We start from the raw sequence: 71486 nt of genomic DNA on the forward strand, positions 1-71486 counted from the left end.
CGCCACACCCGCGCCTCCGCCACTCGCCACGCGTGGGTCGCCGTCGGCGAGGAGGCCATGGAGCTCAGCCGGGGTGCCGCCGCCGTCGCCTCTCCAGTGTATGCCGCCGGCCCTCGCCGCTCGTCGCGGGAGAGAGAGAGAGCGGCGAGGAGGGAGAAGGAACTGGAGGGAGGGGAGAGAGAGAAGGGATACGTGGGTCCCACGATTTTTTTTATGTGTCAATGACAAATAGGTCCCACACATATTTATTAGTTCTAAATGCCACCTAAACGCCACATGTAAAGGAGACCTGGTCAATACCGCCACGTCAGCAAAACCGCCCTCCAAAACCGCCGCCTAGGGAGTCAAATTGCACCGGTTTTAAGAGTTTGGGGGTCGAGATATCCGTTTTTGTAGTATAGGGTCACGGATTAGATTTCGATCACTTCTGAGGGTCACAAAGTGAACTTATTCCTTTTAGTTCCAGACCTGGATTTACAGCCCAGGTGATTAGAAGCCGAGGTCCACACTAGCATGCTAGCGTTCACATTCGGAAAAGCAATAAGTCCATTTCCCATCCTTCATCTTTGGGGTAATTGCAAATTTACCACTACTTTGAATCGTTATTACAAAAATGCCACTAGAAAATTACAAAAATACCACTAGAACTGTCATTTGAGTGGCATCCTTGCAATATTAAAAAAACCGGTGGTAAATTTGCAAATGCGCCTTCATCTTTCGGTCTGAGTTTAATTGGCATCCATTAGATCAAAATATCCATTAATTTTGAAGGATGGGTTGATGAACTTCAGTACTCCCTTCGTAAAAAAAACAAACCTAGAATTGGATGTGACGTAATTTAGTACAACAAATCTAGACATAGTCTATCTAGATTCGTTATATTAGGTTACGTCACATCCAATCCTATTTTTTTTACGGAGGGTGTACCTGCGCATCATAAGATTTGCAAAGCCACAGTGGTATAAATAGTGGAGATGAGACTACTAAGGCCTCTCACAGTGCTCCTAGCTGGACCGGTGCTTCACACGGCCAGTTAGGGAAAATGCCGATGTGGCGGATGGAACCGTGCCTCAGCTAGGCAGCTCGTCACCAAACGAAGCAGCACAAAACCTCGCCTGTTCCAGGGCGCGCGCGGATTCCACGACGCGAGCGCGTGCGCTGTGGGCGTCGTTCCCTCGCCGCCCCGTGCCCTCGCCCCAAAATCCAATCGCGAAATCCCCGTCTCGCCCTCCAAAACTCCACTCCCGCCACAGCAAACCTCGTCCTCCCGCCACCGATTCTTCTGGTCCATCGCATCGGACGGCGCCACAGCTGCCACCGCCGAGCTCGTCACCTTCCCCTCCTGGAGCTCATCACCCTGAGCTCATCGCCCTCCCGCGGAATCCAACAAGTTCAAGCAAATTATGGAATACATCTAACATTTACAGCATCTACGGGAAAAAAATCCAAGGCTCCAAGACATACTCTTAGATTAGATCAAAACAGAAAGCAAAAAAAAAATCAAAAAATACCAGACCAACAAAAAGAAGGGCAAGAACAACGCAGACGCATCGTCTAATTCCTCCGCTCGGGACTTAGGGGCCGCCGCCACGGGGACGAAGCGTCGTCGACGGTGGAGGCGCAGCATTGGAGCTGCGTGGCTGCGGGCCCCGCCAACGCCACCGGCGCGGATCGGAGGAGGGGCGGCGGACAGAGCTCCTAGCTGAGGCGGCGCGGTCGATGGGACTGAGGACAAGGAGGCACGGCGGCGCGGGAGGGAGGAGAAGGAGGAGTGGCGGTGCGGGAGGCGAGGAGAAGGAGGCGTGGCGGGTCGGCGCGGGCGACGACGAGGCGAGGCGCACAGCGGCGCGGTCGACGGGGAGGAGAGCACGACAAAGAAACCGAGTGAGAAGGCGAATGGGGGAGGAAGAACAGCTGGAAGGGTAGGTAAGTGTTGTGAATCAAAGTCCATGTAAGTTCAGAACTCCAGAGAACAGTATATGAATGGATGACTTTGAATGGTGGCCAAATTAATGAAGAGAGGAGGAAATTTCAAATGGTTCAAACACTGTGCTCTTGTATTCATCTGAGTCACTCCTATTATAAATAGAGGGTCCCTTTCATTATGCTGTAACAAGTGAAAGTAAAAGAAATAAATAGAGCACTCCTCCTCCCTACATCCTGTGTTCTTGTTCCTTTATTTCTAAATTCCTGTGTGTATGTGCACAACAAAAGAACACGATTTCTTAACACGTTATCAGCACGAGTTCTACAGAGCTAAGGGCAAGAAGGTGAGAAATCAGTTCTTTACAAACTGCTTGTTCTTACACTCTACAACACAACTATGAACAAGCACACACACAGAAACGCACCTGCTGAGTTGTTGGTGCTTCGGAAGCACCCAGCAACATGAAGGCGGCCATGCCGTTGTTGCTGTCCATACCGGAAACAACCATGGCGAAGCAATGAAGGCTCTGCCTCCGCTCGCTTGACGATGCAAGAATGGTTTTGCCTTCGCTCGTTAAGAAATGGCCCTGGAAGGCTAAATCATCGCCGTCCTGAAAACGCGATGTAGACCGGGCACCCACTGTCCCGAAGAAGGTGAAGGAGCTCCAAACCCGGCACAGGCAGGCGACGCGAGCGCGCGCAGCTGGTGCAGGAGCGGGCGCACGGCCTCGCGGCTCGGCGCGGGCGCGGACGCGACCAGCCACAGCCTGGCGCGGGAGCGGCCCAGCCGGCCACCGCAGGGCCTCGAGCGCGTGCGCGCAGGCCTCGGGACGCGGGCATGGGCCCCACGCGGCCCTCCTCCCTTGACCGACACCCCCTTTCTCTCCCTGCTGCACGTTTCTGAGAAAGGATGAGGAAGAGAAAGAGTAACGGCCCGTTTGGTTGGGGGGAGTTTTTAGGAGTTTAGAGGGATGAGCCTATTAACTGTTTTGTTTGGTTGGGAGACATAGAAATTTTGGTGGGATGAGGATGGGGAATTGAGGAATGAACTCCCTCCTTTTCAATACCTGGGTAGGGGGTGGTAATTGGGAAGGAATTCCTCCTTTACTTCGCCTAAACAAATCTCAGCCATCCGTTTTCATTAATGACCTAATCTCCAACTAAACTCCATATCAATTTCCACCACCTCTTCCAAACAAGAGACTGGGATGAAAAATTAAATTCTCATCTTAATCTCACCATCAATTCCCTCGTGTAAACTCCCAATCCCCTTCCCTCAAGTTGCTAAACAAGCCGTAAAGGAGTGGGAAAGGAGGCTAGGGCTAGGGTTTTTACCCCACCCTTTTATATGGGGGCTGGAGGGACCTGAGCCATTGATCAAAATCAACGGCCAGAAATGACTGGGCTTGATAGGTCAGCCCAAAAACCCTCCAAATGGGTCCTTTTTGACCCATCTCAGATTTAAAGCCGTAAAATCCTGTTTTTGAGCAAATGTGTGCCCCGAAGCCTGCAAAATTCTAGTGGCCTGAAGCCCATTATATTTATTTTATGTCATTGCATTATTAAGTTTATTTAATTACTGCAATTTATTTTCATATTTAAATCTCGCGGTTTTATTTATTGCAAATTTTATTTATTGTGATTTACATTATAAAAGTAACCCTAAAGGTTATGCCTGGGAAATTTGTATGGTCCTGAAGATTATATAAAATGTAATCCTGAAGAATACATGTGACCGACAATCACTAATTCTGTGCATTAAATTGTGCAAGCATGTCGGACATTGCAAAGAGGGACTTTGAGAAGCTCGCCGTGGATGGCAGCAACTACCTCACTTGGGCTAACGATGCCGAGAACAGGCTCGATGGCATGTGTCTCGATCATACCATTTCCCCCTTCCCCGAAGGAAGAGATGAACGCACAAAGCCCGATAAAGCAAAGGCGTTGTACTTTATACGCCACCATCTTGACCCAAACCTGAAGTCTGAGTACATGACTGAGAGGGATCCGCTGGTCCTATGGTAGTCCCTGAAGGACCATTTTGGCCAGCAACAGTCTATTATGCTCCCCAGAGCACAACAAGACTGGATCACCTTACGCTTTCAAGACTTTAAGTCTGTGACAGCGTATAACTCCGCTTTACACAAGCTTGTGTCCAGACTAAGTCTATGTGGCCAGAAGATCACTGACAAGGATATGATCGAGAAAACCCTGTCCACCTTCCACCCTGGTAACATGGTTTTGCAACAACAGTACAGAAACTCTAAGTACACCAAGTACTCTGAGCTGATAGAAGTACTGATGGTTGCAGAACAACAGAATCAAGTCCTCATGGATAATCATTCTCCTCATCCTACTGGTTCTCTAGCTGTGCCTGAAGCACACGCTAATGTTGCTGAGAGTTCTTGCAACCGCAAGAGAGGCCGTAGGAGCGGGAAATGGAAGGAGAAAGGAGGTGCCATGTTCAAAGGCAAAGGAAAGGGAAAACCCAAGGGCAAAGGAAAAGCCAATGAGGAAAAAGATGAACCAAATGGGGAAGAGCAAGGTGATTGCTTTAGATGCGGGGCAAAGGGACATTGGTCCCGCACCTGCCGCACCCCCAAGCACCTGGTTGACCTTTACCAAGCTAGCAAAAACAAAAGTAAAGGTCAACATGAGTCTCACTTCACCACTGTGCCTGAAGCCTAGCCTGAAAAGCGCGATGACGAGGTTATTGACGCAAAAGGGAAAGGCGAAGACATCGAGATGGACGACAATGACGATGACCTCCTTGATGACTATGATATTTTTGGGGACCTGCAGTAATCCCCAAAATATCATACCACCCGATGCAATGCCCACATATAGTAGGATTATCTAGTTTGACCATTCATGCTCCCGAAGAGCATTTGTAATGTCAAAAATGGTCTAAACCTTGTAATATTTCCCCAGGAATCGTGTAATGTTGCTTTTCTTATAATGAATGCTTTATGTTAAATTCATGTTTATTTTATTTAACAGACTTTGTGGGAACCCAATGACTGAAGCGGAAACCTGTCTTGTAGACAGTGGCACCACGAACACAATACTAAGGGAAACCAAGTATTGTGTTACATTGACTAAGAAAACTGGAAATATTATGACCATTGCCGGAAGCAATGCTCATATTGTGGGCACCGGAAGTGCCACGTTGGTCCTCCCTATGGGTACTCAAATCTTTGTAAAGGATGCATTGTTGTATCCTGACTCAAAGCGCACGCTCCTGAGTTTCAAAGATATCCGTGCGAATGGTTTCCATGTAGAAATTGAGATTGAGCATAGTACTAAATACCTGCTCATCACAAAATTCGACGGGTACGAAAAGCACGTGGTTGAAAAACTCCCTTCATCACCATTAGGTTTGTACTACACGTACATAAAACCCGCTGAAGGATATGTTGCGATGAAAGCCATATTCAGAAATACGGAATCATTTCGTATATGGCATGACCGTTTAGGTCACCCTGGGTTGGGTATGATGAGAAGAATTATCAATAATTCTGCTGGTCACGATATCAAAAGCTTCCCGAATCATGAAGATTTTGTTTGCACTGCATGTGCAAAGGGGAAGCTAATCACTAGACCATCCCCCCCGATGATCAGGGATGAGTCGCCTGCATTCCTCCAAAGGATACAAGGTGACATTTGTGGACCTATTCAACCCCTGTCGGGCCCGTTTAGGTACTTCATGGTATTCATTGATGCCTCCACGAGATGGAACCATGTGGACCTGTTGTCCACAAGGAACCACGGTTTCTCCAAGCTAATTGCACAAATAATCAGGCTAAGAGCAAGTTTCCCTGATAACCGCATCCAATCCATTAGGATGGATAATGCTGGTGAGTTCAGGTCGAAAGCTTTCGATGATTATTGCTTAGCTATGGGTATTAGCGTGGAGCATTCAGTACCACATGTTCACACACAAAATGGTCTAGCTGAATCCTTGATCAAGAGGATCAAGTGGATTGCAAGACCGTTGTTGCAGAATTGTAAGCTACCAACCAGTTGTTGGGGCCATGCAGTGTTGCATGCTGCAGCACTGATCCAACTCAGGCCAACTGCATATCACGACACATCCCCCTCACAATTGGTGCGTGGGAAAGAACCAAGTATTTCCCATCTGCGTATATTTGGCTGTGCGGTATACGTGCCAATACCACCACCTCAGCGTACATCGATGGGCCACCACCGGAAGATGGGGGTGTATGTTGGTTATGAAACTCCGTCCATAATCAAATATCTAGAGCCTATGACTGGGGATCTTCATACGGCTCGGTACGCTGATTGTATCTTCGATGAAGAACATTTCCTAGCATTAGGGGGAGATAGGCATCTAGAAGAATGCCAGGAAATTGAATGGAATGCATCTACAATGCAATCCATAGACCCACGCACCAGTGAATCCGAACTGGAAGTTCGGAGAATCATACATTTTCAAAATCTTGCAAATGAGCTACCAGATGCCTTCACTGATCATAAAAGAGTGACAAGGTCACATATACCTGCAATAAATGCGCCGGAGAGAGTTCAGGTACCACCGAAGGTTACCAACTCTACTGTCTCCTCCAATCTTAGGAAGAGGGGGAGACCTCCGGGAGCTCGGGACAAGGTTCCGCCAAGACGTCCGCGTAGACAAGGACATGAACCACTTGCATCACTCAAGGAATCAGTCAAAGAAGATCAACCTGAAGTTGATAATGCCCCTGAAGAGGCAGCTAAACCTAATGTTGAGATGGTCCCTGAAGGACCCCTTCCTGAAGATAGAAACCCCGATGCGTCGCGCACAAATAATCGCATTGGAAGATTGGAACGCCCTCGCTCCATCGTTATGGGAAATCACGATGATCTAGAGAATGACCATGATGAGATTGCCACTAACTATGTGGAATTGGGTGTGTCATATAATTGAAAGACCACTATTGTCGACATATATTTCGCCTCAAAAATTGCTGACTCATTGGATCCGGATCCAGAACCAAAGTCCATGATTGAGTGCCGAAAGCGCTCAGATTGGGACAAATGGAAAGGAGCAATTGAGGCAGAATTGTGCTCGCTTTGCCAAAGGAAGGTATTTGGGCCTGCAGTCCTGACACCTCCTAAAGTCATCCCTGTAGAATGTAAATGGGTCTTCCTCCGGAAGAGGAATGAACATGGCCATGTGGTAAGATACAAAGCGAGGCTAGTGGCACAAGGGTTCACGCAGAGACCCAGAATTGATTACGAGGAAACTTACTCTCCCGTCATAAGTAGCATAACGTTCCGATATCTTATATCTATAGCAACTAACTTAAATTTAAAAATGCAGTTGATGGATGTTGTGACCGCATACTTGTATGGGTCACTTGATTCGGAAATATATATGAGAGTCCCTGAAGGACTTAAGATCCCTGGACCTAATCAAAACCGCAACGTGTATAGCGTTCGCATGCAGCGGTCGTTATATGGGTTGAAACAATCCGGAAGGATGTGGTTCAACCGTTTGAGTAACTTTCTCTTGAGGAGAGGTTATGCAAACAACGATGATTGTCTCTGTGTGTTCATAAAGAAATCCGAGAATGGATTTTGTATCATCTCAGTTTATGTCGATGATTTGAACATCATTGGAACCACAAGGGACATTGAGGAAGCATCAACTTACCTCAAGGCGGAGTTTGAGATGAAAGACTTGGGCAAAACCAAGTTTTGTTTGGGCCTGCAGCTCGAACACCTCCCTAAAGGAGTGTTTGTACACCAGTCCACCTATACGAAGAAGGTACTTGAAATGTTCAATATGGACAAGAGCCACCCTCTGAAAACCCCCATGGTCGTTCGATCATTGGAGGTAGATAAAGATCCGTTTCGACCCAAGGAAGAGGATGAGAAACCTTTGGGACCTGAAGTCCCATACCTCAGTGCCATTGGACCACTAATGTACCTTACAAATTGCACACGCCCAGACATTGCATTTGCAGTGAACTTGTTGGCTAGGTACAGTGCCGCACCTACTCGAAGGCATTGGGTCGGCGTGAAAACCATCCTCAAATACCTACAAGGTACTCGGGACCTTGGGTTGTGGTTTCCAAGAAAAGGGGATTTAACTATGGAGGGATATGTTGATGCTGGCTATATGTCTGACCCACATAATGCCAGATCACAAACTGGTTTTGTGTTTCTCTGTGGTGGTGCAGCCATTTCATGGTGGTCTGTAAAGCAGACTCTGGTTGTCACATCTACCAACCACTCAGAGATAATTGCCCTATATGAAGCTGCACGAGAATGTGTTTGGCTCCGACGGATGATCAATCACATCCAGAAGTCATGTGGTATGAATACAATCGACACCCCCACCATTATCTATGAAGATAATGCAGCTTGTGTTGCACAGATGCATATGGGCTATTTAAAGAGCAATCTCACAAAACACATTGCTCCCAAATTCTTTTATCCTCATGAGCTCCAGGAGAGTAGGGAGATAAATATCCTGCAAACCAGGTCATGTGAAAACCTCGCAGATTTATTCACAAAATCTCTGCCAGCTTCTAGCTTCTATAGATGTGTTCGTGGAATTGGCATGAGACGGCTTGGGGAATTGCAGGGTTCAGGGAGAGACAAACCCTGAAACCTTGGCCCATGATTGTGATCCCGAAGATCACGGGTTGGTCCTGAAGGCCTAACCCAATATCAACTATTGTACTCTTTTTCCCTTGATGAGTTTTTTTTCCCACTGGGTTTTCTCATGCAAGGTTTTTAATGAGGCAACAGATGCAACATAAGTAAAGCTTGTGATGTACTTTTTTCTCCTACCTCTTTTTTCCCACTGGGTTTTGGAGGGGAGTTTTTAACGAGGCATACACATGGCATAAATTTGGACAAGGGGGAGTGTTGTGAATCAAAGTCCAAGTAAGTTTAGAACTCCAGAGAACAGTATATAAATGGAGGACTTTGAATGGTGGCCAAATTAATGAAGAGAGGAGGAAATTTCAAATAGTTCAAACACTGTGCTCTTGTATTCATCTGAGTCACTCCTATTATAAATAGAGGGTCCCTTTCATTATGCTGTAACAAGTGAAAGTAAAAGAAATAAATAGAGCACTCCTCCTCCTCCCTATATCCTGTGTTCTTGTTCCTGTGTTTCTAAATTCCTGTGTGTCTGTGCACAACAAAAGAACACGATTTCATAACAGTAAGGAATTTATTTCCTTGCACTCCCCGTGTCCTCGCGCTAGTAGGGTCACGCCCACTGTGGGTTTCGTTTCTTTCACTTGTGTCTCCATCCAATTAAGCCACACATATATGGGTGCTTGCACTGTGGGGTGGGTGTCTTGGGACCAACTTTTTAGGCTAGGGGTACGGGCCCCATAGCTTGCACTGTGAGAGGCCTAATCACAATGGTGTAGACCGCGTGCTGAACTAAGCACATTGCTGCCACTCAGGTAGTCGTAGCTATGGGTGGCAATGAACTACTCAATCCATTCCTTCTCTCTCTTCAGAATATGTGCAGTAATGGACTTTTCCACCCGCACTTGCAGGTGATTGAGAGCCCTAAACACATTCCACGCCGGAAGAGGCTCCTCTAACTTTAAGTTAGAGGGACATGGGAGCCACATGTCAGCGACACATGTCCCTCTAACTTTAGAGGAGCACCTTCCTTCTACATCTGCACAACATCCATTACTTTTTATATACTCATCATCTCACACTAACACTAAAATTTTAGACATAGTTGCTCTGTGATTAGTTCCTAATAATTTATGTTTCCTTCTATACTCTAATCATTTCTTATTTAGCTTATGCAAATATTATTTTCTTAAGGGTTGTTAAGTGATATTGCTTTGACAAATGTTCTCATATTCTCGATACTTCATGAATTATGCATGTTGTTTCTTAGTGTCCAATTATATGGGGATTCTCTTTGCTCAAGTTGATGTAATTTCAACATACGTGAAGGTTGGACTATATACAATATGGATTTGATTGGTTAAGAGTGGTCAGGTCTGGTGAAGCTTGCTGGATTCGGTTGAATTTGACGAACGCTTTGGTATCGCAAGCTGGGGGAGGAGAGATGGAAATGAGAAGCGTGTTGTGAGTGGAAAATAATGGAGGGTAGGCCCTACATAAATTGTAAACAAAAGTCTAAATACTAGAGAAAATTTGCAGAAATTAAACTTAAACTCTATGTATCAGAATGAGGAAAAAAACACTTACATCTTTCCAGTTGCATCAAGTGATGGTGATCTCGTCTAAGAAAAGGGGGCATGAACCCTAGGGTTAGAGAAGGCCGGAGGGAAATAGCGCCACAAGTTTTGTGGATGGCGCGGCGGTGGCGTTGGACGCGGGGGTGATTGCGGTGGCGGTGGTGGCTGTCGGAGGAGCTGCCGAGGACAGCTCGCGAATGAGGGCATCGAGGGCCTCGGGGTTGGCGCCACTGTTGGCGGTCGCACAGCGCCATGAGCAGCGATAGCGTGTGGCGGTCGCAACTAGTGTCCAGAATCTGGGACTTCCAGAACGCTAGCTCCAGCGACTCCTTCGCATGCCTTGCCACCACCGACTCCATCTCCATCTCATGCATCGTGTCACCTCCGGCCTCCGGTGGGTGGTGGGTAGCTCTATGCGCGAATGCCCCTTTTTATGCTTGCAAATTTGCCCTCTCAAGTGGTACATTCAACTATGAGAAAATTCCTTCTGTATCCCTGAAATTTTAGCCGATCCCTTCTATGCCCCTAAATTTTCTTCACTCACTTGTATATCTCTAAAATTTGATTTGGATCCTTTCCATACCCTTGCCGTTAATTGACTGTTTAATATGTGTAGAAAAGTCAGTTTTACCCTTCACTATATAAGGAATATGTAGAAATTTATGGACTATATTGTTTGAAGTATAGAAAATTGTTTTGTGACCATAATATTCATAAGCTTATTGTACATAGAAATTTTAATATATATTAAAAAAGTATGTGTAGCATTTCTTTAAATGATAAACATAGCTTTGGAAAGCATTCCTATATAATATATACAACAAGAAAAAAATATGGTGAACTACCTAAAATACTACATATACTCTTTTAATAAGTAAATAAACAGTAATTTTAAATCATTATGTAAAAGAAACTTTACCATGAATAGTTCCTTGTACAATAAAATCATGAATATAGTAGTTTTATATAACAAAATTATACAGTTACAACAATATAGCTAGTCTACAATTTTCATGTTTCATTCATATCTAAAGGCAAAATGGTCCTTTTCATAGGAATTAAATAGTCAATTAACGGTCAATTAATGGAATGGGTATGAAAGAGATAAAGATCAGAATTAGGGGGTATACAAGGGAGTGGACAAAATTCGGAGGCGTAGAAGGGATTGGCTAAATTTTTAGAGGCATAGAAGAAATTTTCTCAACTATTTACCGCTTTTGTCAACGTTGAGCCGGACGGACGGGGGCATCTACTATACAACGGTTGGTTCGATTGGAAATTATTGTTTTTTTTTCTCCTAGTAATGACCTGAAATCGAGCGTGAGAACCAGCCCACTAGGTCGCACAAATACAAAGGCCGACCTAGTCTAAGGAAGGCCGGACTAAACAATTATTTTTATATATCTATGATTGTTCGATTCGATTAAGTTGTTTTCAACTTTTTGATAAAGATTCAGCCACCAATCCTGACCGTATCATCTTTTGAAAAAAATAAGACCTGAATTCAGTGATTTGGCTTGATCAAGTTTTTCTCTAAAAGGGCAAAAAAAAAAACTGAATGAAATGTTATCAGTTTTGTCTGGACAGGATAAAATCGAGAGTAGAATTTGGCCAAAAAAAAAAGGCCAAATGGAACAGCAATGAAAAGCTGCAGTGCACTTGAACTTGAACCAGGTGGAATAGAGATATCACTCATTGCTTTCAATTATTATCTGAAAATGAGAGTTCGACCAATGGCGATGACAGATCCCTTCTTGGATAAGCACATGACAAAGCAAAGGACTTCTAGGTCAAGAGAGGATAATTAATAATAGGCAAAATTGGTTATATAGCATCGAAAGTTCACGTTTTTGGTTTTATAGCACCGAAAGTTACCGGTTCACTTTAATAGCACACAAAGTTCACCATGTTTCCATTTTTAACATTTCCGTCAATTCTCGATCGTTTTCCGTCCGTCTTGATCGTTATTGATACAGCCACACACACGATATGACGTTTCTACCCCTCACAAGTACAAGTATAATGCATGTCAATGAGGGGTAGAAATGTCATATCGTATATGTCTGGATCAATACCGATCAAGACGGACGGAAAAATTAACGGAAGTGCTAAAAATGGGAATAGGGTGAACTTTGGGTGCTATTAAAGTGAACCGGTAACTTTCGGTGCTATAAAACCAAAAACATGAACTTTTGATGTTATATAACCAATTTTGCCATAATAAAAGACCATACGTGTGGTGGATACATACAATTGGCTATTGGAAATAGGAAAGGCAACGTTCCCACGATTACTAAACTCTTATCTTCCACAACTCAAGCAAATCACGCAGCGTTCCATGAACCACACCTTCCTTGGGGAAACAGGCCACCACAGCATCAGAAATGCATTCTACAGCAAGATTTAGCATCTTCCTTAAGTTTGACAATACCTTTCTTCCAGCAATCAAATCTCGAGTCTGCTCTACCGATCAAGCAAATTGGTTCCACCGGTTTTCACTACCTGCTTAAGCAAACAGTTAACAGTTAACGGACGGCAAGTCGGCAACTATACCAAGAAAAACAGTTGGAATAAAATCCTGTTGAGCCTAGCTGCACCTGATAAGAAAGCTAATAACAGAACTTGAAACCACAAGAACACTCTATATATTTCTATCATGCTAAAAATAAGTGAAACCAAAGCAATATGAATTGCAAGGTAGTGTAGTGTTGAAATGACTGTAAAAAAATTGGTACTGCTGGCAGTGATCGCACGGGCATGTCAACTGAGATTTTAAACACTGCAGTAAATTTGGTCAGGCTCAGGGAATGAAAATGTTAGGAACCAATTGCAACTTCTCTCGAGTCAGTACTTATGTTGTTAGTTTCATAGTATCTTGTTTTTTGAACGACGTTGGTTTCATAGTATCATAGCAATAGAAAGGATTCTTTTCAGTTTTTTACTCTAAGAGGTGAACAATATAAACATCAAAAGCCTATAATTAACATTTACCAGACTGTAAACAGGAAATCAGTTGAATCCAACGTTACTACTTGCTACATCAGCAAAGCCAACCCAAATACATCACTGGTGAGGAGCATAGGATGCCTTTTCAGTGCCTTGTTGGTCCAAGGCATGACCAAACCCCAAACAACCTACAGTTCTCAAGAATGACCTTTTTATCTAATCCGTTATTAAAGGAGAATGAACCAACTGATGAGGATTTAACCACGGAATGAAGATTATTAACCCAGAGTGGCGAAGAAAACATAGGTGGGCTCAAAACTCAGCCAACCTACACAGCTGATGAAATTATAAGTTGTTGCCAAATGACTACACCGCAATGATAAACTGACAGAGAAGGAATAGCTAACAGGATCTCCCTAGCACAATGGAACATCAAGATGGCAGATTGGCAGTCATTGTAATTCCTCATCGACGGAAACAACAGTTCTTGATGCCATTCCATATCATGGAAGTTGAATTCAGAATTATCAATAGTGACCCAAATAGAGATGTGTTTATAATCTTAATGTCAACTGTCCGTGCAATCACATATTCATGTCATACCAATATCCCCATATCTCCAAACGAATCCATGTCATAGTGCTTAATCCCTCTTAAAGAAACAAGCCAGGAACGTGTTGCAGCTAAAAAATAATCTACAGAGCAGAACGATTCGCTAATTTACATTCTAAGGCAACCTAATGTAGGATCAAGTGATAGTGATCTTGTCTGAGAAAAGGGGGCACGAACCCTAGGGTTGGCGAAGACCGGAGGGGAAAAGCGAGGCGGCTTTTGTTGACGGCACGGCGGTGGCGGTGGACGCGGGAGTAGTTGCGGCGGTCGGAGGAGCCGCCGAGGAGAGCTCGCGGACGAGGGCGGCGAGGGCCTCGGGGTTGGCGCCGCGGTCGCAGAGCGCCATGAGCAGCGAGAGCGTGTGGCGGTCGAGGCCGGTGTCCAGGATCTGGGACATCTGGAACGCCAGCTCCAGCGACTCCTTCGCCTGCCTTGCCGCCGCAGACTCCGTCCCCGTCTCCGTCTCGTGCGGCGCCATCGATCACCTCCGGCCTCCGGTGGGTGGTGGGCCTGGACCTTCGCGGTAGAGGAGGAAGACAAGGTTGCCGTCGCAGTTGAGGGTGGCGCGGCCAACCTCACTCACTGCTCCAGATCCACTTCACTTCCGGGCAGGTATTGGGCCGCAACGCCTCGTCCTCTGCCTAGCAACCGCCGCCAACACCAAGCAGGAGCTCCTGATACTGACTTTGTGCTACTTTTTCTGTCCCATAATATACTATAACAGACGAGACACTTCGTAGTACAATAAATCTAAACATACTTTCTGTCCAGATTCATTATACTGTAAAGTGTCACATCCAGTCTTAGATTGCTATATTATAAGATGGAGGAAGAATGACGAGTAAGTTGATTGATAATGCAGGAACTGTAAAATGTCACATCCAGTCCTAGATTGCTATATTATAAGATGGAGGAAGAATGACGGAGTAAGTTGATAGATAATGCCGGAGTTCCGGTTGCGTTATAGGATGCATCTCAATGTTCTCGTAGTAGGAAGAATCAGAGTACGCATGTTGTTAGTTGAAATTTTTCTATATGCACTTATTAGGAGGGAGAATCAGGTATGCATGTTGTTAGTTGCTAAATACTCCCTCCGTCCCATAAAAAACGAATCTAAGATCGGATGTGACATATTCTGTTACGATGAATAAGGGCATATGTATGTCTAGATTCGTAGTACTAGATTGGTTTTTTATGGGACGGAGGGAGTAGCTATATGCAAAAAAAAAAAAAAAAATTGTTCTATATGACATATCGTGGATGCCTTTGGAGAGAACAGAACCTTGTTTGGAATCTTTGGATTTTCACACGAGAACACCTTCATGCTGATGGGTTCAGTAAAACACATCAACCATCGGTAAAACACATCAGCCATTGATACGTTTCTGATGGAAATAATTTTAGGAGTTTGTATCACACTATCACTGTATGGTTCCTACGTATGATGAAGATTTTTTTCATGCAAACTGCCTTCTGAAAATTATTTTTGGTATGATGTTGTTGTTTGCTGAAAGATGTTACTCCTATATCGTCAAAATGGCTAACAGGCGATAGATGCCCCTAGTGCGCCCCTCCTTCTCCACGTGGTTTCCTTTTTTTTTACCGCATTACTTTACTATTTTAGTAAATTTATGCACCTAAAGTTTGTACACCTCAAGTTTACACATCCAAAGATTAGAGACCCAAAGTTTATAAATCAAAAGTTTATATATCCGATTCAAATTTGAATTTAAATTCAAATATTTTTTATATATAGTATTTCTATATATCTAAAGTTTATACACCTAAAGTTTAAAGGCCCAAAGTTTATAAGTCAAAAGTTTATATACCCGATTTAAATTTGAATTTGAATTCAAATATTTTGTATATATAGTATTTCTATACATATAAAGTTTATACACCTAAAGTTTATAGACCAAAGTTTATAAGTCAAAAGTTTACATACCCAATTCAAATTTGAATTTGAATTCAAATATTTTATATATAGTATTTCTATACGTCTAAAGTTTATACACCTAAAATTTATGAGTAAATTCCCTGTATGCACCTCAAAACTTACTCAATCCCTTTTATGCCCTCCAATTTTGACCAATCCCCTGTGTGCCTTCGAGATTTCGCTGTGATCCCTCCCATCCCTACCATTAGTTCTCACAGCATTGAGTGGTTAATTTACCTGGAAATGTCCACTGTGCCCTTAAGAGTGCAATTTGAGTTCTTAGTGACCGATTGTATTTGAGAGGTTGAGAAAGATTGAAATATCAATGAGTGCATCATATACTATGAGACTGAGTAAAAAGTGCATAGAAAATTTATAGAATGGCCAGCAATTTATAGAAATTTTGACAAGGCACTACATGGATCATCCATGCGCACTCCACTGTGTGGATCATAAGCATCATGGCCATAAAACGAATGCAAATGACAAACTAAAAGAACAAGGCAAGTACTGTGTATGTTAACCAAGGTTGTCATTATGCTAATTTTCTCATGATAATGGAGAAAGGCACACACTAAGTAAATGCCATCACATGGCCAAATTACACAGTAATATAAACAGTACCCATGGCACATCGCACTAAATGTCTGAAAAAGCGAACATAACAGTGATTTATACCTGCACATCTTGCATTCCCTTCTCAATATCAACTGTCAAGAAGAAGAGAAGAAATCATACACATCTACATATGAATGAAATCAACCTAGTCGGATGGGAGCAGTAGGGGATAGAGCTCGGGAGCCAGCAGCAGCCGCCGCTGAGACCTCTCAACAAGGCGGCTGCTGCCTGGGCCACTGCTGCCGAGATCTTGAGCAACCAGGACAGCACCTGCAGCGTCGATTGGCTGCCGTCGCTAGGGCCGAAGGGAGCCGAAGCCACCGTCGCCGGAACCGATGGGAGCCGAAGCCGCCGCCGCTGCCGCCGACGAGAGCTCGAGGGCGACAGGACCGCTGGCGCCGAATCGACGGCGGGGATGGGAGCGCAAGGCCGGTGGCCACGGGAGGAACGGTGGCGACGGCCGCGAAAGGACGGCGGCGGCGCACAGCGCCGGCTGCGTCGAGGGGAGGCGAGAGATTGGAGATTATTTGGGGATTTCTCACTGTTGCTGCCTTGCTGGTTGTTACCTAGGTTTTCGTTGGGCATTTTGGTCTTTTTTTTTAAATTACTGACAACGTAATGGATGTATGACTAACAGAACTAACAGATGCCTAACGGTAGGGATATGGGAGGGAACATACACAGGGAATCGGTCAAAATTGGAGGGTATGGAAGAGATTGAGTCAGTTTTGAGGTGCATACAGGGAATTTACTCAAAATTTATAGACTCAAAGTTTATAAGTCAAAAGTTTACATACCCGATTCAAATTTGAATTTGAATTCAAATATTAGTTTATAAACCCAAAGTTTATAAGTCAAAAGTTACATACCCGTTTCAAATTTGAATTTGAATTCAAATTTTTTATATATAGCATTTCTATACATAAATTTTTTCAACTTTGTTTTTTTTTAAAAAATTATGGTGAACTGTAGTAGGAAGAGAAGAAGGGGAGGAGGAAGGGGGAGAGGAAGAGCGTATAGGGGGGAGGGACGGGTGATCGCTAGGAAGGAGAGGGAAGCGATCACCCGCCCACTAGCAATACCCCTATATTGTTCCATTCTCATAAGCTTGCTTCTAAAAATTATTTTTTTTATGATGCTGGTGTTTACTGAAAGATGTATGCTGATGTTTAATGAAACTTAGCACTTGTTTTCTATTGATTCCTAGGGCTACGTGTTTGTAGAATCAGTCTATCCGACCTATAGATACACTTTTCATATCAGTGATGGCCTTTCTAGAGGAGCTGGGTGTTGGGCCATGGTTGCGCTAGCGATCGGCACGTGAGGGGAGTATTTGCCCGGATTTCTCGCCCTAGTATCCTTATCGACGCATTCATGATATCTAGATTAATTCAACTGTCCGGAGGCATGGTAGAAGCACGCCCACCCCATGTGCGTATTTCATGACATGCTTTGGTCGCGGGTTTCTTTCTCGTTAGAAGAAGTTGTATCCGTCCCGGACATGTGCAATGCAGTGAGATCTTGAAATCTCATTAGTAAAAAAAATATTAAGGTTTTATATATGAAAATGGTATTAATAGAGCTGTTGCATAGTCGAGTAAAATACTTTTATGTAGCTATATTTTGTGAAAATGATATTAATAGAACATATCATAAGTTAAGATTATGAGCAAGCACGTGTAATGCTACTCCTAATTAATCAACTAATTAAGTTCTCCAGCTCTGTAAAGGCATCCACAATGTGATGAAATAGCAAGTAATAAGCTTATTATTAGGTATTAGCGGTTTTTGGTGGGTTTTATCTATTTTTTTAATTGTGCTATGGTTCATGTTTGGGGAATTTTTGTGGGTCCCACCTTATTACCCACTCTACATATGTACATTTAGGGATATCAATTTTACCTATGGGACCGGGTACCCACGAGTACCGCACGTACCACACGTAATGGGTATGGGTGTGGGTTAGATTTTATGCCCTTGGGTATGGCCGATCCAAACCCGATGTATTAACAGGTGTGGCGTGGGGTTTATTCTATGCACATGAGTGTTTCGTGGATACCCAAATATTTATGTTCATACATAAACTTTAGAAGATTGTGTGTCAACAGTCAACACTAACTAAAACATAAAACATAAATATGTAAGTGCAACAAAGTCATATAGTATTAATGGTTTAATCATTTGCTTTCTTTCTTAGTGACGAAATAATTTGTGATTACAGAATTTATGGATTTTGATTCATATTTAATGGCTATGCTCGGCTGGCGTTTACCACGGCTGCACTGCGACTAGCTATAGAAGTGAGCAGCCGTAGCGCTGCCACATGAATGGCTTCCGAACACGCCAATACTTTATGAATAATTATAACGTGTAGTATTGATTGTTTATGGTTTTATAGTTAATGGCTAAACATAGATGTTAAAAGTAATAGTTTATATGTATATGTTGTTGGAAACCTATGGTATATGATACTTGACGGGCATGGACATGGGTTTTTATTTTACGCCTGATGAGAGTAGTGGGAACGGGCGGGCGAGTAGTTTTGGGTCTTGGGCCAGGTATGTTCGATCCGCCCAAACCTAACCCGACTCACTGATGTTCCTATATACGTAGTGATGTCTTTTCAACTTATTATTATCATCTGACGGACAAACGTTGCTAGCACCTAATTTTGCAATAAACATTGAGATGCCCTAAACTGGATTAGGCGTACTGGCATGTGGGCGTAGTCACTGCATGTGGGCCAGCTCTAGAGATTTCTGGCTCGGTCCAGGATTTCACCGCACTTCGCACAGGCGCACCGAGCACAATACGCGAACGAAGGGAAAAGAAACCAGAGCTTACCCACCAGGCGCTTTGCGGCCAGCGACGACGAGGACGGAGGCGAGGCGCGCGCCGCGGCCGGAGATGTCGCAGAAGCGGCAGCCGGAGGAGAGCAGCGGCGGCGTCGGCGGAGGCATGGGACCCCCCGTCCCGGCCGAATCCGGGGCCGGGAGTTCCTCGCCGCCCCACCGCCGCGGGGAGCCCAAGCGCCAGAGGGTCCCCGCCCTCCGCGAGTATGCCCCCCCTTTCCGTTCTCTTGAGAGCTCGATTGGAACCCCCATGGTTGTGTTTGTGTGGCTGGTTATCTGATTTGGTGTCAGTGGTGGCTTTGCCTCCGCGCAGGGTGATCACGGAGGTGATGCGGAAGAGCAGCATCGAAAAGTTGTTCACGGCTATCGAGCCCCTCATCCGAAGAGTGGTGAGGCAGCCTATGGAACCTACTTATTTTTTCCATTTCTCACCCATGTGTCATGAATTCATGGAAGTTATGCCTTTCGAGTACATGTTTGATCTGTATCCCCTTTCATTCTGTTGGGGTTAGGGTTATCTTTTGTTGCTAACATGGCTTTTATATTGATCATTCATAATTCTATTCCAAGTTTCATCTGTATTTGGTGCAGCTAGCATGATTAGATCTGTTTTGAACTTGTGAATTACACAAACCCTACTTGTAGTTCCCAACTTAATGTGAGGAACCCTGTAAATCCATAAATTGAAACCTAGCAAGCATTTAAGCCATGGAAGACAAATCATTAATTCCTGACCTCTAGTTTTTGGACTCATTTGTTTCTATCTAGAAGATAGTATTTTCACTCAAAGCTGTTGAAAGTTTATCCTAAGTAGGATTTTCTTCAGCCATGTGTTATTTTTGGCTGTCCAATGATGGTCTTGATGTTCTACCCAATTATAATTTCTAGGTGAAAGAAGAAATCGAGTCAGCGTTTGCAAATCATGCCACTATGATGGCAAGGTACGACATTGTAACACAGTCTTAACTACCAATTTGACAAGTATCAGTCACTGTATAGATTCATAAAGTTAATGCAGCTTTCTTTAGTTTAACAACTTGTTTTTTTTATTTTTCCCATTAGAACTGTCATGGATGTTGTTCCATCTTCATCGAAAAATTTCCAGCTACAGTTCATGACTAAGCTTTCACTTCCAATTTTCACTGGCTCCAAGATTGAAGGGGAGAGCTCCTTAAGTATAACTATTGCTCTAGTTGACACTGTTACCAGAGAAGTTGTAGCATCAGGCGATGAGTCCCTGATGAAAGTTGAAATAGTAGTTTTAGAGGGGGATTTTGAAGGTGGAGAAGGCGATGACTGGACAGCTCAAGAGTTCAACAATAACATTATTAGAGCAAGGGAAGGTAAACGACCCTTGCTTTCTGGAGACATTTTTGTTGGCCTTATTAAAGGCATTGGTGCAGTGGGGGAACTATCATTCACAGATAATTCCAGTTGGACACGCAGCCGTAAGTTCAGGCTAGGTGCAAAAACTGAGGATGGTTCTTATAACGGAGTAAGGGTGCGTGAAGCAAAGTCTGAATCATTTGTGGTGAAGGATCATCGTGGAGAATGTGAGTTTGCTTATCAAATTTCAATTATTCTTTTAGTTCCCTGACTAGTGCTAGTTTCCTGATCCATTTGGCAGAGTTGTCCCTTTATTTTATAATTGCACATTTATCAATATGGAAATTCCTTCTTTTAGCACATATTTATCATAGACAGATAATTCTCTTTTACTACTATTTAAAATGATTGCCCTGTGCCATTTTTATTTTTCATTGTCATAAATGTAAAAAGGCGGTCAAATTTCAACTCATCTTTTGGAATTATTTTATTCATTTTTCCTAGTATACAAGAAGCACCATCCCCCTATTCTTGATGATGAGGTTTGGCGCCTGGAGAAGATTGGCAAGGAGGGAGCATTTCACAAGCGTTTGAATAGGGAGAAAATTGTTACTGTAAAAGAATTCCTCACTTTACTACATCTTGATGCTCCTAGGCTTCGAAAGGTACTATACTATACTGATCTTTGGATGCACTTCTCCATTTGTTCAAAGATAAAAGAATCTTTCTATGTTTGTATTTTGCATTCTTTTTTTGAGTTTACACAATCTGCCTATTGTTGCAATTCTTTCTATCGAATATTTACATATAATGTACTGATGTACATCAAACTAGAAAATCATCAGCACGTATTGGCGTGCTTCAAAATTTATAGCCGTGACATGATCAAAATAATTTTGCAAGTATTTACATAATTAATTTAATTATTGTAAAATCCCAACAATATTTGAAAATAACCCTATAATACGCTCTTTAATTTTGTTTTTATCAAAGTTTGAGAGTTGAAGTACAATAGTAATATATGCCTTATTATGTTACCTACTTGTTATTTAAAAATGCATGTTCAGTAAGAAATTACCAGCTTTCATAAATTGGAAAATTTTGTTTGTGAGCTGTTGGATTTTCAATAATTATCATAATCAATCGACCATATCTAGCATCGGAAATCGTCAGAGCGATACAGTGCAACTGATATCCGTTGGGTGCTTTCTTTTTCTTTTACATTTTGATTTTGAGTTTGGTTCTCTATTTTTTATATATATTTTGATTTCCAGTTGTGTTCTCTCTTTTTTTTGGGAGCTTCAATTTTAGAGATCTGTTTTTTTACATTTTGATTTTCCATTGTTTTCTCTATTTATTTTTTGAGCTCCAGTTTCAAAAACCCGCTCAAAAGCATCTGGGCTCTAGACTTGAATTGTTGATTGTTTTTCTCAAAAGAAAGTCTTGGCCCTATTATTTCTTTTGACAGCTATTTTTTTTCCACTATAACATGTAATTATTTATTTTCCAATTTATGGTATTTCTCCTAGTTTTTCCTAAATTTTGTGTAGTTTTGTGTTTCTCTGTGTCATGTTTATTCTAGGGGTAATAACTTTTGAGATCATCCGAAGGATTGAGGTGTTCTTAATTTAATTTATTGACTATACTTCTATGAGCTTGGAAGTATCTAGAGGATTGTAACCAGGAAAGCAGAGCGTAGCTAGCTGGCTAGCTGTAGGCTGCATCTTCTCTTTGTTCCACGTGTCAGCATTTTGTAGGTCCATGTGGACTAATCAGGTAGGGGAAGACTGGCCAGCTTGAGAAGTTACTGTTATGGTTGTCAGCATTATTTTGTTATGTTGAGAAATGTATAACCATGAAACTGTATGTTTCTTACATTTGAGTGAATCTATTGTTTTTCTGTGGTAAACATCGTTATGCTAATCTAAGCTAGTTTTTTCCTCAGTAAGCATATGTCATATTTCTATCTTTTTGCCTGAATTTGTAGATGATAGTGGCCGTTCAGCAAAATGTGTGGATATGTGACCTTATGCTCAAATTATGCAGATATTGGGCAGTGGCATGTCAACAAAGATGTGGGAGGTCACAGTTGAGCATTCAAAAACCTGTATTCTCCCTGACAAGGTGCATTTGTACTATCCAGACAGCCTAAGCAAAACAGCAGTCGTGTTCAATGTTGTTGGAGAAGTGAGAGGGTTAATATCTGAGAAGTTTGTTTGTGCTGATGATCTTAGAGAAAAGGAGAAGGTATTCACAATTTTTTATTCGACTTAGTTAGTTATAGAAGGTTCTTGTATATTTCCCCTTCACCAGTTAGGATATGGACCATCTTTTTTTTACCTTAACTTTTGCTCTTTATAGGCTGAAGCATATGCAGCTGTGAAGCAAGCGTATGAAAATTGGAAGAATGTCTTCACCTGTGACAATGAAACACTTCTGGCAAATCCTTCACAGCTCCTTGATGTGAGAACTACGTCATTGCATGAAAATGACTATGACCAGTTTCCTACACAAGTTTCTACCGATGGTTTTGGTTTGAGCCAGTCAAGCATACCATCACCTGACATTTTCTCAATTGATCCCTCGAGTGCATTGGATCCTTGTCCATTGGAAACTGCAGAAAACAATGAAAATCAATATCAGTCAGAGTTACCCCCACTTGGTGGCCATGCACCACCGCAAGTATCACAGACAGTGGACAAGTTCTCAAATTCTTTGGTTTATGAGGATTGCACCAGTCACCCCTCATTCAGTGAAGATTACTATCGTTGTTCAGATCCATCTGTATCCTTTGACACACAAGACCTTGGAGCTGCATTGAAAGGCTTCATTGCAACGATATCTAAGCCCAAGGCGTATAGAGGATGGAGGACATTGTCTTATGTTATAGGATGGATATTCTACACCAAGAAGATTGTTGCTATGAAAAGAAATGAACATGGGAAATAACGTTTTCGTTCACATGTTTATTCCTGTGGTTGTTTAGTTAAACCGTGAAATATATATAAGCGGAGAAAAGGAAATCATGTACATACGAGTTTGGCAGTCTTGAAATCTTTTTGGGCACAGCTGGCACGCTCTGCTGGTTTATGAGCTACATCCAGCATTTTTTCAGCATGAGCATTCAGCATTGCCTGTAAATAATCAGATGAAGTTTTGTGAATATAATCCGTAAATATTTGTGGATGGTTATCTTCAGCTAGTTCTTTGAATTTTGGCGACAACATTGTTCTTGCAACATTAGTTCGCCTTTCAAGCAATAACATTTTGAAGGATGTGTCTCGGTTGATGGTGCCCCCACGAAAGGCGGGCGTTGATACGATTGTGCAGGGAAAAAAACGAGATGCCCGTGCCGTGGCAACCAAACGGGCGTGAAATCATTTTGGAGAAATATTTAACCATTTCGAGCTGTAATTTCACTATCTTGCTTATCTTTTCGTGCTATACGGATGTCAAAGAGATGCCCGTGCCGTGGCAACCAAACGGGCGTGCAATAATTTTGGAGACCATTTCGGAACCCTTTTTTTCCTCTACATATTAAAAATCCTTTCAGCTGTAATTTCACTATCTTGATTATCTTTTCGTGGTATACGGAGGCCAAACACAGGTCCTTTACAATTAAGGATGGCTCTCAAATTAGATTTTGTAAAACATATGGTTGGGTAATATACCCCTACGGGATCCGTACACTGCCTATATAATATTATTAGGCACAAACAAGAATTGATTTCGAAGCCTTCTATACATCCTCACTCAATTTTTTTCAAAGAGAAGGGGTCTGATTGGATCCAAATTAGTGGAGAGGAACAAGTTGTTGTGAATCACTAATATTGTGTTAACATTGGAGCAAGATGAACAACATAGGAGAAGGGGTCTACTTCCTCCTGATTGTGCATGTTGTGTTGCACTGCGGATCGACAGGGAGAACAGCTTTGCCGATGTTTTCGATCGAGCACCACAGCACAAGTATTACACCTTTGACTTCTCTAACGTGTGCCACCACGAACTATTGGAAATTAGCAACATCAACAACATCAAATTAATTTAATTAAATTTAACATTAAATATATGATAATATGTTTGTTTGTATTGAAAATGTTAGTATACTCCCTCCGTAAAAAAAAAAAACTCAACTTCTGGAGTTTAAATTTTGTCCCACAAAAAACCAACTTCTACCATCCTACCTACCCTCGACACTTAAAACGAGAAGTTTTATTCTTTCAATACTCTTTAACTATCTATCACCATTACTACTTTTTTTAATAATTTTTACTCCCCACTAATTTTGCATTGGGATGCTAGGATTTAATTTTATATGATACAGAGGGAGTATTTATCTACAAACTTGACCATAATTAAGAAAAAAAAAGCCAAACAATCTATAATATAAAATGGAGGGAGTAGTATATATACTGAACTGCCAATAGGATCACAAGCAGGTACAAGCAATTGCGGAGATAGAAAAGGTCAAATAACTGTCCATTGCTTTCCGTCGTGAAGCCCCCACCCTGAACACAACTAAACCACACTTTGCCGTGACGAGGCGATTACTGCACAGAACTTCTATTGGGCGAACAAACTTCGGAAGCCTTTAATTAAAGTTTAAAACTATACTCGGAGTATCAGGTATTCAGGAAGTCCCATTTCAGTGTCCAAACGAAAAAAAAAAGGAATTGCTCAAAAGAAACAGAAGGTAGCAGACGAGCCACGAGCCACGACCCACGAGAGATTCCGTTGCAGGATATTACAAGATAATCATACCGACGTCCATAATTGACGTGCTAGCTAGCTGTTCCGTGTTTCTCTCTGCTTCCAGCCTCAGAACTCAGACCACATAAAATGATTTCAAGAGCCAATCAGTGGGAATTGTCAACAGAAGCTGACGACAAGCAATCATTGAGAACAACCGCACAAATGTGCTTGCTTTCATCGAAGTGCAAGCTTAGGCTCAGCTTAGGCTCCCTTGATTCGAAGAAAATTTATAGAAATTTTAGAGCATTTCATTCCTATATAACTCTTTAAATCAAATGAATGAATTCTATAAAATTCCTATGGAATACCTAATGCCATGCAAGTTTTGGAGGGAAACTACCATGAGGTTTTACCTCATGGAAACTTTCCTTTGAGTCTTTGTCACTCCTCTAATTCCTACGTTTTTCCTATGGTCCAATCAAATGTTCATTTATGTGTTTTGCAATACTCTATTTTACACTTGCATTCATATTAAAATCCTACGTTTTTCCTATTCCTATATTTTCTCAATCCTGCTGCGTTTTTCCTATTCCTACATTTTCTCAATCCTGCGATTTAAAGGGACCTTAATGAATTGAACCCCGAGAAGTTGTGAATTAAGCCCAGGCATAAGGCAAAGACGTTTGAAGTGTTAGCATTGATTCCACAATAGAAGGGAGGATGCTAGTAAGGAGGAGGAGAATCTAAAAAAAAGGTGCTCGAGTATAAATTTGTTTCAACTGCTGCCTATAATATATACTTTATTTGTCATAAAATATAAAGAATTTTGAATGGATAGAACATATTCTAATATTACCTGTCCAGATTCATAATATTAGTATATGTACCATCGAGTCAAAATTCCTTATATTGGATAAATTTATCCAGATTCATAGTATTAGAATATGTTTTATCCAACCAAAATCCCTTAAATTTTGGGATGGAGGGAGTATTATTTCCAACCACTATAGGAGAATATATTCAGTCCCACTTTTACACTGGAACCAATGCTAGCACACTAGAGAGGAAGAAAGAAGATCTACTCAAAAAGCTTCTAGGTGCTATATTTTAGGACATATGGAGTGGCACATATATGATGTAACAAACTTAGCTTCTCTACACTAGACAGGACCTAAACTACCAATTCATCGACATATTTAAAAGTAACTGATGTAAAACAAGTTCTTCCTTGGAAGATTTGCTGAGCTGAAGATACTCAATGTTTTTCCCCTTAGCAGGCTCAACAAAAACCACATGAAAATGTACAAAATTGCAAGCTATGTTGATCATTTAGTACCAGTTGCTTCTGGAGATCAACCAGCTGGAACAGACGTTGACAGAAAGGGACTTGCTGATATCTTTTGCAAGACCAATCAACACAGGTAAGATTACAAAGTCATGTGCTGATAAATGCTCTTCATAATGAACAGAACTATCTCTAGAATTACCATGGCAATTATTGACAAAGAAGATACAGATCAACAATACCAAACACACGAATTACCATTCAGACTTCACAAGAATGCACAAATGGGGGGTAGCTGATGGCAACAGCCAATTCAAAGGTCGAGTAGCACCCATAAGCAAAACTCTCAATTTGATTTAAAGATCAAAGGATTCAACTTCTCCAAAAAGTTGTGAACTAAGCCCAGGTAAATTGTGAATTCACCAACTTACTTCAAAGTATTTGATGTCATAAATTTTCCTAAGAAGATTAGCTGTCCTGAGGATGCTACATGGCTTTCCCCCTTTTAGTCTCAAGAAAAGCACAATGGAAATGTAGAACTAAGCTGTAAATGATGTAAAAAGCTGTGAACTAAGCACAATTGCTTTTGGAGGTCAACTTGCTGCAACTGATGTTTGACAGAAAGGTACTTCCTTGTAAGTTATGTTTTCTCCAATTTACACTACTAATCAACATATGTAAGATTAGAAGCTATGTGATGATAGATGCTGATCTCAAGCATAGCATATACTGACAAAATTTACAGATCATCAATACCAAATAAAAGAATTACCAATTCATATATCAAGCAGTGCCCGTAAAGGACACAAATCAATTAGATCCAATGATCAAATAATTTAAACTAACAAATAATGATCTATAATTCATTCTCAACTTGATTAATTTTAATGGTTCTAATCATTTAAATGAGCAAATAATGATCCATAAAATTCATTCTCCACTTGATTAATTTTATTCGGTTCTAGTTTTTTGTAGAATACAGCATTTTACAACATGTAACCTTGAAAGCAATGTTTATAATGGAACTAAATTCGGGAGCAATTTGGATGAATGGCATAGAAAACAAGATGTGCAATAATATAAAAAACAATTGAACGCATCATGGGACAATCTTGAAAACCTTCATCTTTTCTATCCATGTGTTGAAGGAATTCACCGTGTTCCGGAAGCCAAGGAATCCATGTTCCTTGCTCTTGTTCATGCTATCCAAATGCTCGCTGCGGACGCCGAACACGGCATCAACAAACCACCAATTGGTGATCTCTTCAAGCTCGGTGTCCATGAGATCATTCTCTTTGACAATCTCTGCCCACACTGCCTCCTTCCCCGACATGGCATCTGCAAGCTTGAAGCTGCTCTCTTCTCCCTCGTAGCCAGACCATTCGACGCCGAATTGGTCTGCCAGCATCGGCCAGAGAAGTTTCCACTTGTAGAGATCCCCGTTGCTGCAATTAAATGCCTCATTCTTGGCGAATGGCTCAACGGCGGCCCAGATCTCGTGTTCAGCGATGAGATCCGCATCGGACGCGTCACTGAATCCCTCCCAGGCGACCCTGGATCCAGGCCATCGCAGCACAGCGCCCTCCTTGCGGCAGATGGCGGCATAAACGCACAGGCTGCCGACGACATTCATGGCGCTTCGGGGAGAGAATCCGAAGACGACGGTGGGGCGGTGCACGGACCAGCTGACGGCGCCGTCGCGGCGGGAGACCTCGTTGAAGAGGACGTCCTCCAGGTCGTAGTAGAAGTTGGGGCAATCGAGGCGGAGCATGTCCTCGGTGAAGGGCGGGTCCGGGGCGGCGATCTTGCCGATGACCTCGAATGGTCCGATGTAGTGCTTGCGGCCGGTCTGGAGGCAGACGTGGACGAGAGCGGGGCAGTTGGGGACGACGACGGAGAGGATGTTGCGGAGCATGGCGGAGTTCACCTCGCGGTTCTGGGCCTCCGTGGGGTGGGCGGACCAGGCGACGTAGAAGACGTGGGTGATGTCGGTGAGGGGCGTGAGGACCTCGGCAACGGCGGCGGAGTCGGCGAGGTCGAGGTGGAGGTGGGTGACGGCGGGGGAGGCCGGCGGGGACCAGGGAGGGAGCGGGCGGCGGGAGACGGCGTAGACCTTCCAGGGCCCGCCCGGGGTGTCCTGGAGCGGGAGGATGTCGAGGAGGGAGGTGCCGACGATGCCCGTGGAGCCGACGACGAGGGCGACGCTCTGGAAGGACGGCTCGGTGGCCGCCGCGTTCTCTTCCTGCCGCTTCTTCACTGCGCCTATGGCGCCCGCCCACCACCAGCTCATGGCGGCAGCGGCAGCGTACAAGCTAGAGGTCGGACGGATCGGCGGATTGCCGGTTGGGAAGGAGGAGAGCGGACGGACGAACGGGGGATATCGATCGGGAGAAGCCCAGCCCAGAGTAGTTTGTTTTGTTGTTGGAGGACCTGAGCCGAGCTGAGCTGGTAATGCGCGTCGTGTCGTGTAGTAAAGCAACGAGAAAGAGAGAAATAATGGGAGAGAGAGAGAAAAGATAAGGAAGAATAAAGAAAAAAAGAAAAAAAATGAAGGGTAGAATCGTACTTACACAGGTGTTTCTCTCTCCAATTCCTCCGGATATAATAAAATAATCCAACGGGTATCCATCAGCTAATTACCAGGTTTTTTTGGTGTCCTTTAGCAAATTCGTGTTCTTGCGATGTCCGTCGCCTAATTACACATTTTTTGGATATCCTGTAGTCAATTTTACCAATTTAGTAAATACATAAGAAATCCTGCTAAATTTTGGCAATATTATTATCTTGCCAAAATTTTGGCATTGCCAAAATTCGGTAAGGTTTATCCTAAAATATAACAACTTCTCCACCAACATTCTCTTCCCAACCAATCACAACCCTCCACCATTCATTTTCCCACCTACCTCCACTACTCATCCAACCACAATCCTCCACCGCTCACTTTTACCAACTTTCTTAATAACCGTGTCCAACCCTAAGAGCATGTACAATACCAAGCTATAAACCAGCTACAAACATATTTGAAGGAGATAAATGAGGAGAGAGAAGAGCAGCGGGCTACAGATTTGTAGCTGGCTATAGCACAGACTCCAAGACGCAGTGTGTGTATGACAGGTAGGACCAGGTATTAATAGTGTAGTATGTAACTATTGTATGAATGATCTATTAGATTGACTATAAATGAATTGGAGCTCGTAGTTGGCTATACTATTAAACTTGCTTTAAAACTTCTTATATTCTGAGACAGGTGGAGTAGTTAATAAGATTCTGACGCACCAGTACCCTACGAAATGAAACATTCAAAATAGCACTCATCATTATTATTATTATTATTATTATTATTATTATTATTATTATTATTATTTGCACTATGCTCCAGTTCAATCAGATCCTCGATGTGGTGAAGCACTATGTTCCAGTTCAATTAATCTCGGCTTGCCGGTAAAACGTTGATTTGAGCAAAAAGCCTGAAAGGCGGAGCCTCCTTATACCGCTGCGGCTATGTCCAGTAAAGATGGGTGGCGACTGGCTAATCACAAGGAACTTCACGATGAGAATGTCTCGATGTGATTCATTTTTCACGACCAAAAGCGGGGCAGGTTTCTCTGAACTGAGATGTGCCTCCGTCGGGAAGGTTGTCTTAACTGGATTACCATTTTGAATTTTTTGACATTGCGTTATTAAGGTGATTTCATGGAAAACTTGAGGATTAGCCTTACTCAGGATATAATAAAAATCAGATATCCATCTGTCGCAGCTCGTTTGTAGGACCGGAGTGGACTCATGAAGGACAATGTTTGTCAAAGCAGAAAACAACGTGTTACTCGTTGTTGTGGAAGCGTTGCCAGTATCCTGTAGACTCACAAGCCAAAGCTCTCTCTGTCCCCCACAACAAGGGAAAACGAATCAATTGCTCTGTACTATTACTATCGACCATGTGTGGTATGTCCGGTACTTATGTTTCACCGTAATATGGTTGGCAGTGAAACGTGCAGCACGGGCAAGAACACGAGGGCTGATTTGCCTGAATTCTGCAAGTTAGGGGCACTCCCATCTAGCACCATGCGTCCGTTCCATGGCCAATGTGCCAACCCCACTCTGACCACAGTCCACAGTCCACACTGTACATACAGCTAAGCATAGCACGCTGACTGTCAAAAACCTTAAAGACATCTCTACTGGTAGTTTGTCTAGAGACAGAACGAAATCTAGGGTTATGAGCTTTTTGAATATACTCTTCAAAAGCAGCAGATTCACCAAAACAAAGTGGAAGATCCTCTCTAGCAATCAACTTAACCAACTCAGTTCTAGCAACATCTGGCTTATATTCCCATTGACTAACAAAACCATCAGCATTAAACCGGAGCATAGACTGAGACAGAGCACCAGCATTTCTAGGTTTGCATGACTTAATATGCCTAATCAAATGTCCAGTACCACCAGATGAACAAGCAAACAAGATTTTATGGCAGTAATTGCATTTAGCACGAACACGAACCTGACTGCCATTTCGGGATTCATAGAGCTCTTCAAAGTCGTTCCATACCTGAGATCTGGACCGTTTGTTGCTAGCACTTAAGCCGGACGGCGCGCCGTTGCCACCGGCACCGGTACCGTCATCGTCCGGCTCCGTCTCTGTCTCCGGCTGCGACCCATCGATCCGAGGCGAGGCAGTGTTGCCGAAGACCTCCACGCGTTCCTCCTCCAAGTCATCTTCGTCATCACCCCGCATTCCCAGCAGCCTCAACTCAAAGTTGCAGGAGGATGGATCATCCATCGACGGCACTACGGTTCCTCAACGGTGGCTACCGCTGGCGCTCACCGCTCAGCGACCTACAATACACATAGAATAATTAGTGTTTAGGGATCGCATGGAAAAAAAAACTAAAGAAAAACATTGACTTTTTTACTCTACCTACCTGCGCGTCCGGAGCACCGGAGTTGCCGTTGACGACAGAGATCGACAGATCTACAAGAAGACGAGAACAGAGACTGGAAATGGGGGTGGATCTGACAAAGTGCTCACGGAGCAACGACGAGGGTGGAAAAAAAAGAGGAAATCGATAGTGTGGCCGTCGGAGAGGTGGAGATGAAAGAAAAAGAGAGAGAAGAACGGCCCTCAGCCCCTCATGCCCCCAGCGGTAGGCCGGCGACCGTCGGTGCTAGATCCGGCGAGGAGCGGAGTGATGGAGGCGTGGTCCACTGGTCCGCGTGGAGGAAGTGGAGCCGTGGAGTGGAGGCGTGGAGGCGGTGGAGCGACGGAGTGGTCGAGAAAGATAAGCGGTCGAGACAGAGGCGGCTAGGGTTAGGGTTTGAGGAGCGGAGGAGGCGAAGGAGCGGAGCGGCGGGGGCGGCTTATATATGCGAGGGAGGTGATGGGCCGGCTGGCTGGGCTGCGGTGTGCGTGCCTCGGTCGGGCCGTGCCTGCCGTTATAGCATGCCGGGCCGTGCCGGCCCACCGTGCCGGCCTGTTTCGTGCCGTGCCGTGCTGGCCCAGCGTGCCGATGGCGCGGCCCAAGCACGGCCCGGCTGTCGGGCCGGGCCGGCACGAGCACGACTCCAATTGGGCCGGGCCATGCTTGGGCCGGGCCAAACACGCGTGCTTTGCGCCGGGCCGCGGGCCACGGGCCATATGGCCATTTATAGCTAAGCTCCTTCCCTACATAATTCCGTCATCCAAATTCAGCTAGCCGGCGTCCATGGAGCTCAGCAATCCATTCTGCCACACCATGGCAATCCTGCTCGCCGTCCTCCTTGTTGCGGCGGCAGCAACAACCGAGGCGGACGGCGCCCTCTGCGACAAGTCCGACAAGGCGGCTCTCCTTGCTGTCAAGTCGGCCCTCGGCAACCCGCCGGCGCTCTCCGTCTGGAACTCCTCCACACCGTGCTGCTCGTGGGATGGCGTCTCCTGCGACGCCATCACCGGCCGCGTCACCGAGCTCACGGTCTTCGCGCTCAACATCTCGGCGCCCGTACCGGCCGCCATCGCCAACCTGACCAAGCTGCAGATTCTCAACCTCGCCTACAACCAGCTGTACGGCCCCTTCCCGTCGTTCCTCGGCCCGCGCGCGCTCCCCGACCTCACCTTCCTCCGCCTCGACGGCAACCGCCTCAGCGGCGCCATCCCGCCCACCGCCACCGTCTTCAACCTCCTCCTCGAGGGCAACCTCCTCACCGGCACGCTCCCGTCCACGTTCGGCGCCGCCGCCTTCGGGGAGGTGGGCGTCGCCGGCAACCAGCTGAGCTGCTGTTAGGAATCTCTCCTCTCGCTCTCTAGGTGTTTATCACAAACACTCAAGTTTCTGGCTAGTGACGCACGCACGCGCAAGAACTCAACAACACAGATAGTTTTGGTTGATGCGGCTTCACACAGCTCACACCATTTTCTTCATTATATAGACTTAAGTACATGCAAAAGATAAGGATCAGCCAACTAATTTGGCCTTGACTCACGCCTTACTCCAACGTGCAGATGCCATGCAACAAGGTAACTAGCTAGACCTATTCTTCCGCCACAAAATCACTTCGTGGCCTTCTAGCCTGAGCTGCAGCTCTGCATGCATCTTAACACATCCAACTAAATGCTTGCATGCAGCCGCTAATCACTAGTTCTACATGCTAATGCAACAGCCTTTACACATCGTAGATATCGGCACGTTCGTCCGGCCGCATCACGCAGCTCACAGCAAGCACGTTTCACACGTACTAGCTCGGATCCTTTGCTGCCACACACTACTACCTTGTGCAAAACCTATACAAACCAAATGCATACACTCTAAAGACAAGATTATTGCTAACAGCTGCGACGCGTCGATGTTGTTTGGCGCCAAGAAGAAGCTGAACGCGCTGCGGCTGTCCCGCAACCGGTTCGCGTTCGACCTCGGCAGCGTGGAGCTGCCCGAGGGGCTGGACATCCTGGTCATCGACCACAACATGGTGTACGGGAGCATCCCGCCGGCGGCGGCGGCGGCGGGGAGGAAGTGGCTGGCGTTCGACGTCAGCTACAACCAGCTGTGCGGGCCCATACCGCAGGGGCGGTACACGCACCGGTTCGGGGCCAAGCACTTCGCCGGGAACAAGTGCCTCTGCGACCGCCCGCTGCCGCCGTGCAGCAGCTAGCTTAAGCACGAACCCAGGCACTGCCCACTGATCGATTGGTTATTACGTAATTTGCGATTGTTGCTGCATCGCAGACATCCTTTTCCTCAATTTACTTTGAGATCATTAATCATCATTAATAAATTGTCAGTGATAAGCTGGCTTAGCCTAGAACGGCAAGATAAAGATGCGTTATATGCCTGGCCATGCTGTCCAGAATGTGTATTCAGAGGATTTGTGGTGCGTGCACTACTTAAAAGACGTTTTTTCACGGCGAGAGGCTTATACATTTTACCGGCGGACCATATTTTTAGCTGTGATTATCCATATATGAAGTTATCCCGTGAAAATAGATTTTAGCAGGTGGATAGCTTAAAGGAACCGCCTCTAATAATATTCCTACAAAAAATTAATTTTCACAGACGAACTACTAAGACGACTACCTTCAAAAACCATGGCCGAACAACCCACTAAAAAAAATCACCGCATCTGTCTAGTCCCCACGTCTCCACAACCACTCCCTATTTAACTTATCATCTCCTCTCTCTCTCTCACCATCACACCCTCTCCCTCTCCCTTTCCTAAGAGCGCGCAAGCCCAGGGGCAGTAGTGGTGGCTTGGCGAGGAGGAGGGCCACCAGCGGCGGTGGCTCAGCAAGGAAGAGCGGTGACGAGGAGGAGGGCCCAACGAGGAGAAGGAGGGCCAGCGGCGACGGCGGCTCGACAAGGAGGAGCGCCGATAAGGAAGAGGGCTAGCGGCAGATCGGCTCCTCCCCTCCCCTCCAATCCCACCGGCGGCGGTGGCTCTGCGACGAGGAGGAAGGGCGGCGGCTTGGTAGAGACGACGATGACCATTGTGCGCGGCAAGGGCAATGGTGACCACACTGCAAGGGCGATATACAACGACGGCGACTACGCGGGAAGGGCGATGTCGGCAGTTTCTATAGCTCCTTTGCTGTTTTCTTCCTCTAGATCTAGCTCCATAATTTCTTTTTTTTCTAGATCTAGCTCCATAATTTCTCTTTTTTTTTCTCTTTATTTCTGTGGAATATGTTAATCTTGTTCTTCTCATTTGTAAGGTAACATTTGATATGTGACTTGTTCTTCGCAATTGTGTGGTGGCATTTGATTTGATTTACATTGTGCTAAATATGTGTAAATGGCAGCTAAATGGGGATATTTTCAAATGTTTATTTTTTTAATTTATTTCCCAAAATTATGTCTGTAGGCGGTCGGCTTTAGGTGCCCATCTGCAAAATCACATTTTCACAAGTTAACCGCTTAATGGAGCCACCTGCGAAAATAATTTTCATAGGTGGACAAGAGCCCTGACTGCAAAAATCGTTGATTTTCATAGTCCTTCAGGTGCAGGCGTGGGTTTTGGCCGCCTGCAAAAATATTTTTTTTCTAGTAGTAACGCAAGCTAACATATGTCATCTTAATACTGATGTAAAATATTGTAAAATATTTTTTATTGTACCTGTATATAAAATTTTAAATTCAAATTCATAATGGTTTAGTAGTAACAAAAAGCAGAAATACAGTGGTTTCAGAATATTAACTTGACAGAGTTCTTTCTTTTTCTTTGGCTGCTCTTATGAATGACGAATCTGAATTTGAAATTTAGTGAAAGATAAGAAATACATATTGGTTTTTGATTTTTTTAATGATATTTGTTAGTTGTTGTAAATGATGAATACATTCATCATTGTGTATGGGATACGTTTGTTTAGCCGCCGGCCATACATCTGTTGATTTGTTTCAGTGACTAAACTGACGCCCAATTAAGCTGGGTAAGATGGAACATCGGTTGAGGCCCTATTTGATATTTGTTTCAGTGATGACTAGGAATGCCACACAGATAGGGGATATCTTGCTGGACGTACAAACTTGTAATTCAGCTAGGGAGGAATCCTATATATCCTATCCTATATATTTATAAAAGTCCTCCCCACTCAGTGCAATTAAAGCTAATTTCCTATGCTGTGGTTGTTCCACGTCATCTGAAATATTTTTCACCGCCGTAAGATTGATTAGATGGATTCGCTATGTCAGTCTCTCAATTCGGCCATGTTTAGTTACCAAAAACCTTTTCTAAAAAACATCACATCGAATCTTTGAATATATGTATAAAGTATTAAATATAGATAAATTTAAAAACTAATTACACAGTTAGGGGAGAAATCGCGAGACGAATCTTTTGAGCCTAATTAGTCCATGATTAGCCATAAGTGTTATAGTAACCCATATATACTAATGACGGATTAATTAGGCTCAAAAGATTCGTCTCGCGGTTTCCAGTCGAGTTATGAAATTAGTTTTTTCATTCCTGTTCGAAAACCTCTTTTGATATCCGGTCAAACATCCGATGTGACACCAAATAATTTCTTTTTCGCGAACTAAACAGGCATGCTAGCCCAGCTCCGAACGTGGGCATGTTGCAATCAAGTCCAGCCAAGGCCAGGCAATCACTACTGGCACAATCAATGGACATGGTGCATGAGCCCCCTAACCTCTCGGTTCTCCGTTGTTGATTGCTCCACTCCCCTGCTGAAACCGAGAAGAAAATAATGCAGCATTCCCCGACGGTCGAACTGCTCATCTCCTCCATGCGAGTTGGCCAGCCGCAAACGAAGAAAACTGATGGCCATCATAATGACAGCCTATGCCTTTACTCACACCACACCCATTCAGTGCTCCCCCTATGGTAGCTTGGATTTTGGGGTCGTCCTCTCCTCTCGACTCTTCACTCCAGTCTCCACCGGTTGAATTCTATGCAGGTTACTCCTCCTCTTAAGAACCTTGGAATTTGTTCGTGCTTCATCGTCGAAGCGCGTTAATTCGCACTAGCCTTGTACTCCCTCCCTTCAGTTTTATTTTAATTGATGTTTTAGACAATGACACAGTCTACGAGATATATCTTTAACCTTATTTTTCTATTATTATATATACAGTAAATAAATGCATGTTTACTTTTATTATAGTGTTTTGAAAGACAAATTTATATATGTTGTTCTAGTTTCTTTAAACTAAATATTTTTAAAGTTATTGATGGTCAAAGTTATAAAATTTTAATATCAATCTTGTTCAAAAACGTCAATTAATATAAAACCGGAGGGAGTATAGCATTGTTGTTCTCACTATTGCTTCTTCATCGATTTCGATCTACAGCTACCACATGTTAACCTTTATTTTTCCCCAAGGTTCAGTTTTTGTTTTTCACCGTGCAATGTCAGCATCCCCTCTAATGCTATTTTTCATTGGATTTTTCAAAGCACGTTTTTTCCCCAATAGCAACGAAGTTTATGAGATCCCCTGTTTTTCAATCTCTCTACCTCACTTTTTTTTTTACCACCAATGTGAGTTATATTGTCCTTTCTCAAATTTTGCTGATTTTAGTACATTTGGAGGATTCACTCTATTTCCATCTTTTAGCGCAATATTCTTTTCTTTCTAATGATGTATTGGCAACAAGTGATTTGATCAAGCAAAAAGGAAGAAAGCAAGCGTGCAACTGATAACCATCTTCAACAGTACTATACAGGATTACAGGTATTTTATTATTAACCAGTTCAGAACTTCTATTAGCCGGATTTCATCATCCTTTCACTAGGTATTGTCACTGTTCGTGAATACCTCACGAAATGTTCATGTATGAATTTTCTATGCTCTCTGGATCAGCCTTTTCGTTGGTAAAGGATTCCATGCATCAAAGTTTTTTTTATTATTCATCAAAAAGTATAAGCTCTACGGCTCTGCGAGGAAAATTTCTCGTCTTTTCACCCAAAAAGTGTGCAGCAGTGCAGTATGCGATAATTAAAATCGATGTTTCAAATGGTTTCACTCTCATTGGTAACCTCTTTTTGCCAAAAAAAATAATTAAACTTATATGATTTGTCCAATATTCAAATAAAATAATTTGTTAAATATAAAATGTTGTGTTCCCTCAGTTTTACAGGTTGTAACTATCTCTTTTTCTAGGACAGTTTGCAATGCAATGGCCTCTATAGTCCGCTTGTTGCAGCCTACATTATTTTTTTTACTTGGAAATGGCTTTGCCTAGCAGTGTATTTTCATTAAAGCAAAAAATATTTACAGAGGTTTACATACAACAAGATCTTAAAGCTACAAAGTTTGCAACCAATCAAAAACGGATTGCTTTAAAGATCCTTCATTTTACACAGATGTAGAATAATTTTTTTTGGCGAACAAGGCCTTCCAAGATTGAAATGATGGAATAATATTATCAAAAATTAGCCTATTACTCTGCTTACATATGTGCCATGATGCTAAAAAGAAAATTTCCAAGAATCCCTTTCTGCCATTTCTACCGAACATCCATCTTGCAAGAGTTACCATGTGAAAGAACTCCAAATTATGATTCCAAACAATTCCCAAAAATTGCCAACATCTCATACTGAAAGGGCAGGTAAAAAAGAGATGTAGCCGAGTTTCCCTTTGTCCTCCAGGACATAAGGGGCAGGTGAAATCATCATCCTCCTTTGCACAATGCCTTTTATCAAGCATATCTCGTGTGTTCAGCCTGTCACAAAATAAAAGCCACGCAAAAACCTTGACTTTCATAATACACTTGGTCTTCCATAACCAAACAAAAGGCCTATGAGGGCTCATAAGACATGAAGTTAAGCTTATATCTCTGAATTCCAAATAAAACTCCAACTGTCACCCTGTGCATCATTCAAATTCAGAGAATTCAAGAAGTCCTGAAGTTGCAAAAATCCCCCATAAGCCTAGGTAGAAAGAGGCAGCATGAAACAATCCTCCGAAGTCCTAAAGCACATTCTGCTAACCGATTCCTCCTTATATGAAGCTAGAGCATGCAGAGTAGGAAATTTGGAGCTAAGCAGTTCCTCATTCCACAAGTCATCCCAAAAAGAGCAGATTTTTCAGACTGGATGGAACATTTTCCAATACCTCTGAACAAGTTTGAGAGGGCCAAGTTGTCCTGGATAATAATAGGTCAGTGTACCGAGAATTATGTAAACAATTTTTGGAATAGATCGGTGAATAGTATGTTTCGGAAAAAAAAACCTGATAAGCACTTCTTAGTTCATTCTTCTATTGATGTTCCAAGTGTTTTTCTCTTTGTAGTTGTAGATACCTACTCCCTCCGTTTTTTAATAGATGACATCGTTAACTTTTGAACGTATGTTTGACCATTCATCTTATTTAAAAATTTTATGCAAATGTATAAGATATAAATCATGCTTAAAGTACTTTGAGTGACAAAACAACTCACAACATAATAAATTATAATTACGTAAATTTTTTTAATAAGACGAATAGACAAACGTGTGATAAAAAGTCAACGGCGTAATTTATTAAAAAACGGAGGTAGTATATCACAAATATTTAGATATAGTCCCGCAGCAACACGCAGGTATCATATACTCCCTCCATCCCAAAATGTTTGACGCCATTGACTTTTTTTTAAAATGTTTGACCGTTCGTCTTATTCAAAAAATTTAAGTAATTATTAATTCCTATCATTTGATTTATTGTGAAATATACTTTTATGTATACATATAGTTTTACACATTTCACAAAAGTTTTTGAATAAGACGAATAGTCAAACATGTTTAAAAAAGTCAATGGCGTCAAATATTTAGGGAAGGAGGGAGTAGTTCTTGTAAGTTTGACCGGCATTTTTGTTCTCTTGCAATGATGCTCTGTTAGCTACTGCCTGAAGGCTGTCTACCATTCCCATACGCGTAGCACAACTCCGTAAAAAAAAGGCTGATATGCGAGCCCGTGTGCCCGTGCTTTAGCTATGACTAGTCGAGCAAAATAAGTCCACTTTGACTAAAATATAGATTCAATCTGAGATTTGTATCCCTCAACCTTAATATCGGATATTTTAACTCCCAACTATTAGTGCAATTTGATTTCCTCGATAGTATTGACTGTGGTTTCCTCTATGTGACATATTGACTTACACCATCCCGCTGAGTTAGCTTGTGGGGCTCACATGTCATTCTCTCTCCTTCCCTTCTTCCTTATTCCTTTCTCTCTCTTCTTCCTCTTCCCTATTTGGCCCTTTCTTCTAGCCGACTTCACAACAGTGGTAGCGGCAGTGGTGGTAGGACGACGATGGGGAGTGGCGGTGGCATCTTGCGCACCCATGCACTCACCCATGCATGCTCTCCCTTATGGCACCATCTCCCTAGTCGATCTCTCCCTACACCGCAGATGTAGAAGCTTGCGCTGGTAACAGCGCAGCGCTGTTCCCGCACAGCGGCTGGCACAACCACCATCGATGGCGTCATGCGAGTAGCAGTGGCAAGGCGCACGCGTGCGGGGTGATACAGGGTGGAGGATGAGGCAGGCGCCGCTGTGGACGGTCGTTATCGATCAGTTTCGACTGTCAATATAATTAAAATAGAGGAGAACTAGTGATGCTTGCAATGCATAAATATGTTAGAATAATAATATTCCACTTGTATTAGGTATACTAACCTTTTGCAGAGAATGGCAATAAAGTGGAGGAGAATCGACATCAACTCAGACAATAAATCAATTGGACTTTGTCAAGAACCAGACTTATGTATGAATGGGCCAAGAACTCAGAAATGACACGATGAATTAGGCCAAAATTCACAAGTCTACGAAGTGAAGCAATAGAGGAGGCTGCCAGCCGAAGATGGACCAGGATGGCCCAGCCCATGGTTCGGCCGAACCTGGTGGTTCGGCCGAACCCATCCTGGCACCGTTGGATGCAGGGTTTGGCGTGGACGTCTAGGATTGCATCCCAATGACGGTTGGAGGACACTTCGGACAATTCCCCTTTCACAACCGTCATAACCACCTCCATATAAGGACTTCATTCTCTTCACTTCAACACACACCTCAAGCAATAGCTCTCTCATTTCTCTCAAGTTTAGTTTAGTAGTATCTAGTTGGTGGAATAGGAATAGAGTAGAAATCAAGAGTCCGGAAGCCTTTGGAAGAGTTCGGGTATGGCTATAGTAGCTTTTCTCTTCTCTTTTGTAAGTTTTGTACTTTTATTAGAATACTATTCTTTATACATTATTGGTATTGAAATACTTTCCGAGTATATGAATGTCTACTTTACATTATGTTTATGTTATACTTAATATATATATATATATATATATATATATATTATCTGGGAGATGTTTTGGTGCGGGTATAATGTTTGCATATTCAATTACTCTATGTCATGACGATGATATTAGAGTATTATCTGGTAGTTTAGGCATGGTGTCTAGATTACGGGATATCATTATTTGGGGTTATATATTGTGGATGAGAGGTGGGCCGCTGATGGTGACAGCTCAGTACGGGTATTCCTCCGCGGCGGTATATAATCCTAAGTTAATTTCCTGGGGAGGGTATTCCTCCGTAATTAGCCCCGGTTGTATGGTCATGATGGGCTGTCGTAAGCAACTCGGCAGTCAGGGGTGGCTTCTCGAAGTACCTGGAGGGTATCGGATAGAGGGTATTAGCTAGTATATCAGTTAACTAGGATGTATGTATACTATGTATATTAGAAGTATATGAATAGATTGTCTTTTTCTTTTCTATCCACTTAGCTTAGATAATATAGTATGAGAATGAGTAGTTAATGCTTGTGTCACTCTACCCTTAGATTATCTTAACCCCTGCTTAGAATATGATTATCACAAGTAATATATAAATTATTAGTCAATGTTCTCCCTACATGATCTTTCCACGGGATAAAATAAATACGATACCCTTGGAATACTCTCAGGTGAAATGCAACAATGGTATATCCGTGCGCTTGCGGATGAACTCTGTAACCATAATATACCAGGAGTATTTCTGCGCCATTGCTGGGAATTATATTTCTAATAATGTCGTTAAGAAATACCAACAGCCGTAGCAAGACCGCGCTACAGCGTGACGCCGACACGCGTTCGTGGCAAGACCAAGATGCGAACTGAGATTTTGCTCCTAGGGCGCTCGAGGCAAATTGGAATTTCAAATGAGAGATGATTCACCAATTCATATTTGTAGTTTAATCAAGACATATTATACCAAGGCATCATAACTAGAGACTACTAAAAAAATATATCAAGATTTTCTCCCGTGTATTTGTACACAAGGTTTTGACTTAAATTTCTAACAGCAAAAGAAAAAAACAACCGTTATGTTGTGAGCACTTCTGTATATGTCCCATCAATATTTTGGTCAGAATCATTATTTCTTTTCTTTGATATGGTATTGTGCTCCGAAAGCCTCTTCCGTTTCTTTGAATCATTGTCTTGTTCCACAACAAGGATTTTTATGTGTTTTTCTTGCAGTGGCTCTAGAAAGCGCGACGCATAGTTGACTATGAGAGAATACTGGTTCGGGTAGGTATATGCCGATGTTTGGTACTGTTTGCCCTTGTGCCTTATTTATCGTCATGGCAAAGTTAAGCCTTACAGGAAATTATTTCCTTTTGAATTGGAATGGGAACATTTCATCATCAGAGGGGCTTAGTGGGATTCGAGGCAAGAAAACCCGTGTACCAGAATGTTGTCCTAGCACAATCACTGTATCAATGGTATTCTCTGAAATCCTCGCACCACCAATCTTGTGCCATTGCAAAGTCCATTAGCTAGGTCGATATTCCTGAGCAATATGATGGGATAATTAAGTTTGAGCTTTAGCATGTGAGGAGGCAACCCATTTGGGTTCAGAACGATAATTCGATCAATATCAGGAAAATTATACTATCAAAATTTATCTATAAATAGTTTAATATAGAGAAATCTATAAGTTATAATAATTTTTAGTGGATCAAATAGTGCTAAAACTAATAATGTAAATGAAAAAACAACTGAAATTAGTTAGTAATTGAAAGAACTTCTTTTAGCCCACATATGAAAAATCTAATTCATTAATTCTGAACGCGGCCGACAACAACATGGTTGCGATAGAGAGAAACGACAGCGGTGAACTCTTGTGGTGAACACAATCGAGTGAGTACATTGTCACACCCCAATCCGGCACCGCCGTACAACGGCACCTGACAGGAGCGTGTCGTAGGAATAACGACGCGAACCGCTTCCTACGAAACCGCGATCTCAGTACCAGTCCCAGGACATAGTGCTGGTACCCACGGTGACAAATATGAATCATTGCAAATCCTTAAAATAAATAGAGGACTTATTTACCTTAACTTAGGTTGCAGCTCAGACAGCCCGAGAATGCAACCAACGACACGGACGAGGAAACTCCAACAACAACAGCAGCAGCGGAACCAACGAACTAACACCCAACACCACAGGCGATGGCTGGGAACCAGGACGAAATCCTAATCTTCACTTCACTTCACTTCACGACGGAGGAACTATATATATTTATATAGAGCAAGGGTGAGTACTTTCGTACTCAGCAAGTCACGGGAATTTAGGTGTTTGATGCAAGCTTGGAAGAGAGGCAAGGTTGTTTTGCAAATCCTTTGTTTGAAATCCATTTTGAAACCACTAAGTGATCTATTTCTTTTTGAGTTTGGATCGAAAAGAGACTCGTGTCTCGATTCGACTTAAGAGATGCTTTTCAACAACTCAAATGGTAATGTACCGACCTCCCGGGTCAGATCATTACTTCTTGGCTCCCAGAGCCATTTCACTTGATTAAGTGGCTCCCAGAGCCTTATTCATTTTCTCGGACTCCCAGAGTCCAGCTGCCTAGCAGCACAACATTCCGCTTCCACTCGGGAAGCCTAGTCTATGATGCCTATCGATATCCCGAATCACACAGATTCGTTTCTGACCACTCAGGTCATCCATCTGCCACATAGGTTGATTCTGGTTACGATTCCCAATCCACAACAACTTTTCAGAAAGCACAGGCAAACAAATCTACGCAACGGGAACCACCTCACATCCGCCCATGACCGTGGGCACGGCTGTTCGAACAGTTAGTTAACCTCTGCAGAGGGGTACACTTTACCTACAAGACACGAACTTACTCCAGACACTGGCCGGTGTCAGAGGTTCGCGACAAAGCCTTTCCCAAGCCGACCCAAGGTTACCTCATGCCACATAGAAGGATCAAATCCTCACGTAAGTATAGGCCATTTTAGGCATTCACAAATCAATTCCAACCACCTTGATCGGTAAGTGAGCAAGCTTCTCGTCCTTGCCTTACCAAGAACCCGGTTTGTCCGACCCCGCCCCGGCGTTCCCAACTATTGGCATGCGAGGTTTCCCTGAACCGACTAGTTACTTAGCCAGGGTGTCCCATTCCACCTTGTGGTTGCACTTTGATTATGCTCGATGAGTTTCCCACAGGAATCGGTCCATATATGCGAATACGGGACAACGCCACGTAGGCACAGCTCCCGCATCGCGAGTTTTCGCAATTCATTTTATTTTCAAACACACCGACACCACATGTCGGGTTTTCAAGGCTTCACAAACCCATTTCCCAAGTTTTCGACAATCAACGGTGTATGCGGGATATTTGGTACACGCGCTCAGAGAGCACGGATACCAAGGTACCACAAGGGTGGAGCGACAAGGAATCTGGGTAGTACAGCCTATAGGGATTAGTGCGACTACTGAGTAGGTCCGTCGGTTTGGCACGCAAACCGAGGCCAAGCAAATTAAGTGTGTGATTCTAATAATGCAAGTTGCAAACAAGATAATAATGATTTTCCAATTATAGGAGCAATTGGTCAAAGGGTGACTTGCCTTGCTCAAGGTCTTCACGAGGCTTCACGAATCTTCGAGAAAACCCGTGATCGACGAAAATCCGGTAACCGCAACTATACGCAAACAATCAAAACCTAAACAAAAGACCAAAAGAAAGACCCTATTTAGACTAATTAATAGTTCCATTAAATAGATCTCAATTTTACGGAATTATTGGAAGTGGAACGGGGTCAATCGGACAAGCGGTTGAGAAGATAGGAATTTTGGAAGGTCAATGGATTTTTCTAGATAAGGAAATGATTTATCGGAATTTTCTGGAATACGAGGAATGGTTTATCGAATTTATAGAAATAATATTCTCAAGAATATTATTGATAGTCACTGACGTGCAGGACCAAGGGAAATGATTTATGGAACAAAAGGAAAACAGATTTATTAAATCCCTTGGAAAAGAAAAGAGATGAGGGATGTGAATTGGACTTGTCTCGGGTGGCATTGGTGCGGCCCTAAGAGATGCGCGAGCGCGGCCGAGGCGAGCGGGCCGGCACGCGGGAGGGAGGCGGCCCAAGGCCGAGCGAGGCGCGGCCCACGCGACGCAAGCCGGTGGACGTGGTCCACCGTGCCGGGCGCAAGGCGGGACCTACAAGGCGGCGACACGGCTCACGCGGGCCGGGTGCACGCAAGGCGGCGCGATGGATTGGTGGACTAGGAGACCTTTGACCGGTCTCCCCGGGGCCGGGGCGGCTGAGGTGGCATCCACGTGGACGCCACGTAGGATGGGGAAGGGAGAGGAGGCCGGGAATGGCATCGGACGGCCGGCGGTGAGCGACGCAATCCGGCGAACGGCGGCGGGAAAGAGAGAGAGGTGGACACCGGCAGCTAGAGGAGGTCAAGGGGAAACAATTCAATGGAGCGGATTAGCTGGGGAAGGAACAACGGCGGTTGGCGGCGGCGACCAATCTCGCCAGCACGCCGACGTGGCCGCGCGCGAGGAGAGCTAAGGGCGCGCGGGCTCGGGCTCAGCTGACACGGAAAGGAATTGCGATGCGCACGCGGTTACGCGGGACCCGATGGTCACTGGCAACGCACGCACGACAGCGTTAAGCGGCGGCGGAAGGGGTGACACGGCGCGGAGGCAAGGGAGAAGGCCGGCGGCCTTGGGGCAGCCAGGGGGAGGTCAAAGGGATCCCCGGAAGCATGGCGGTGAGAGGAAATCGACGCACGTCTGGCCGTCGGCGGCGCGCGACTGCGCACGGTGGCAACGGAAACAGAGCGGACGGCGCGGGCGCAAAAGGGGGGCGGACGACTGGGGTGGCGGTCTGGGCTGGTGCAAGGGGTCACGGGGAGTGTGGTGGCGCGAGGAATTGGCGAGAGAGGAGCCGACGGCGGCGGATTGCGACGGTGGCAACCACCGGCGAGCAAGAAAGGGGATTCCTCGTCGGAGTGGCGGGGCTCGATTCACCGGGGTGGGAGCGTCTACGCGAGGTCGCGAACTCGTTCCACCGGTCGAGAGGGCACGGGCGGCGCCGAGAGAGGCTGGCGACGAGAGGCGGCCTCCGGAACAGAGCAAGAGCGCGCGACGAGCTACGTCGAGCGGCGGCGGGCATGGCGTGGCGTGCGGCGGGCTATGGCGTGCGGCGGTGGGCGCGGCACAGCGTTTGGCAAGACGAAGAACATGGTGGGGGCTCATCAACGAGAGAGGAGTGGCGTCGGCGGCGCGGATGGAGTCGCGGCGAGGCGGTCGCGACGGCGGGGCGACGCGGCACCGAGGGTGCACGGCCGAGGAAGAAGAGAGGGAGAGGTGGCGCCCGGAGCTCCTCTTCGGCTCCTCGTGCGCACGCCGGCTTCCCGGCACGCGCAACGGCTGAGGGAGGCGAGGACGGTGGCAGCAAGGCAGTGATGGTGGCAAGAACAGAGGGAGAGCGGGAAAGCGGCTTGGCTTTTATAGGCGAGGAAGCGCACGCGAGCTGGGGCTTGGCTGGCGGCAGCGCGGTTTCGTGGGCGGTGCGAAAGCGGCGACGGCGAGGATGCAAGGGGCGGCGAAGGCGGTGGAAATTGATTCGCGAGCGCGGGAGGGGCAGCTCGGCGCTGTCAAGGTGGGGGCGGCGCACCGTCGTCAGCGTCTCTTCCTCCAAGCGCAAGCGGACAAGGGCGGGAGAGAGAGTGGTCAAACCGGAGAGGGAAAAAAGGGAGAAAAGGCGGTGGAAAGGGGGCTTTGCCCCTTCTATTTCTGGAGGGAGAGAAGCGGGAGAGAGGGATCTGCCTCTCGGTTTTGGACGGACGCGGGTGGAGCAGCTTGGGCACGCGCTGCAGAGCTCGCGGCAGGCAGCGGGGCCGAGCGGCAACGTGGCGCAGGCGGCTGACCACGGTGGCGACCGCACGGGCGCGCGCGCGCGAAGCAACGGCGCCAATTTCAAACTCGCGGGCGGGAGATCGACGCCGGGAGGGAGTGAAACGGGGAGAGAGATCGAGAGAACGAGAGAGAGAGAGAACTTGGCTCGGCGTCGGCTCAGCACACGCGCGTGCGGCGCACGTGCGGAGGAGGGAGGGGACGGCTGAGAGAGAGATGGGCCGAGGGGGACAAAATCGGCCCACAAAACTTGAGGGAGGCGATTTAGACTTTCACAGAGAAGGCTGGTTTGTTGAGAATTGAAGTTTGGATTTGGATTCAGATTCGATATTCGAAGTCGAGGGTTCAGGGAGGAATCAAGGAAGACTCAAGGTAGGGTTTGATATTTTTGGGGATTGGGAGCGAGTGTTTGGAAAGGATTCAAAGGCTGCGATTGAATTTCGAAGTTCGATTTGGAGACTTGAGTCGGAAGAGGAATTTCAAGGAGGCAATTTTTGATGGCGACGAGAGGGATCAAGGATGGATTTGAATTGAGATCTTGGCACAACTTAGACTCGCACACAAAGAACGGAAATTTTCGCATATAAGATTTTGCCGAACTAGTTTTTAACGATTCCCAAAAAGCGGAGCATTACAGATCCACCCCCCTTACAAGAATCTCGACCCCAAGATTCGAAGGTGGACCTACACACACGAAACCAAAAGGGGATCTTCAGACTTCTTCTTAGCTTCATACTCTGCTAATCTTTCTTTATCTCGAGACTGCATACTCGCCACAAAACGGTCTGGTACTCTGACTCACTTAACATGCTTCAGCTTACTGTGGGTCTCTTTCTTTCTGCGCATTCTGTTCTCCAACTTGCTTGAGATTCATAACTTCTCCATTTGTTTCCTCTTGCACTTGGTTCAGACGATTCTGCTCAACAGGCGGTGAGGTTAACGAGACAGATCCATTGTTTGGTGGCTTTGAATTTTTTTTGTCCAGATACGTTAGGAAGGCTTGTTGTTGGTTGTACTTTCTTTGACTTGACTTTCTGCAAGCAATCCCACGAATAGTGTCCCATCTCATGGCAGATGAAACATTCGACTCCTGCCTTATAGCCACGTCTTTTTGAAGGTGGAGGGCATGATACGGAGTTGCTTCCTTCATGGCTATTACTGTTGATCATTGTGGCGTGCTGACTAGATTCTGACACTGTCGAACGAGGCATATAACCAGAACTATTGGGATACTGAGATGCTCCTTGATTGTGCTGCACTGGCGGGTTTTTCTTTTGACGTGAACTTTCTCTTTCTTGAATCTCTACCGACGATACTTTGCGTTTCTTGTATTCCTGCATCTCTTTCTTTTCTTGGATGTCCTGGCACATGTCACAGGATGCTTTTGCTCTTTTGTCGTCAGGGGAGGTTGGACGTACTGTATTAACATTTTGCGAATTCGGGCTTCCTTGGGGATAGAAGGGCGTCCTTGAGGTTCTCATATTAGCTTGTAGTAGTGCATCCATATAGGGTTTTTGGGGGCAGTGTCTCATGTAATGGCCAATTTCGTGGCAAATGAAGCATATGAGACCGGGAACGTGTCTGATCTTCTTTGATTTGAGGGTAGGGTACTTGGGTATGTCTTGGCAAGGTTGCATTGTCTGACATTGTGGAACATCTTGCATGTCAACTTCTGATGGCGAGGTCTTTCTTTTGTGACCACTTCCTTCTTTAACTGTGCTATATTCTTGTAACAAGGATTTGTCGATCGAATTCTGAAAGTTGGGGTAATCATGAGCTCGAAGTGGGGTTTTCATCCCTGTAATCATCACATTTAAGAATTATTTGTTCTTCTCTTTATTGGTATCAGTGTCTTCTACCGATTGCAATCCTTGAATTTCTGTGGCTTTATCCGAGTCTGATTGGCCAGAATCTGATAAATATCCATTGAGAAGTGTTGATTTCTGGTTGCAACTTCCTTGTTTGGTCCAGGAACAGTGTCATCAGTCTTGGCAACTTGGTTGGTGACTTGTTCAGCTAGTTGATTTGGATTTTCTGACAAAGCTGGGTCTTCGTTAGAACCAAGGTAGTTGAGGGCACAAGTCTGACAGATTGGTTGAGGTGCCATCTGCTTCAGAAGGACTGAGATCTGACAGAACCAGAAATGGGATAAGAAAGGAAGAAAAACAAAACACTAGATCAAAACGGTTTTCGAAATTGCATAAGACATAGGTGGTGTGTTCCAGCCGGTAGCCCAACTGGTCTAACACCTGAACACAGACTACCAAACAAAACTCACACACGCACTAGTTCACCACAACTCCTACCGAGCGAGTGACAGAGCTAGGGTTTGCCTACCAACGAGGGCTTAACTAAGACTCCTAGAGGCTTGAGCACACCTTTCTTCAACTGGGCGTGAAGACAGGTTTACTCTAGGATAAAAGTCAAAATAAACAACTAACTTCTACTTTTGGACACAAAAAGATTTTTTGCAAAACTAAAGCTAAAGGGGACTACGACACCTTAACTTTCACAAATAGTTTTTTTGTACTCAAATAATGCCATCCTATTCAGGGGTTTCGATTTCCTGGGGCCAACTAATGCCTCGGCTGAGGTGGCATCCACGCTGGGGCCACCTCTCCCTCTCTTCTTCCTTGGCCGTGCACCCTCGGTGCCGCGTCGCCCCGCCGTCGCGACCGCCTCGCCGCGACTCCATCCGCGCCGCCGACGCCACTCCTCTCTCGTCGGTGAGCCCCCACCATGTTCTTCGTCTTGCCAAACGCGCGTGGATGCCACCTCAGCCGCCCCGGCCCCGCGGAGACCGGTCAAAGGTCTCCCGGTCCACCAATCCACCGCGTCCACTAGCTTGCGTCGCGTGGGCCGCGCCTCGCTCGGCCTTGGGCCGCCTCCATCCCGCGCGCCGGCCCGCTCGCCTCGGCCGCGCTCGCGCATCTCTTAGGGCCTCACCAATGCCACCCGAGACAAGTCCAATTCGCATCCCTCATCCCTTTTCTTTTCCAAGGGATTTAATAAATCCTTTTTCCTTTTGTTCCATAAATCATTTCCCTTGGTCCTGCACGTCAGTGACTGTCAATAATATTCTTGAGAATATTATTTCTATAAATTCCATAAACCATTCCTCGTATTCCAGAAAATTCCGATAAATCATTTCCTTATCCAAAAAAATCCATTGACCTTCCAAAATTCCTATCTTCTCAACCGCTCGTCCGACTGACCCCGTTCCACTTCCAATAATTCTGTAAAATTGAGATATATTTAATGGCACTATTAATTAGTCTAAATATGGTCTTTCTTTTGGTCTTTTGTTTAGGTTTTGATTGTTTGCATATAGTTGCGGTTACCGGATTTTCGTCGATCGTGGGTTTTCTCGAAGATTCGTGAAGCCTCGTGAAGACCTTGAGCAAGGCAAGTCACCCTTTGACCAATTGCTCCTATAATTGGAAAATCATTATTATCTTGTTTGCAACTTGCATTATTAGAATCACACACTTAATTTGCTTGGCCTCGGTTTGCGTGCCAAACCGACGGACCTACTCAGTAGTCGCACTAATCCCTGTAGGCTGTACTACCCTGATTCCTTGTCTCTCCACCCTTGTGGTACCTTGGTATCCGTGCTCTCTGAGCGCGTGTACCAAATATCCCGCATACACCGTTGATTGTCGAAAACTTGGGAAATGGGTTTGTGAAGCCTTGAAAACCGGACATGTGTCGGTGTGCTTGAAAATAAAATGAATTGCGAAAACTCGCGATGCGGGAGCCGTGCCTACGTGGCATTGTCCCGTATTCGCATATAAGAACCGATTCCTGTGGGAAACTCATCGAGCATAATCAAAGTGCAACCACAAGGTGGAATGGGACACCTTGGCTAAGTAACTAGTCGGTTCAGGGAAACCTCGCATGCCAATAGTTGGGAACGCCGGGGCGGGGTCGGACAAACCGGGTTCTTGGTAAGGCAAGGACAAGAAGCTTGCTCACTTACCGATCAAGGTGGTTGGAATTGATTTGTGAATGCCTAAAATGGCCTATACTTACGTGAGGACTTGATCCTTCTATGTGGCATGAGGTAACCCTGGGTTGGCTTGGAAAGGGTTTGTCGCGAACCTCTGACACCGGCCAGTGTCTGGAGTAAGTTCGTGTCTTGTGGGTAAAGTGTACCCCTCTGCAGAGGTTAACTAACTGTTCGAACAGCCGTGCCCACGGTCATGGGCGGATGTGAGGTGGTTCCCGTTGCGTAGATATGTTTGCCTGTGCTTTGTGAAATGTTGTTGTGTATTGGGAATCGTAACCAGAATCAGCCTATGTGGCAGATGGATGACCTGAGTGGTCAGAAATGAATCTGTGTGATTCGGGATGTCGACGGGCATCATAGACTAGGCTTCCCGAGTGGAAGCGGAATGTTGTGCTGCTGGGCAGCTAGACTCTGGGAGTCCGAGAAATTGAATAAGGCTCTGGGAGCCGCTTAATCAAGTGAAATGGCTCTGGGAGCCAAGAAGTAATGATCTGACCCGGGAGGTCGGTACATTACCATTTAAGTTGTTGAAAAGCATCTCTTAAGTCGAATCGAGACACGAGTCTCTTTTCGATCCAAACTCAAAAAGAAATAGATCACTTAGTGGTTTCAAAATGGATTTCAAACAAAGGATTTGCAAAACAACCTTGCCTCTCTTCCAAGCTTGCATCAAACACCTAAATTCCTGTGACTTACTGAGTACGAAAGTACTCACCCTTGCTCTATATAAATATATATAGTTCCTCCGTCGTGAAGTAAAGTGAAGTGAAGATTAGGGTTTCGTCCTGGTTCCCAGCAGTCGCCTGTGGTGTTGGGTGTTAGTTCGTTGGTTCCGCTGCTGCTGTTGTTGTTGGAGTTTCCTCTTCCGTGTCGTCGGTTGCATTCTCGGGCTGTCTGAGCTGCAACCTAAGTTAAGGTAAATAAGTCCTCTATTTATTTTAAGGATTTGCAATGATTTATATTTGTCACCGTGGGTACCAGCACTATGTCCTGGGACTGGTACTGAGATCGCGGTTTCGTAGGAAGCGGTTCGCGTCGTTATTCCTACGACACGCTCCTGTCAGGTGCCGTTGTACGGTGGTGTCGGATTGGGGTGTGACATACATCAAAACATATTCCCAAACGAGGAGGTTCTGTTTTTCTTGAATGTGTAAGAGGGAGGGAACGCAAGGGAGAGGAGGGGCGCCTGGGAGAAGAGATGTCGAGAGGGAGGGGGAGCATGTGCAGCGAGGGAGAGATGGGGGGAGGGTGCCGGGAGGGAAGGAGGGAGGAGGGAGAGGAGGGGCGGCGCAAGGGAGAAGAGGGGCTGCTGTGGAGGGGGAGAGATAGGGGCACTGGGAGGGAGGGAGGGAGAGAAGAGAGAAGGGGCGGGAGGGGGATCGCGGGAGGGAGGGGCCGGATAGTCGAAGGGGTTGCGGAAGCCTTACGTATTTTTTAATTAGGTATAGATATAAATATCTCTACTATTATAAAAATTGAAGATGTTTTTACCGGTACTTTGGTACGTCATCCGTGTTTGAGTCGGTTTTTAAGTTCATTCGTTTTTACATATTTGTATTTGAGTAGGTTTTTAAATTCGTTTACTTTTGGAAATATATATAGAAGGAGTCGTGTACGAAATCTCTTTAAAAAAACTCGCATGCTAATTTAAGACGATCGGACTCTTAATTGTAGCTCATGATATTGTAAAAACAATATCCAAGCAAATTCCTACAATGAATTTCACTTTAGCTAAACCGTATAACAATAATAAGATTAAGATAACCTTCACCCGTTGCAACGCATAGATATTTTTTCTAGTAGATATAAATTGGAGAAAAAAGCATATGGTAATACTGCCGACAATATCAACTTGGGGCATCATAAACTTAACTCTTGAATGGAGATGCTTCATCAATCATGATTCAGAAATTATTTCTTCCTTGGTCACGAATATAAAGACGGTCGAAGAGATAATTAATCACAAAGGATAGCTTTAACAAGAAAAAAAAGTAAACGAATGAATTTCTGGACAGTAAGGAATTAGGATGAATTAAGATGCTACTATAAATTAAGCTCCAATGATGGGCTTGACAGCCGGCGCTTCTTGAACGGCAAAGGGCTCTGCACCTCCTCCTCCTCTCCCCACCTTCTGACGCCAGCGGCCACCGTCTCCGGCACCGGTTTCAGGTTGAGGTCAAAGTTCCTCACGCTCGACGACCCGGAACCTGACGCCGAAGCCGTGACCGACACCACCGACAGCCCGTCCCAGTAATGGCACCTCTTGTGCCCTCCGAGCGCCTGCCCCGTCGCGAAGGTACGGTGGCAAACCGAGCACCTGTGCCTGCCGCCGCCCGACGTTGTTGTCGTCGTCGACGACGAGGCTGTGTCCTCGGCCGACGGCGGCGGCGGCGCGTCGATTACGTGCATGGGCAACGCGGCCGTCGGCGGCTTGCGGTGGCTGGCCTTGTGCCCGCCGAGCGCTTGGTGCGACGGGAAGGCCTTGCCGCAGACGGAGCACCGGAACCGAAGAAGCTCGCGTTCCGGTGCCGGCGGTGCCATGTCGATCTGCTGTTTCTGCGCCGGCCACTGACCCCCGACGCCCGCCTGGGCGAGCGCCATGAGGCAGAGGGAGACGTAGTCATCGTGGGTCATGTTGGTCACCATTTTTGTATGATGCGCGTGAACTGAAAGCTAATTCTAAGATCGATATGCTGCTCTGCCCTGGATACGTTATGTGCTCTTGGTTTGGAGAATTGTGTGGGAGTGATCGAACATATATATAATACATGCATCAATGCTTGTTTGTATATATATTTGTGTGGCAGAGTTGGTAGATCCGTAGATGCATGGACGAAGAAAGGCGTGAGAGAGAAGTAGTCATGGGTCAAAGTAGCACGAGGGCGGACGTGAACCTTGAAAGAGATGCATGCACGCATCCATGAATGCATCCTGTTGTGTCGGGCCGGACAATGAATTTATAATATAGTGATGGTGATTTTTGTCCGGAACGGTTAAGATATGGATCTAACCTAAACCATTTCTATGGAGTTTCTTGATCCATATTGTTTTATATGTTTAATCCACCATGAGTTATTATATTTATAGGTTATTCATCGATGTTCAAATGGATGAGTTGCATTATTTATAAACCGAGAAATTCATATTACATGTGTGCAAAACTCTGACTAAAAATTTTTAAACTCACTTTTACACTATTATAAAAACTTGTCAAATTCAGTTAATTCTTTTAAGGATGATTTGTTATAATGAAAAATAACTTTGTAAAAATTTGAGCCATTTATACATTTGGGATCCTTAAGCATTACTAATAGGTCAAGAATTCATAGTACATGCATGTATGTAAAACTTGGACTCAAAATTTTTAAACTCACGTTTATAATATATAACTTGCTAGATTTAGTTAAATTTTGTATACAGAGAAGCAAGTATATATACAATTTAAATCATTTATACATGTGAGTCATTTTGAATCGAATGGTTTCAATGGTTTGATTCGATTTGGTCTATTTACACTTTGGAGCGATCCATAAAGAGATTCAACGGATAAATGAAACGAATGTAACCATTCCAATCCTGAGGAGCCCTCCTAATTCGAATTCTTCGGTGATGTACTGCTTTCTGTGCCCTGAATTCCAATGCTAAGAGTTTCCCTTCGGCAGCATACGAATAGCAAGCATGCTAATTTAGTCAAACGTCTATACCCTCTGATAATTTACATAAGAAAAACATGCGTCGCCACTAACTGGCACGTGCCATTTAAATTGAGTTTTGATGTCTTATTACTGATTAGAAATGTATGACCAGTCATTTTTACCTTCGGAATCATTCTGCCGTACTTTGAAGTTTTGCGTGGTTAATCCATAAATCATTGGAATTGAGCTATCCGCAAAAGTCAAAACCAAAATAACTTGCGATATACTCTGTTCACTTTAGAGTAAAGTTCCTCTCAAAAAAAACTTTAGACTAAAGTGCATGGGTGGTCCATAAACTTGTACGGGTGTGTCACCTACGTCCATAAACTCTTAAAATGTATTTTTGGATCCGTCGTACTTATCTCGGGTGTCATGTGGGTCTAAATGGGCTCCAACCCTCTACGTGTGCTGACGTGGCATGCCATCGTGATGCCTATGTGTCAGTAGATCCCATATGTCAGTCACATATAGAAAAAAATTAAGAACATATTTTTTTTCTCCTTTCCTTTTTCATTTATTTTTCAAATTTAAAAACATCATTTTCTCCTCTCTCTCTCTCTCCCTCCTCTCTTTTTAAATTTCATTTTTTTCTATGTGTCTGACATGTGGATCCCACTGACACGTAACCATCACTGTGGTATTCCACGTCTTCTCACAAAGCGGGTTAGAGCTCATTTGGACTTATATGATACATAAGACAAGTTGAGAGACTCAAAAATTTATTTTGAGAGTTCAGAGACCTTAGTGACACACCTGAACAAATTTAGAGACCGCCCATGCACTTCACTCTTCATTTTTATATTATCAGTTATTTTTGATTTTTTTCCTAGTAAATTATTTTTTAAAGTTTGATCATTTTTTTTAAAAAAAATACCAACGTCTAAAAGATCAAATTAATTTTATTAAATCTAAAGTTGCATTATATATTTTAATAATATGTTTGTTTTGTGTTGAAAATACTACTGTGTTTTCAATAAATTTGATCAACCTTATATTATAAAATGGAGGGAGTAGATTAATCGTATCCAATGAACAATATTGCCCATCTAATCTGCATAATGAAAAATATAGCAAAAGGTATTCCGGAATTAGCTAGCACAGTTAGTGGCGACGCATATTTTGCTTTCAATACTTATTACTCCCAATTAACAAAAAAACGGAGCACTTTTCTGACGACTGTAATATAATATTTCATATTTGTACGCATGCATAAAACATGTACAAATCATGCATGGCGGCTTAGCTAGTGTTAACGTTCTTCTCGTCTTATATATAGCTAGCATCGTGGTACCTGTTGCTTTAATTTAATTTGCTCCTATTTAGGACTTGGGAGTGGCACGTTTTGTTAAACTTATATAGTACTTGACTTTTCATAGATCGAAGGGTTCACGAAAGTGACATCAGTCAACAAGGACGGATATGATGCTGCTAGGAAGTTTTCAAGTAGTAGATCAGAACGGGGTTACGGGAGTGGGCCCCGCCGTATATAGCAAACTCACTTGAGATCAACTATGGGCGTGTTATAATTGTCTGACCACATCCACAAGTTCCGTCTTATTGCCATCTTTTACTCACTGTAAAAGGAAAAGCAACATATACGAGAGATGCCTCATTACATATACGCGTTCCTATAACCGTCTCAGAAAAGTGTATCAAAAATGGTTCTGGAAACACCGTCCATGATTAAGGCTGCTGCATGATGAGAGCTTCTCAAAACGTACTGCACCCATCAGTAAAAATATTTTTGCAGATAATTTTATTAGAGGATCATTCACTCTATATTGAACAACATGATCAAAGCTAATGTTCTAGCTTAAATTTATTACATATTTTATACTCCCTCCATTCCATAATATAAGGCACAACCACTTAGAAGTTCCATAATATAAGGCATGCATGCAAGCATGCAATTAACTATGACATCTTCTCCATTAAATTATTACTTTTTTAAATCCTCCAGTCTCATGTTATTTAATCCTATTGGATGCATGCATTATATTTATTGTGATGATCCAAACTACAAGATGATAATAATTATTTCTTGGTCTTTAGATTAAGGGTGGTTGTGCCTTATATTTTGGAACGGAGGGAGTACTAGCATCTAAACATGATCCAGAGTTATAACTATCAGCCCTCTCTATTTTTCTTCACTCCCCTTCGCCTATCTCAACACTGCCGCAACCATATCCCATACCTAACTAGCTTCTCCTCTCTCCCCTTCTCTCGCCACAACTCCCTTTTTGTGTCCATTGTCTCCCAACTCTACACTCCCTACCACCCTAGCTAGCTTCTCCCCCTTTGATCCCGGTGTACACCTTGCATCCACCCATTGAGCCTCTAGCCCACGCTCTTCTCTCCCTTAAAAGTTATGGTCTGGCCACTATATTCATCAAGGAAGGTGAATAGCTAGGGGACATGATTTAGGGTAAATTTTGAAAACATGGAAGCTTGCCTGAACTTTTGGACAGGCCAAACACCCTCTACAACATATTTTTGGAAGTCTGTGTTAGGCTTACAATGTTTGTAAAATCTATAGCTGATTATAAGCCATGGTGCTAAAAAATTATTTGTGGAAAAATTTTATATATGTGTTATTAGTGACTTAAAGCCAATGCTGTAAAATAAACTACTATAAACATCAAAATAAACTCTAAAATTATGTTTAAAACATTAAATTTTGGTGGCGACTGATAAGCTGAGGAGCAAAAGATGGAGTTAATAAAATAAATTGGTTTAGAATTTTAACATTTGAAATGCAGGAATGAAAACACACTTATTAGAAGGAACCAAATTTAGGTTGTTGCGTGTTCTTCATATGAGTTTTTCGTGTGCTACCGGACTTCAAAATATTACTTTTCAATAGTTGGAAAATATTAAATTAGATTTTTTTTGATGGTATAAACAGCAGAATAAACTTCTACTGTGCTATATTAAAAATGATATAAAATTTACACAAAAGATTACAGAAAGGATTTACAAAGAAGAAGAAGAAATGGAAGAAATTACAAAAGAGATTACAAAAAAGAATAGATTAAGTAACATTGTGTATCCATGATTGCCAGAAGGGTTTGTCTAATTCTTTTACTCTATGCTTATGCTGACTAAATTCCTCCTTGAAATCTGCTTTCCATTTGACGAAATTAACTTGCACATTGTTCAATATGAGATCATTTCTTTGCTCCAAATATTCTAACACCCGATTGCTATAACTTCCATGAAGGATGTGTGTGAGAAGTTGTTTCTTGTGGTGTATATTGTTTTATGAACTCCATGTTTAGATTCCAGTTTAGGGCTAGTGTAATTCTAGCATTCTTGAGCAAAGGGACATGTGAAAAAGAGGTGTAAAGAGTACTCTGCGGTTGTCATATTGCATGTTACACATCAGGTTCCTCCTTGAGCGTTGAATTGTTTTCTCTAAAGTAAATCTTTTGTGTTTAATCTGTCCATTAACAAAGGCCACATAGAGACTCACAGTGATATCATTATTAAATTTGATATTTAAAAATTATATTAGTAGCTATGTCTAAATATCACTTTTTTATATAGTTAAATTTTACATTTTATGAATATATAGTAAATAAAAATGATGAAAAAAATTGCGCCAAAGCCGGTGTTATTATCTAAAACATCAAGTAATTAAGTGTCCTCCTTATATGGTATATATTTTTATTTGAAAAGGACATTAAGCTAGATTATAAACTTGAACCGTTGGTGATAGCTATAAAACTAATATTGTGTGAAAACATTATACTTTTAGGTTGACAAATCATGATCAAATTTTACTTTTGGAAATTAAAATATAAAATGAAGAAAATGAACAGAGCAGATGGAGTCGTAATAATATAGCGTCTATATATATTGAGCAGATTGAGTACATTAATTTTTAGATTGAACAAATATACAAAGAATCAAATGAATCAACACTCCTAGAACCATATATGTCCCTTGGCGACAATCAATCTTGGAAGATCCATGGTCACCAGCTTAGCTTGTTGCATACTCGATGACAGAAACCAAACAATTAGTGAGTTGAAAAGAAAAAAAAAATCAAAGAATAGACTCTGTTCAATAGAGTCGATCAATGGGCAGATCTCTTGTTTTTACAAGATGGCGTATGATGAATTAGTTGGACATCCTGAGCTTCTTGACCGGCAGTGGACTCTGCACCTCCTCCTCCTCCGCCCACCTCTTGATCCCGGCGGCGGCTGTGCTCTCCGGCAGCGGCATCAGGTTGAGGTCGAAGTTCCTGACGGCCGACGAGGCGGCCGACGCGGACGCCGAGACGGAGACGGACACCGACGTGCCGTCCCAGTAGTGGCAGCGCTTGTGGCCGCCGAGCGCCTGCCCCGTCGCGAAGCTCCTCCTGCAGATGGTGCACCGGTGCGGGCCAGTGCTCCCGGCCGCTGACGACGCCGAGTCCTCCTTCGAGTCACCAGCGGATGCCAGCTGCTGCGCCGCGGCGGCGGCGCCGTAGTGGTCTCCCGGGGAAGGCGGCTTCCGGTGGCTGGACTTGTGTCCGCCGAGCGCCTGGTACGAGGCGAAGGCCTTCCCGCAGACGGTGCACCGGAAGCGGAGCTCCTCAGGCGCCGCGGGCGCTGGGCACAGCCACTTATTGCAGGCCTGCACCTGCTGCTGGCCTCCCACTCCCACCAGGGCCTTCCCCGCCCGCGTGCAGGCGAGCGCGGCGAGGCAGATGGCGAGGTACTCCTCCTTGTTGATCGCCGGCGTGGGCAGGCCCAAGGACAGCGCCGTCGGGTCGAGCAGCGCTTGCAGGGCGGCCGTCATATCTGTCCCCGTTGCCGTCGTCGTAAAACCTAATTAATCAAGCTGTATAGTACGTAGCAGCAGCAGCGAGCGGTGGATGATTTGATGGGATTGATTGCTAACAAGTACAGTACGTAGCTGCAGGGAGATGGATGGATGATGAGCTAGCCTCGCACGCGGTGGCGCATATATAGTTAGGGATGGAGAGAAATCAAACCGATCGAGAGCGACGCGACGCCGCACGCACGTTTGGGGAGAGGCATATGGCAGTGAACAAGTCGTGTACGTGTGCGTAGTCAAAGCAAACATGCGGCTGCCTCTGCCTGTGTGGGCTGGCTTTTAGTCCAGTGGTCAGCGGCACGCAAACGCAGCGGCCGTATGTTGTTGCTACGTTGGTTCGCGCGGGCGCAACTTGCAAAAGACGGTTGAAAATAAAAAAACGGGCGTGGTTTTGGTGTGGGCAGCTCGATTTGCTCGCACGCGACGTGAGTACTTGGCTGGCGTCGACGGTCGACCCACCTGACCTGGGCATGCGCCAAGTAGGCAGGCAGTGGGATGAACCTGTACTTTCTGTTTGCCAAGTAGGCGGCCAGTTGCATATAAGGTCTTATCTTTTCGCTTATACTTATATTTATCAGTTAAAATTTAAATTTTTAATCTTGAATTTAGAACTGGATTTGAGATTTTTTTCATCGAAGTTTATTTTTTAATCTTTGATTTTAGATCGCTAAAAACACATATATAAAAGTTTTATTCACAAATTATTTTTCGTTTACAAATATACCGTTTGACTTATTCGACGAATAAGCGAAACGATGAGTCCGTATCGTGTGGAACGGTGGATGCTAGACTAGACTACTACTTTTTGTTTTTTGCACAAGATATGATAATACATATTCCCTCTGTCCTATAAAAAACAACATATTATCGGACTAATACTATGAATATGAATGTATCATATCCAATCCTAGCTAGATTCATTTTTCTGTGGATGGAGGGAATTCACAAAAGACCAATCTAGTATTGATGAGAGTTTTTCTTATCCAATTTGTTATACTAGAAAAAGTATCTTGTTTTTTCTTAGGACAGAGGAATTACGCCGGATGCGCCGTATTTCAATAACGTGAAGAAAACGATCCTATCAGGAAGACAGCAGCGTGCAATGTACCTTGCTCTGTCGATCTCATGCAAATCACCTGCAATACACCACCACTATACACCGCACCATGCAAAGGAATGTATTGTTTCCAGGTGTCTAATCTTTTTTTTTCCACAAAATTTTCTATTGCTTAGAAAAGTTCGGTTACTCCTGTAGCTTAATTATATGCATCCATAAGTACGTACAGCTGGTTAAAAAAAATCAGCACCCTACTGAAGTGATGAACAGAGATCAAGCACAAAATTAGTTACGGTACGACAAATCAAATCGCTGTGATCGCGTTGCGTGTAGAAAGGCGCAAACAGTTTTTTCATCAGTCTTTGCTTTATTAGGCGCAGGTCAAGTTTTGCGCCCATGAAACAACGTGCACACGGGCGCTAGTACAAAATTTAAATTGAGTACATACTTTTCAGTTCCAAAGAGTAGATTATATTACTGACCAAACAGCGGGCGATCGATGGACTACATGCATACACAACAAAGAAAAAAATGCGATCAGGAATACTGGTAGTAGATTATTAGTACTTGCACACAGCCAGCACACTTGACTTTTGACAAATACGTAAGCATGGAAATCTAGCAGACTTCAGATGCAGACAGTGCTACTTGTTGTTCCGGCCAGTGTCGTGTATATGTTGTTGTAGTAGGAGTAGTACAACGTATACTCTCGCAACTTCCCAGAAATGGCAAATTCCAACCGCCACGGTCCAATCTGCAGAATGGAAAAAGCAAATGGAGCACGTGTTTCACGCCACATTAATTAATTAATTCTCGTTTTTCGTGCGAATAGAGAATTAATATTTCATACAGTTGAGAATAGTTTACATACGCTTGTTGGCCCTGGCATGTGCATCAGCTTGGGTCACCGGCTTTTGACTGTGTGTAGGCTTGACTATACTATGTCTCATTTCATTTATTCTCTGCTGAGATTCTATTATCATCAGGGGAAAAGTGAATTACAAGCATGCATCATGAGGTATATAAAAAAACATTTTCAGACTTAAGGCTCTTAGGGCATGTACAATGGTAGCCACAAGCAACTGTGGTCTCAAGACTCCACGTAGGATAGAACCACACAAAGGTCACACTACCCACAGTGAAAACCACTCCAAAACGTATTTTGCATGTCAGTCCCTATCTATTTATATATCAGCCTTTGTATTATAAAACCTATTGAAACTTTATATTTTGAACCCTACAGTAACTAAAAGAAATATATGTACACCCCTAAACAACTTGGGACCCACTGTCAGCCTCTTCCCATCCCCCTCTTTTTTTTATTCCCCTCTCTCTCTCTCTCTTCGATTTTTCTCCACCGCCGCATCGCGTCGCTCGGTTCTCTTCTCCTCTCCCCTCCCCTTGCCGGTTTCTCCCCTCCCCTCTCCGGCGCGAGGTCGACGGCGGGGAGTAGCGGTGGTGGCGGGTCTGGCGGCGACGGGGAGCAGCGGTGGAGACGGATCTGGTGGCGGGGAGCTCACCGGCTGCTCCCCTCCCCTCTCCGGCGCGAGCTCGGCGGCAGAGAGCACCGGTGGCGGCGGATCTGGCGGCGACGACGACCACGACGACGACCACGGCGGCGGCGGCGGCGGATCTGGCGCCGCCGCCGAGGGATTTGGGGCAGTTGCATGGGGGGACCGGACGAGGCGACGCCTGGGGCTCCGACTCCTCCAACGTGAGGGTTTGGCTCGTGGCTTCATGGCTCGCGAGCCCAGGCGCGGTGCTTCCTTCGATTCTTCTACAAGCTCGCTGCGCGCCTGCGAGACCACGAGCAGGCGTGCCAGCTCGGCTCGGCTCCGACGTGGAGTCGTGAGACCACAAGCTAGGGTCACGTGTTGTACATGGCCTTATGGCAACAACAATGTATATAACAAAAGTAGTCCGTATAGATGGGATCAACATATATGAGCTTTAACTATAGTAACCTTCACAATGTACTCCCTTAATTCAGTTCCATTATCGATGTTTTGGACAAGATTGTAGTCAAACTTTAATAACTTTGATTATCAATAACTTTAAAAGTATTTAGTTTAAAAGAACTAGAACATCGTATATAGATTTATCTTTTAAAGTTCTATAATAAAAGTAAACATGCATTTATTTATTGTATATATTATAATATAAAAACAAGGTCAAATATATATTTTAAAGACCTTGTCATTCTTCAAAACGTCAAAAATTATAAAACTGGAGAGAGTATATAGATAGTAAATAGTATTAGGAGGAGAGAGAAAGTAGAAACAAATAACATATTTTATTCTCTATAGGCAACTCATATGTTTATGGGTAGCTTTTGTTATTTCTTTGCTATGGACTAGTTACACAATATTGCTATGTGGCTGAATGAAATATTGTATTACTTATAGATTATTTTTGCACTATATTGTGGATGCCCTACACCTTATATACACACGCGCACACACACATACACACATATAAAAATTTGTAGTTACATATATTCTCTTAAATATTCATATGCACGTCTCACCGGATTTTGCTAACTCATTAACCCTTGAGAGTTGAGATGTTATGCACGTGAAGCTAGCTAGTGGTCACCATATATGCATGTTCATCAAATTGGTACCCATCTGTTGCATACTAATTGTTCTTCGGAAAAATATATTAATTATTAGACTATAAGCTGGTTTTAATTAGTTTCTCCGCTGCAAGCATAGGCACCAACAAAACTGATCAGACATGCTTGGTCAAGCATATTTCTTCTAATTAAGACCCCTATGTGAAATAGATTGTTCACTGGATTATTATAGTGAATTATCTACACAATTATAATAATATATTATATATTTAAGTAAATTATACTAGTGGTGCACAAACTTAAAAGATGGGTACAATTCAGTACACGAACTACTTTCAGATGTCCGCGTGTAAACTATGCTTGTTGTATGCCTGTGTTGTAAAACAAATCAGTGTTTGCTGTATGCCTCTAAAAATATGTTTTCCAAACGAAAAACTTTTGTTGCATGGTTTAGATCACTTATTCTAAACTTATTTGTCAAGTTTACTTCTAAAAATATTTAATTTTCATATAATCAAGATCCGCCGCGGGAATAATCCGATGGGTATAGTCAAACTTTTTCCTAAACGACGATGAGTAAATCTAAGGTTGTGTTTAGTTCTCTTCAAACTTCTAAAAATTTCGTCACATCAAATATTTGGATACATGTATGAAGCATTAAATGTGGAAAAAAAACTAATTGCACACTGTACATGTAAATTGCGAGACGAATCTTTTGAGCTTAATTGCGTCATGATTTGATAATATGATGCTACTGTAAATATTTGCTAATGATGGATTAATTAGGTTTAATAAATTCGTCTAGCAGTTTACATGCGGAATCTGTAATTTGTTTTGTTATTAGTTTATACGTTTAATATTTTAAATGTGTGTCCGTATATTTTAAAAAAATTTGGGTAAAAAACTAAACACGGCCTAACTCAATCGGGTTTTAGAATGGATCAGAATTTTGAGATTATGTCAAATCAAAACAACGATCGACACGAGACGAAGAAGAGTCAGCAGCAGTAGTAGTAGTACATATCTATGTGCCCACGACAGGCAGAAGACGACATGACATGGAATGGTTGATTGGCTAGCCGGCCAAATGTATGTTTTGTTCCTTCTAGTAGTAGTTGCCAAGTAGTCAGAAAAGTAAAGTTAATCCCTGGAAAGTCAACATTTGGTTTATAAATCTGATCCCACTTGCACCACGAACGAAGAACAAGCTAGCTAGAGTCAGGAAGAAAGCAATCAGAGTCCCGAGCCAATGTCCAATATTTTTGTTTCGAAAGGTAACATATCCAAATCTAATAATTAAGCAGCAATCGTGCACGTGGACGGCGCTCGATTAACTGTTTTTTTAGGTGATGGTTGAACATAGCAGCCGTTCTTGCCTATCTATATATTTTTCCAATCGACACCCAGATAGCGGCACTGATAAGAACAATCAAAGGTGCCAGTTCTATAAACGATACCTTTGAGGTCTCAAGAATCAAAAAAAAAAAGCTGGCTCGATGCATCGGCTCGAGCCGATACATTGAACAACTCCCCTTCACCCCAACCAGATCAAACAACACATAGACATCAACAACATACAAGAACACATGACTACGGACAAAAACATCAAGAACACGACGTTGAAGCTCCAATGGACGATGTTGAACACATGGTGTCGGCGTCCTTCCCCACCCCTGCTGCCATCGGCGGATGGAGAGGAGGAGAGGAGGGGCGAGCCTCCTTCTCCCCTCCCATTGTAGCCACCGCCACCTCCCCTCCCGCTAGATCTAGCGGAAGGGAGGACGTGGCCATTGCCGCTGTCGTCGATGAAGGCTGCAGCCTCCCCTCCCATCGGATCTGGCGGAAGGGATGCACAGCCGCTGCCCCTGTTGCCATTGGAGGCCACCGCTGTCACCATCGCCGGAGGCCGCTGCCTCCCCTCCCACCGGATTTGGCGGAGGGGATAGTGTGGCCGCCGCCGCCGCCGCCGCCGCGAGAGAGAGAGACGTGAGTGAGAAAGAAAGAGAGAGGCGTGGGAGAGAAAGAGTGAGAGGCGTGGGAGGGGCGAGTGGATAAGATCGGCCTGGCACTCAGCTCGCCGAGTCAGCTCGGTTTGGTATAGGTGCCGGCTTTTAGGTGTCGATTTTTAATTAACCAACATCTATAATATACTAAAGGTTCTGACTTTTTTTTAAAAAAAAATGGCACCTATAATATAGGTGTTGGTTTTCTCTAGAACTGACACCTACAGTTCCTTAAAGGTGTCGGTTTTATATGTTCTTAGCCCGCAAAGGTGGGAAAAGCATTATAAGTACCGGTTTTAGCTATTCTGGCACCTATAAGGCCGACATGTATGTGCCTTTTTTATAGTAGTGCATGCGCTTGGTTAAGATGTCCGCATGCGATAATGGGTGTATATCGAAGATGGGCCTCTTAAGGGGTTGCATGCATTATCGCATGTGGCGCCTTAAGAGGCCCGCCTATGATAATACGGCTATTGTCGCATGCAGGCTTCTTAAGCAACCGCATTATCGCATGCGACCCATCAATCGCCACACGAGAAAGCCTTTTTATGGTAGACGGGGACACTTATGGCCCGTATGCAATCTATTGGGGGTCACGTCCAAGATAATCATATCTGTAGTAATGTCTCACAACACTAGTCCACACTATTAATATTATTTAAATTTTAATTATTTTTAAAATTATTATATATATTATATGTTATAATATCAATTAGACATGTATTTATACCAACAATGTTGAACATAATTACATTGTTTAGTCTATTATTAAACTTTTTATATAAAACAAACTAATTATGTGTGATGCTATTTGTATCCATTAGAAGTTTATGTGGTTTTCTTGTTTCGAGAAATATTTGTTTCCGTTCTTATCCGATCACATTTGATTCTTATCTGTATTCGAGATAATCCGTATTTGTTTGCATATCCGATCTATTCGTATTCATTTTCCAATCCAACAAAAAAAATATGGTAAGAGCATCATCTGTACGTCCGTATCCGCTCCATTTTCACCCTAATTACATGTATAAAAACTCTACAACTAAGTTTGCATTTATTGATTGCCATAGAGGAAAAACAATTACAGTACTGCAGCTATATTGGTAGCCTCTTTTTTTAAACAGTAAATGGTAGGAGTTCTACAGGATATATTAAAAGAGAGTTGACCTTGTTTATAAGAAAAACCGGGCCCAAAAATCATACAACTGCACGGTTTGCTAGAGGAAAACTGGCAAAACCATATACAGAAGACATAAAAAGCCTGTGAGAGAATGACTACGAACTACAAAAGACCGATGGAAGAGCAAGACCTTAAGGCGAAGCCTCCAAGGAGGTGAACAACGACATAAGCCGCTGTCGATGCCCGCCCAACAACTGGACTGGGTTTTCACCCAAAAGTGGGGGGGGGGGAATCCACAAGACAACATCTCCAGGGAGGAAACGGCACCCGCAGGCGTCGATGTCGCCGATCCTGGGAGACCAGGCAAGGCTTTCGCATCGGACTCCCTTAAAAGATGCAAGACATCCACAAAACCAGAGCAAGAGTATTGAGTGTTATTGTTGCCCAGCTCATCTGCTAACCTGATACAGTAGCTCCGACTCCGCCTTAAGTACACAAAAACTCTCGCACCTTAGAGGTAAGCAAACCGCTCCAAACTTGGCACTACAACAGGTTCACATAGTCACAGGGTACTTGAAGCACCGGTGAGAACTAAGAGCCCTGAATACAAACAGACAGGACTACCAACATGGACAAACAAACTCCTCAACCATCGAAAGGCTCCATGGCCGGTTCTGGAAGCAGATGGCTAGAAAAAGGGAGGAGCATCAAGGCAGCAAGGAGGCAAGGCCGGCCTGGAGAGGAACTAAGAACTGAAGACAGGGCAAAAGACATCGGTGTCGACCATGTTTCCGGCGAGGAACTCCGTGCTTCACGGGACAATCCAGACAACTGCGACAACCACCTCCAACTTCACCACCAGCGCAGAGACGATCGCTGGTAGGGGGCTGGGGAGGGCGCGGCCTTCCCCAACTGTTTGTGCCAAGAGGCGGCACAGAGAGAAAGAAGGGGAGAGGGTGGTTTTAGGGGGGGGGGGGTGGGGGAGCCACCGGGTCGTCAGCGCACCCCCCCCCACAAGAAGGTCTCGACGCGCCGCCGATCACCGGAGCTAGCTGCCGCGCTATCCTGCCTTGCGAGCGTTGGCCTCCGCCGCCTCACTAGCCACCTCGCGCCGCAACAGCCACTACCGCCTCGTCCTGACGCGCTGCTGACCAGCGGAGCCGGCTGCAGCCGCAACCCACGCGATCGCGCCGCTTCCGCATCGTGCCGCTCCACGTCACCGCCGTCGGTGCCAGATCTGGCGACGGCGGTGCCAGATCTGCCGCTACCTAGCTTGGAGGCCTCGCCGCCGTCACTCCCCGACGCCGGCAAACGTCACTTCCCCACGCGCTGTGGAAAGGCCTGCCGGCTCATTCCTGGGTGAGCTCCGGCGGCGGCGAGGTAGGGGGTAGAGGAAGAGGGGGGCGGTGGCGGTGGTAGGGTTTCGACCCCGTGTTGCTTGCGTGTGGGCGACGTTGGGGGGGGGGGCAGACCCGTGTTGATTGCGTGTGGGCGACGTGGCGGCGAAAGCCGGTCCGGTTGAACTAATTGTATGTGATGTAGCATCATTTTTTAAATGGTATACATATGCATGACAGAATGGTTGAGTGTGATCATGATGTCGTAATTGTTAATTTCACTAAACCTGCAGCAACACCATGTGCTTGATTACTAGTAGAGCTGCCACCACTGCCTTCCCCATCCAACAGCTAGTTAATAACGGCCATCTATATCTGTCGTGTACCAAGGGTCCAAGACCATGTGCAAACTTTTGAATATTAGCCACATCAGCATGCTAGCCATCTCTAATCAACCAGTTGTTGTTTGTTGACACGGGTGATAGATTTGTCAACAAAACCAAACCGATCGAATTAAGCACACATAACACAAGTATCACAAGGCCCATTTCCTAGGAAGCTTCAATTCTCTCTATCTTGTTCAGGTCTGAAATGACGTGCCCTGTCTCCATTGGATTTGAACAAGTGACGAGATCAAATATAAGATCCAATAATGGATGGTATATATGGTCTTCCTGTTCATAGCTGATCGATGCTTTGATAATGAATAATTCTAGAAGGGATTTAGCAGGCAGCAGCAATATCAGCATCAGTCAATGGGAACGATGCCATCCATGTGTGTGCATCTTCAGTATGTTGTTGCATAATAATCAGAATGGATTAATTGTCAACTGCACTTAGTGTACTAGTACAAGTCAACAAGTCAATATGATATGAGAGTACACCAGGTGAAGGTTGCCTTGAGAGACATTAATTCGTGGAAGCTTCTTGGGCTTACAATGTTATATTTGTTTTTTCAGAACGAGATTTGGCAATATCTATCTAAACTATAGAACTCTGTTTTTAACTCTTCATGCACTGAGTCCCTCTGAATATGTATACTCGGTCAATTATTTCTGCCGACAAATCAATGTCCAATGTTCAATACCTAGGCACTTCACTGTTTTTCTTTCAATTACATCAAAAAGTTCAATATATGGTATTTATTGTTTATCTTTCAAGCCAATTTTTCAGAGTTTCAATTTTATACTTGCGTGTAAAACATTTCCACTTCATTCCCTTTTTCCAAACAAAAACTGTAGGATCGAATCACAATAACAAAGCCAACCAAAGAGGGGTGAATGGTTGGTATACCCAAAAACCGAAAACTTTTAGCGGAAATAAAAGCTACCCTCAATTTCGACGGAAGTCGGTCTGACCGAGATTGATCTGCCGGTCTGACCGCTCAGATGTCGCTGGTCTGACCGGTATAGATCAACCGGTCCAACCGCCGAAGTCGCCTGACGCGCCTGTTGCCGCCGCTGGTCTGACCGCCTCGCTCCTGCCGGTCTGACCGCTACCTTGCCGCCAGTCTGACCGCCGGTGAGTCGCCGGTTAGACCGTCGAAACCTGGTGAAACACAAATCGAAGAACTCTTAAAGTAGATGACGACTTATTGATTCTCTCTGTCTTTACAAAGTGCACCAACAGCACTCCTTACAAAAATTTCGACTAAACTCGAAACCCTAACTCAAAACTCAACTCAATTGCTCTCCAAAGCGATACCGGGAAGCCTCACGCTCCCCCTCTATTTATACCCGAGGTAGGCAGCCTAAAGCCACAAACCAAACTCATTCTAGAAGTCCTAAACACCTTAGGAAACCCTCTAGTATAAGACACAAACTTTACATAACCAATCATACCAATTTCGGACTCCTTCCAAATTCGACTCCACATCCCATACGCACACAATACCTCCATCGTATGCCATATGGAATCTCCATCAACCACGTGCATCAACTCTAGCCTAAGTATCCCGCATGATCTCTGACCACCACGGACGTCGTCTTATCCCCAAGCCAACTCCCGGTCCATCACCGTAAATACTCTCCCGAGGCATCGAGTCACCTACACATGAAATAAACAAAGAAACCATATTCCGAGACCAAGCTATCTCCAACTTGACTCATTAGTAGCAAACAACAGTATTACATACGTATAGTATCCATCTAGAAGCCATAATCATGAAACAATCATGGATATCCAAACAAACAACCCGAAACCGAAACCGACACAGAGTCGGCCGGTCAGACCGTGGGCTGCGCTGGTCTGACCGTGCAATACACGCCGGTCTGACCGGCCGCACCGGCCCGGTCTGACCGGTCCCAAAACAACAGTACCTGTATATTCACCTGTGAAATCTAATCATCTCCAAAACCACTTCGTAAATAAATTCTAAATAACAAAACCAATAATCTCCGATGCCAATTATTCATCACAGAATAATAATCAAAAACACCTTTGATTTTACAAAAACCAGTACACAAATAGCTAGCCTGTGAAATTAGATCGATAATCTTCTAAAATAAGGTGAAAAAACATCATCTACGTCTCCTCTGCATTGTATAAGAAATATTAATTGGAATGTATTAGATCGTTGCTACAGTTTTATTAAAAATATATAATTTCAATTTTAGAACATTGCCCACAAAATTGCTTGGAAAAATTTGTTTAGACAGTCTCTTTGTACTCTATTTTTTTAGATAATGAAAATATGTTACATCTCCGGCCTCTGCCCGTAGGCACACAGCCAAAAAATTCAGACGTGAACAGAAAAGATAAAAAAAGGCGAGATGGGACGAACCCCCAACTTCTGCCGATGATATGATCTACTAAAATAATATTTTTTTTTCAAAATCACGTAGATTCTATCACGAAATTCTGTAGGTACTACGCCATCTAAAATGGAATAAAAGTTCCTTGGCTACTAATTCTAAGCGTGTAGCACCATTGCGCATAGTATCCTGTTGTTCCTGTGAAAGCATCATACACCAAGAGTGGAGCCAATTGGAACACATGAAGATAACCTGCATGATGTTAGGCATTTTTTTATGGTTAAAAACTATATCATTACGGCAACGCCAAATTGACAAATATAAAGCACTAACTCTAAACAAAATCATTTTTTTTGTGGGTCTAGGCACTCCCCTTAGTCAGTCACCAAAAATATCTTTTGCAACCAATCTCTTTGTACTCTATACCCTTTGTTTTCTGAACTTCCATTCTAACTCCAAGATTGAACAATATTATTGGTTATTAGGCCGGTTTGCCTAGTACTTTCGTAAGTCATGTAACAAAAAAATACCACCCAATGTATCATTAACATGTCATTCTTGGAATCCACTAGTCCTGCTCACATACGATGGTATTTTGTAATTCACGAATTTCTATGATGGTATTTTCTAAATTTTCTCAACTCTAAAATAGGCCTGCATGTGATATTTCTTTTCGTGATATGCTGATTTAGACACGAGGAGGCCAATCTAATTTGCCAAGTGGCCATGAATGTAGTACTCTGAAAAAATTCTTTCAACATGTGTCAATTCCAAGCTTTTCTACAGATAACACAATTTTCTACCAGCTAAGATTAGAGCAATTCCCTCTTTTAAAGACTTGCATATTTTTAAGTTAAAATTATTACAACAAACTTGCATTTAATAACAATATAATGTTCTTTTCCTTTTCTTAATTAAACAACAGAAGTCTAAGCAAATTGGAAAAAAATATTGAAAATATATTCTTGTAAAATAACCCAATAAAATATCTACCTTGTAATATTTTAGTAATAACCTCTAGTAGTACTATGGTTTTCTAAATATTAAAATTAAAGCGAAGACACCGAGAGACGCGAGTGAAAGCTCCAATAAAAGATCACTCCTTGGTGCTTGGAGGTCCCGACCGTGAACCAAAAACAGGAAGCTCCAATAAAAGATCACGTCAAAGCCTAAACTGGAAGGGCCTAAATATAACAAATTTGGTACATAATTGGGACAAATTGTATTTATGTCCCCAACTTTTAATCTCTATTGCAATTTTGCCTTAACTTTACGGTGTACGAATTTCCCCTGCTTTTCTGAAATAGTATGGATGGCAGTTTGGTGGTTCCATAATATTGAATTGAAGAAATACAAATGAAAAAGGAAAAAATAATTTAGAAGATATTAGATTACTACTCTACCCCTGACCCTGAGTATTAACATACCTGTTCACTCTCCTCTAGCATGCGCAGGCGGCGGCGGTGGATCTGACGAGCCAACGCAGCGATGAGCACCAGGCGACGGCTCGTCGGCTCAGTGACGCAAGCAGTATGCAGAGATGGCGACTCCTCAATACACGAGCACCACGCGGCGGCGGCGATGGCGATTCCTCGCGCGGTGCGGCTACGCGAGCAGCAGACAGCGGCGGAG

The 71486-nt window shown here is 43.9% G+C and overlaps 6 protein-coding genes and 1 long non-coding RNA gene across 8 annotated transcripts; 2 read left to right on the forward strand and 5 right to left on the reverse strand.

Moving 5' to 3' along the window:
* Positions 1-11798: 11798 nt before the first annotated feature.
* Positions 11799-14260, reverse strand: LOC107277991 (mitotic-spindle organizing protein 1B). The gene is made up of 2 exons (XM_015772668.3): positions 13854-14260; positions 11799-12620 (listed from the first exon to the last, which is right to left on the reverse strand). Exon 1 carries the CDS (start codon positions 14152-14154, stop codon positions 13855-13857), a length of 300 nt encoding a protein of 99 aa, XP_015628154.1. The 5' UTR covers positions 14155-14260; the 3' UTR covers positions 11799-12620; position 13854.
* A 1867-nt stretch (positions 14261-16127) lies between these two features.
* LOC136355763 (uncharacterized) lies at positions 16128-16759 on the reverse strand. Its single transcript, XR_010740113.1, has 2 exons — positions 16501-16759; positions 16128-16322 (listed from the first exon to the last, which is right to left on the reverse strand). It is a non-coding gene; the product is annotated as an uncharacterized lncRNA (long non-coding RNA).
* A 2277-nt stretch (positions 16760-19036) lies between these two features.
* LOC4333192 (calmodulin-binding protein 60 A) lies at positions 19037-23600 on the forward strand. Of its 2 annotated transcripts, none has more exons than XM_026023894.2 (7): positions 19037-19286; positions 19374-19471; positions 19971-20023; positions 20145-20635; positions 20913-21073; positions 22455-22655; positions 22770-23600. In XM_026023894.2, coding segments are annotated over exons 1-7 (1593 nt in total). In that variant the 5' UTR covers positions 19037-19285; the 3' UTR covers positions 23358-23600. The 2 variants fall into 2 exon arrangements, with proteins under 2 accessions (XP_025879679.1, XP_015627923.1); XM_015772437.3 differs by having other exon boundaries at positions 19396-19471.
* Positions 23601-27302: 3702 nt separating this feature from the next.
* On the reverse strand, positions 27303-28771 carry LOC107275612 ((S)-8-oxocitronellyl enol synthase ISY1). The gene has a single exon (XM_015777392.3). The coding sequence runs from the start codon at positions 28673-28675 to the stop codon at positions 27485-27487; it is 1191 nt and encodes a 396-aa protein (XP_015632878.1). The 5' UTR covers positions 28676-28771; the 3' UTR covers positions 27303-27484.
* Positions 28772-32084: 3313 nt separating this feature from the next.
* LOC4333195 (polygalacturonase inhibitor 2) lies at positions 32085-33663 on the forward strand. Its single transcript, XM_015774065.3, has 2 exons — positions 32085-32634; positions 33167-33663. Exons 1-2 carry the CDS (start codon positions 32085-32087, stop codon positions 33502-33504), a joined length of 888 nt encoding a protein of 295 aa, XP_015629551.1. The 3' UTR covers positions 33505-33663.
* An 18660-nt stretch (positions 33664-52323) lies between these two features.
* LOC4333196 (zinc finger protein 36-like) lies at positions 52324-53262 on the reverse strand. Its single transcript, XM_015761071.3, has one exon. It carries the CDS (start codon positions 53134-53136, stop codon positions 52534-52536), a length of 603 nt encoding a protein of 200 aa, XP_015616557.1. The 5' UTR covers positions 53137-53262; the 3' UTR covers positions 52324-52533.
* Positions 53263-58012: 4750 nt separating this feature from the next.
* Positions 58013-59110, reverse strand: LOC4333197 (zinc finger protein 36-like). Its single transcript, XM_015773623.3, has one exon. It carries the CDS (start codon positions 58968-58970, stop codon positions 58308-58310), a length of 663 nt encoding a protein of 220 aa, XP_015629109.1. The 5' UTR covers positions 58971-59110; the 3' UTR covers positions 58013-58307.
* Between the last annotated feature and the right edge of the window lie 12376 nt (positions 59111-71486).

The sequence above is a fragment of the Oryza sativa genome, chromosome 3 (genome assembly GCF_034140825.1).
Source record: "Oryza sativa Japonica Group chromosome 3, ASM3414082v1".
Taxonomy (NCBI): domain Eukaryota; kingdom Viridiplantae; phylum Streptophyta; class Magnoliopsida; order Poales; family Poaceae; genus Oryza; species Oryza sativa.

Bases quoted from the DNA above. Each gene is read 5' to 3' on its own strand.
- LOC107277991 (XM_015772668.3), bottom strand. From the start codon at position 14,154: ATGGCGCCGCACGAGACGGAGACGGGGACGGAGTCTGCGGCGGCAAGG.
- LOC4333192 (XM_015772437.3), top strand. From the start codon at position 19,138: ATGTCGCAGAAGCGGCAGCCGGAGGAGAGCAGCGGCGGCGTCGGCGGA. The intron at 19,287-19,395 runs GTATGCCCCCCC...GCCTCCGCGCAG, and splicing joins AGGGTCCCCGCCCTCCGCGA to GGTGATCACGGAGGTGATGC. The intron at 19,472-19,970 runs GTGAGGCAGCCT...TATAATTTCTAG, and splicing joins AGCCCCTCATCCGAAGAGTG to GTGAAAGAAGAAATCGAGTC.
- LOC107275612 (XM_015777392.3), bottom strand. From the start codon at position 28,675: ATGAGCTGGTGGTGGGCGGGCGCCATAGGCGCAGTGAAGAAGCGGCAG.
- LOC4333195 (XM_015774065.3), top strand. From the start codon at position 32,085: ATGGAGCTCAGCAATCCATTCTGCCACACCATGGCAATCCTGCTCGCC. The intron at 32,635-33,166 runs GTTAGGAATCTC...TACACTCTAAAG, and splicing joins CGGCAACCAGCTGAGCTGCT to ACAAGATTATTGCTAACAGC.
- LOC4333196 (XM_015761071.3), bottom strand. From the start codon at position 53,136: ATGGTGACCAACATGACCCACGATGACTACGTCTCCCTCTGCCTCATG.
- LOC4333197 (XM_015773623.3), bottom strand. From the start codon at position 58,970: ATGACGGCCGCCCTGCAAGCGCTGCTCGACCCGACGGCGCTGTCCTTG.